General features: G+C 35.5%; 2 protein-coding genes across 2 annotated transcripts; both read right to left on the bottom strand.

Moving 5' to 3' along the window:
- Positions 1 to 18,211: 18,211 nt before the first annotated feature.
- Daao1 (D-amino acid oxidase 1) lies at positions 18,212 to 23,039 on the bottom strand. The gene is made up of 4 exons (XM_073990962.1): positions 22,644 to 23,039; positions 22,455 to 22,578; positions 19,206 to 19,351; positions 18,212 to 19,142 (listed from the first exon to the last, which is right to left on the bottom strand). The coding sequence occupies exons 1-4, from the start codon at positions 22,829 to 22,831 to the stop codon at positions 18,590 to 18,592; spliced, it is 1,011 nt and encodes a 336-aa protein (XP_073847063.1). The 5' UTR covers positions 22,832 to 23,039; the 3' UTR covers positions 18,212 to 18,589.
- Positions 23,040 to 26,133: 3,094 nt separating this feature from the next.
- Positions 26,134 to 57,977, bottom strand: LOC141406094 (ATP-binding cassette sub-family G member 1-like). The gene is made up of 8 exons (XM_073991170.1): positions 57,815 to 57,977; positions 57,418 to 57,535; positions 30,392 to 30,727; positions 30,097 to 30,335; positions 29,590 to 29,861; positions 29,263 to 29,431; positions 26,681 to 26,937; positions 26,134 to 26,615 (listed from the first exon to the last, which is right to left on the bottom strand). Exons 1-8 carry the CDS (start codon positions 57,900 to 57,902, stop codon positions 26,202 to 26,204), a joined length of 1,893 nt encoding a protein of 630 aa, XP_073847271.1. The 5' UTR covers positions 57,903 to 57,977; the 3' UTR covers positions 26,134 to 26,201.
- Between the last annotated feature and the right edge of the window lie 14,112 nt (positions 57,978 to 72,089).

The raw sequence follows: 72,089 nt of genomic DNA, 5'->3' as shown, positions 1-72,089 counted from the left end.
TTCCTACAGCAGATTAAATTCAAAAAAATTTCTCCTAAGCATTTCCTCCTGCTCTATTTATGTTGATCTACAACAGCACTTCCAGAATTTGTTCTGTGGTAATAAAAATATCACAACAAAATGCGATTTTTATCACATTTTCAATTTTATATTGGACATCATAAAATCTGCACTCACAGAGGACATACATAAATTAAGCAATTAACAAAATCTTTATAGAAACCAAAGTTCGCCTAATGTTTATAAAAATTGTTATATTGATGTTTTGATTTATTTATTTTTCAGAATCATTTTATTGAAAAATTACTACCCATTTATCGTCAAGCCACAGAAGATGAATTGAAGCTATGTCATGGCAATTGGAAATATGGTTCATTCTTTACGACATGTGTAACCGAGAGTCGTTTGTTCCTGCCCTATGCCACACAGAAGTACGTTTAAATATTTTGGAATTAAAATACAATAAATTTAAATCATTCTTCTCCCTCTTCCAGATTCAAGGATGCCGGTGGTGTGGTCATATATCATCACGTGAACTCATTGAAAACTCTTCCCGAAAAATATGACATTGTTGTGAATTGCACCGGCATGGGTGCCAAAGATTTATGTGGCGATCGACAATTGGTACCCATTAGAGGCCAAATATTAAAAGTGCGCGCTCCATGGATTAAAACAGCCTTCTATGGCGATTATGATACATATATTGTACCAGGTTTTGAAACCGTTACACTTGGTGGTTGCCGTCAATTCGATAGTTATAACTTGGATGTTTGTAAATATGATTCAATGGCCATAAAGGAACGCTGCTACAATATGCTGCCAAGTTTAAAGAAAGCCGAAATTGTACGTGAAATGGTTGGTTTGCGTCCACATCGATCAGTGGTGAGAGTTGAAAAAGAAATTATGCAGCGTTCCGATGATGGCAGTGCTGTTAAAATTGTCCATAATTATGGTCATGGTGGCTATGGTGTAACAACAGCTCCCGGCACAGCAAAGTATGCCGTGAAATTAGTTCGTGAAATGCTTGTGGGCAATAGTAAATTGTAAAAAAGATGTAATGCTAAAATCGATATACTATTGTCTATGTATAATTACCAAATTGTTATATTCATATACATACATATGTACATATTGATATTTATTTGTTATTTTGTTAAATGTTAATATTTGTTACATAAGTTGTGTTCCAGAACCTGCAAAAACGTACTATTTAGTACTACTTTTACAATTTTTTGAAAAAATGCGTTCCTGTACTACAAAAAAGGCAAAATTTTCTGTTCTCTTTAATACGGCGTTTAGATTATAGTTTTTTGCAGGGTTAACCTTCTTTATGAGGATTTATTTGAAGTATACACAATGGAAATGACATTTGAAACCCAGACCCACTGGGTTAACCCGGTTATATGTAAACGGCCTATAAACAAAAATGGCTCTGAATGGCTTTCTCTTCTACTATTTCCTACTACATAAATTTGGTTGTGTAGAAAGTGGTAAATTTGTCAAACAAAATATTTATCATTTTTGAAGGGAAAATAATAAATAAGTATTTTGACTAAAACCATTAAATTTTGAATTTAGCAATGAAACAAGACTTAAATACAATTACAAATGAAGTATTAACTGAAATCAGCGATGTACGTATTAAAATTTGCAGAAAATTTCATTAATTAAACACATTTTCTTGCAGTTCTACGAAATATTTCAGTTCAATAGTTTGTAACGAATTCTTTGTGAAACGGAATATTCCAAAACTGCAAAATCCACCGTCAGGTTTGAAATAAAAACACATGTCATTATGCCTGTCTGCGTACTCGATAATTGGTTTGTCTTTCTACGTACTGAACTTTACTGAACATTTTTTCTTCAGTAAAGTTTTGACAATTGTATAATTGAAATGTTGCTAAACATTACTGAAGAAACAATGTTCAGTAAAGTTCAGTACGTAAAAGGACAAACCTAATTTGTAATAATTTGGTTTGTCTTTTTACGTACTGAACTTTACTGAACATTTTTTCTTCAGTAAAGTTTTGACAATTGTATAATTGAAATGTTGCTAAACATTACTGAAGAAACAATGTTCAGTAAAGTTCAGTACGTAAAAGGACAAACCTATTATTACTAATGTTTCTAAAATTGACAGTTGTTCAATGGAAAAGTTGCTGAAAAAAGTGTTTCAGCAACATTCAGTAAGTACGAGGACAAACCTAATCATTGCCCTAAATACTCAAGGTCGTAGTCTTCAACGTATCCCTTTATGTTGTTTGGAATTCCAAATGGCAAGATACTTTCTCTTTGATAAATTTACATCTGATATACCATTTCTCCGTTATGCAAAAGCAAGAATTATTCTTATAACCACTAAAGGATCTGATCGATCGATCAGAAATATATGTGAGAAAACAGTTTGTACGAGTTGTCCGTTATTCCCCGTCCAAACTACCGTGACCACATACACACAGAAAATAAAGACTGGCTTCTATAAATATGTAAGTTGGTGGTTTATTTTAAATAAAATTGAGTTAAATTCTTTAAATCTTCATATAATGCATTAAATCGGGTGGTACCGTTAAATCATTGGAATTAACGGTTATTGGTTTTTTCCTGAGGGAATATTATTGTTTGTGCAAACTGAAAGACCAGCAGAATGACGTTTGGAAAAATTATTTTTCAGCAGATTCGTCGCTACTGATGCCCTTGATGATTTAGCACTAACTCATGTGTGATCATATGAAAACGTAGAGTGGTATTTGCAAATGAGTTTTCAAATTAAACAATTAAAAATAAAATAATTTCATACAAGTTTGTTTATTTTTATCTTATGTTTTAACATGACGTCTACCATGTTTTGTTTTTTGTATCTGACACATTTAAAAATGTTCACAGTTTTTCCGTTCCTGTACTTTTTGAAAATATATCTGCTCTGAGAACAATTTAATCAGTTTGCTCTTCTACTACTTTTACCACTAAAAAAGTTCTGGAACAAAGCTATAAATTATGATTCAATATACCTACCATGACAAAAATATAAATATTTTCTTCAGTCAGCTCCACCCAATTGTGACGCAAAACATTAAAATGTGTTTATCTCAAAACGGACAAATGGCGTATGGAACACTTAAGCATGACACCGACGATATGTCATCGACGATAGGACCCGACGCCAAGATCGTACAATCGCATACAGTACGATCTCTATGCCGCCTCGCCTTGAGGGTGTGTAATTTTAGAGAGGGGGAACTCCCTGTTTCACTCTACGGGGCTTGGACTTCTTGCCTCTGAATCACCCAACATTTCAAACACGGCTGGAGAGTAGTTGCTCGGGTGAGAGCCATCCCAATCGCCATCTGCTGGCTAGGCCCGACATACCCAGGCATATCAGAATATTCATGCTCTAGAGGGGGAGGTGCAAAAATATAGGAGAGAACCCATAGATCAACAGGCATATTAGGCAGGTCTGAGTAGCATTCACCCGGACGCAGTTGCTAAGGCCATAAGCAAATGTAGTGTGAATAAAGTCCTCGGAGTACATCCCCATCTATCGCAGCTGAGGAGCGTCAGCTGCCACTATAACCCACTTAGCGCCGAGAATTTTTTTGCGAGAAAACTTAAATTTTTTTATGAAAATTAAATTTTTGAGATTTTTTAAGCATTTTTTAACAAATAACTTTTTTCTCTAAAACGTATAGTTTTCCTGCAATCGGGCCTTCTTTTAAAAGTTCCAAAAACTTTAGAGGGTAATATAGGTGTATCCTTACATGCCAATCCCTTGGTTTTTGATTGAGAAAATACTCTTACTATATTCCTAACAAATCCCTGACTTTATATGATTCTAACATTTTTGATTAAATTTTTATCGCATATTTAAATTTTTCATCGGAAGTCGAAGTAAAAAGTCGATTTTTTCGAATTGCTTTTGTTTTTGGCCAATTGCGTGGAAATGCGTAGGTCAAATGAAGCGTTATCAGCGTGAACTTACAGATAACAGACAATACTATAACAAAATGCAAAAAACCCCACAAAAATATACGAAAAAACCAGAGTTTTACGTCAATTTTTGCAACCATTTTTTGTGGCGTTTAAACGACCAGTGGCTTTATCTGGGATAAACCAGAGTAGTTTTGGCTCAACTACGCTCAGGATATTGCAGTTGCTTAAATTCCTCTTGGGCAGTATCGATAGCACCGTGGAGTATGGGCCCGCACGAAACGCTGCACCTTTTCAACTGCTCTGCCAAACCTACTCTAGTGGATCTATGGTTACATCCCATCAAAGCAACCACTTTCCTGGAACTGGAGATAGATAGATAGATCCAGAGCCAGATTGAGCAGCAGAAGGAACACACAATAATAAACACTGCTACAACAACAACCCTAGTGACTTGGGCGAAGCTCATCACACTCATTTGTTAATCCTGCCACATCTGCTGAGAGATTTGGTGACTGCGGATGTGACAAACTGAGCAAAAATAAATTGGTCCTGGTTTTTATGCTGCTCTCAACACAGAAAAACGATACAAATACAAACATAGCTTTGTTCCTTTACTCTTTTAATGGTAAAGTTGGTAAAAGAGAAAAGTGTCCAAATTGATCTCTCATGATCATTTTTACCAGAAAAGTAAAGGAACGGAAAAATGGTAGATCTGGCAGCAATGTCAAAAAGAAACATAAAAAATCAATTTTTCAATCAATCTTCTATTTCACAGTTTTTAATTTAGTTTTATCAGCGTTCGACTTTTGCTTCTGTTTGTGTCCATTTTCTTTTTCATTGTGAAATAATCGTGAAACAAAAGTCGAAAAATCAGTTCTGCCATTTTTTACCTGCAGAAATTTTTCTGGTAGCCTGTGGTAGAAGAGAAAGCCATATTCGCTTTCTCTCCACTCTCACTCTCTTAAAAATTGCTTCCAGTTTTGACACTTTTCGGGGTTAAGGAACGCTTTGCAGGTTAAAAATGGTAACAAATGGTAACCTCAAGTAAGTAAAGGAACACAGCTCATGTGTACACTAAGTGGCGGGTGTGGTTCGGTTCCGGATCAAAGCGGCTTCGAAGAACACGCCGCCGTGGGATTGTGAAATTAAATAAATGTGTGATATCATATGTGAAATAAATTGATCATTGTAATAAAGCTTTAGCGTTCTCTTGACAAACCAGGCCCTGGATTCTTGTTCTATGAAAATTTGAAATGAAAAATATTTAATTTATAATTTTTTTCATTTGACAGTTTTTCCTTTATAAAAGCTTTCATTTCAGATTTTCATAGAAACAGAATTGAGCCCCAGGACATTTTGGATCGATCAATTTAGACTGGGCATGAACTAACAATAACAAACTATCAGGAACTACCGCCATTATAGGGATTTATTAAGGTATTTTTATTAACTCAATTTTCTTACCTGAAATCTTGAGAATCCTTTTGTTAGAGTTTAAGAACTACTAATAAGACCAGGGGCTGGATTCTTGTTCTACATATGAAAATTTGAAATGAAAAATATTTCCTTTATAATTTTTTTCATTTGACAGTTTTCTCCTTTATAAATGTTTCATTTCACATTTTCATAGAAACAGCCCCAGTTCACTCCCCATCAGAACTAAAAAAGTAAAAAGTTAAAAGTATAATATAATACTATTACCTGTATACTATATATAGACTATATATAATGGAGGTAATAGTACGTTTATATATAACCAGATTTAACAAACCCACTGGGTTTTAAATGTCAATTCCATTACATATACGTCAAACAAATCCTTATAAAGAAGGTTAACCCTGCAAAAAGCTATAATATAAACATGGTTTAAGTAATATAATAATTGTATTGATATTATGATATTATTTAATATTATATTGATCTTATATTGATCTGATATTGATGATCTGATGATCTTTTTAGGACAAATTACTTTTTACTGTGGACTTTAATACGGGCAAAATGACGGTGTTACAGTCACCACAGCCAACACAAGAAGGACGACCACAAGAAGCAGCACGCCAGGTGGAGGAGGTGGCCAACATGTACCACCAAAAAAACCAAAAGTAAATTGGACCTGGTATAATCCCAAGTATTATTCCAAGAATAACAAGGGATATGTTCGGCGGCAACCATGCCGAGTTTCCGTTCACGCCGAACCTGAAGTCCAAGCTGGAGCTTCAGCTGCAGTCCTAGCTGGAGTTGCAGTTGAAGCTGCAGCTCCAGCAGAAGTTGGTGGTGCCCATGGTACAATAATACAGGTAGCATTATCAAGCCAGCTGATGGTAACATAATGTGTCAAAACCGATTGTTGTCATTTGAATTCGCTCTAGATACACAACCTAAATTTAAACTTCAAAATGAAAAAATTCAACGTTGAAAGAAGTTTAAAAACTAATTTTGTGTTTCAGCGAAAATTTGTGAAAAAACAAGGAAAATAAAATGAGAGTGTGCATCCTTTGCAAAAAGAAGGACATAACGGGTAGTGTAACATTTTTTAGTGTCCCGAAAGAGGAAAATATGAGGTCGAAGTGGAGTTCGATTTGCGAAAATCTGTTCCGAACACTTTGACACAAAATATATACCGGGTAAAAGTCCCAAAAGGAAGTTGCTACCTTCGCGCGACTGCAGATTTGTGAGTAATAAACCATTGTATACACAACATGCACATCTTATTTAAAAATGGTATATTTTTCTTTATATTCTCTTCCTGCAGCGAAGCAAAATGTAAGCACTGATCGGAGCTTTATCTCCATAGGAACTTTGCTTTGATGTCTTCAGCAATATTAAAGCTCTAAGATAGTGGAACTTAAGTGTCAAACAGACGAAATAGGAAACACTTCATCTGTCGCATCAAAATCGACGAAATACAACAAATTATGGAATTTTTAAATATATTATACATCTACAGGCAATAAATGCAGTTTATGTGTGGCTTATTAATATAAATATTTCTTTCCTGCTCATACCTACAAGTTTGTTTCAGAGGTTAAAACAATATTGGAATTGGTTTCAGAGATATTGCCCCGATTTCCTCTAAAAAGTCAATATTTGACCATGTTTACATGAGGCCATTAACTCGATCTAAAGTCTGTTCGCCAAGGCGATCAAATACTAGTGATATAGGAAAATACGTTCATGTACCCAACGCCTAAATTGCGCAGTTATATTTCCATGGTTCTGCGGGACGAAAGGGAAAGGTCTAAATATGAAAGTAAAGCTCAGTCGGGTTTTAATCAATACCAAATGTGTTGGTGATGATTGGCTGCAACATCAAGTTTTTTGAAAAGACGCTAAAGTACCCCAATTTTGACAATCATCTATGTTTCTATTTGGTGTATTTGAACATGTAACCTGCTAATCAAGAAGACCAGCAGAACATTAAATCTGTACCAAGTAGGTGTCGACTGTGGTCATCTGATGAAGTCGAAGAAAAGAAGACTTAAAATTTCGTGCAACTTTACATTCTTTAATCATAGTTTCCAGTTTTCTATTTGACATAGCTTTGAAAAATTTCATTTAATGTTATTAAAAGCTATTGAAATCCTAAACGAAATGTTGATTCGTGAAAACTTATGCACATTCTTTTGTTCGTTCTGTGCAATACGGAAATACGGTATGTAGGACGATAGGGTTGGACAACTTAATTACCACTCATAATTTGTCGACTGACGCGTGAAGATGTTTCTTACAAACAATGTATTCGGAAAACTTTTAAACACACAGATCTAAGTTATACTTAAAACACATGAATTCCATACGCTCTGAGAACCTAAATTCTCTTGGAACTTGTAATAAAGTACATGACTAAACTGTGTATACCAGAATGTAGTCCTGTAGGTATGTTTGAAACGTAACACAACTATTAACGGTCCATGGAGGCTATATCTAAACATTCCACAAATCTTAACGAATGTTTACTTCTCTCACGGAACACAAAATGCAAATTTACTGTAAATACTGTCTTAAATCGGATGCGAACACTATACCGCAATATGCATCCATATTACAATGGATCTATAGCCCTTTCTCAATACCAACAGCACTACGGACGGATGTAAAATACAATTACGCGTTTTGCTTTCCGATTTTGAAACCTAAAACAAATACACATATTTATTGGCATCCTTAGAACATTCACATAATCATGAGTCTTACTCCGCTAAGGGCTGTGCCTACAAACCATTCTTTGATAAATTAACCGCCGTCTTTTTTTTTAAATTAGCAATAACAGGCATTTATATTACATATACATGCATTTTATAGAGGAAACGAATAATGCAATAAATATATTTCATTCAATAAATACATATATATTTTGGTTTTGTTTGTTCTCCATTACGATTAAAATATATCATTTAATATTTTTACAGGGACAAATAAAATATCTATGAAAAACCGGCAATAATTTAAGGGATACAACATCAAGCAAATAAACACACACACACACTTTTATTCCATTAAAAGCCACTTTGCAAAGTAATCTGCAATTTCTTTTCATCGCCAACACATACGCCCCTCGGATGTTCACATGCATATTGCTATTTATTCATTTGATCATTTACGGCTAGTATTTGCAAATTTCCAAGAAAATATATTAATAAAATAAAAAAAAAAAATCCAACTTGACTTTGTTTATTGGTTAAATAAAATTCGCTTCAAATTTAACATGTCAAGGCGAATTAATTTGTATTCGCCTCGTTTACAAATTTTGACATCTTATGTTACCAATTCGCCGATGCGGCTACCTGTGTATTTGTACCATGGTGGTGCCGAACAAGGCAATTAATTTTCTCATATCATATTGCATTCAATGAATTAGTCCCTGTTTATACAGGGAAAGTTGATGGGAAAGAAAATTGAGTTTATGGGCGAGGGAATAGAGAGGAATAAGAGAGGGTACACACACCTCTGTACTGGCAAATTCTGTTTTGTTTCGTTTTTCTTCGTATACAACCTGAAGTTGGTTGCAGATTTGTTTTTGCATTTTCTTTCATTTTATCTTCTCTGCCGAGAAACAAACAACAGCGGAGACAATTGGAAAAAAACCATTTGGAGGAAAAACTATTTTTTTAAGCAAAAACAATTCTAAATAAGTGGAAATATCAAAATTAAAATGCAATTCAAGGGTTCCTTTAATAATTAATTGTTTATCACACACGTCCATTTTTCCTTTTCATTACAATTTTGCCTTGGCTTTGTTTTTGAACGGCGCAATGAGAAAATGAGTGTGAAGAAGAATAAGAGAAATTATAAAATTGACACAAACATGATTTCCGTGTCTAAACAACAAGGAAATTTTAAAAGAAATTGAGAAGAAAAATTTTCTTTCCAGTTTGAATGTCTAAACACGGTCTTAAAATGAATTATTTTATTTATTTTTTTTTAATAAAATACAAAATGTCTGGAGTTTCCCGCATTGGCTTAACTTCATCACTTTCCTCTTTGCAGAGAAAAATGTTTACAAAACGCACTGACAGCTTGCAAAATTTACTGATCGCTACCAATATCATGATTTCATCCCGGCGAAGGGAATTATCAATTGGCTTTTCAGTTTTTGAAATGATGATTTTTTAGTGAAAACCTGAACTCTTTAAGCATCGAGTATTCTCATGTTAATGAGAATGATGCTCACTTTTCGGCTTTCCCAAAAAAACACCAGAACAAAATATTTGCAAGCTTTTGTTCTGGTGTTTTTTTGGGAAAGCCGAAAAGTGAGCATCATTCTCATTAACATGAGAATACTCGATGCTTAAAGAGTTCAGGTTTTCACTAAAAAATCATCATTTCAAAAACTGAAAAGCCAATTGATAATTCCCTTCGCCGGGATGAAATCATGATATTGGTAGCGATCAGTAAATTTTGCAAGCTGTCAGTGCGTTTTGTAAACATTTTTCTCTGCAAAGAGGAAAGTGATGAAGTTAAGCCAATGGGGGAAACTCCAGACTTAGCAATCATATGATTGAATCTTCAACTAAAACAAAACAAACAAAAAACAGCGAAGGCACGAACAAAACGGAATTTTGTAAATAAAATTCCAACGACATACTCACAGGTAACTGTGTTGATGTTATTTCAACTTAACAAAAATCGATGATTTCTTAGTTGAATCGTGCTGTCAGCTTGCAAATATTTTGTTCTGGTGTTTTTTTGGGAAAGCCGAAAAGTGAGCATCATTCTCATTAACATGAGAATACTCGATGCTTAAAGAGTTCAGGTTTTCACTAAAAAATCATCATTTCAAAAACTGAAAAGCCAATTGATAATTCCCTTCGCCGGGATGAAATCATGATATTGGTAGCGATCAGTAAATTTTGCAAGCTGTCAGTGCGTTTTGTAAACATTTTTCTCTGCAAAGAGGAAAGTGATGAAGTTAAGCCAATGCGGGAAACTCCAGACATTTTGTATTTTATTAAAAAAAAAATAAATAAAATAATTCATTTTAAGACCGTGTTTAGACATTCAAACTGGAAAGAAAATTTTTCTTCTCAATTTCTTTTAAAATTTCCTTGTTGTTTAGACACGGAAATCATGTTTGTGTCAATTTTATAATTTCTCTTATTCTTCTTCACACTCATTTTCTCATTGCGCCGTTCAAAAACAAAGCCAAGGCAAAATTGTAATGAAAAGGAAAAATGGACGTGTGTGATAAACAATTAATTATTAAAGGAACCCTTGAATTGCATTTTAATTTTGATATTTCCACTTATTTCGAATTGTTTTTGCTTAAAAAAATAGTTTTTCCTCCAAATGGTTTTTTTCCAATTGTCTCCGCTGTTGTTTGTTTCTCGGCAGAGAAGATAAAATGAAAGAAAATGCAAAAACAAATCTGCAACCAACTTCAGGTTGTATACGAAGAAAAACGAAACAAAACATAATTTGCCAGTACAGAGGTGTGTGTACCCCCTCTTATTCCTCTCTATTCCCTCGCCCATAAACTCAATTTTCTTTCCCATCAACTTTCCCTGTATAAACAGGGACTAATTCATTGAATGCAATATGATATGAGAAAATTAATTGCCTTGTTCGGCACCACCATGGTACAAATACACAGGTAGCCGCATCGGCGAATTGGTAACATAAGATGTCAAAATTTGTAAACGAGGCGAATACAAATTAATTCGCCTTGACATGTTAAATTTGAAGCGAATTTTATTTAACCAATAAACAAAGTCAAGTTGGATTTTTTTTTTTTTTATTTTATTAATATATTTTCTTGGAAATTTGCAAATACTAGCCGTAAATGATCAAATGAATAAATAGCAATATGCATGTGAACATCCGAGGGGCGTATGTGTTGGCGATGAAAAGAAATTGCAGATTACTTTGCAAAGTGGCTTTTAATGGAATAAAAGTGTGTGTGTGTGTGTTTATTTGCTTGATGTTGTATCCCTTAAATTATTGCCGGTTTTTCATAGATATTTTATTTGTCCCTGTAAAAATATTAAATGATATATTTTAATCGTAATGGAGAACAAACAAAACCAAAATATATACGTATTTATTGAATGAAATATATTTATTGCATTATTCGTTTCCTCTATAAAATGCATGTATATGTAATATAAATGCCTGTTATTGCTAATTTAAAAAAAAAAAAGACGGCGGTTAATTTATCAAAGAATGGTTTGTAGGCACAGCCCTTAGCGGAGTAAGACTCATGATTATGTGAATGTTCTAAGGATGCCAATAAATATGTGTATTTGTTTTAGGTTTCAAAATCGGAAAGCAAAACGCGTAATTGTATTTTACATCCGTCCGTAGTGCTGTTGGTATTGAGAAAGGGCTATAGATCCATTGTAATATGGATGCATATTGCGGTATAGTGTTCGCATCCGATTTAAGACAGTATTTACAGTAAATTTGCATTTTGTGTTCCGTGAGAGAAGTAAACATTCGTTAAGATTTGTGGAATGTTTAGATATAGCCTCCATGGACCGTTAATAGTTGTGTTACGTTTCAAACATACCTACAGGACTACATTCTGGTATACACAGTTTAGTCATGTACTTTATTACAAGTTCCAAGAGAATTTAGGTTCTCAGAGCGTATGGAATTCATGTGTTTTAAGTATAACTTAGATCTGTGTGTTTAAAAGTTTTCCGAATACATTGTTTGTAAGAAACATCTTCACGCGTCAGTCGACAAATTATGAGTGGTAATTAAGTTGTCCAACCCTATCGTCCTACATACCGTATTTCCGTATTGCACAGAACGAACAAAAGAATGTGCATAAGTTTTCACGAATCAACATTTCGTTTAGGATTTCAATAGCTTTTAATAACATTAAATGAAATTTTTCAAAGCTATGTCAAATAGAAAACTGGAAACTATGATTAAAGAATGTAAAGTTGCACGAAATTTTAAGTCTTCTTTTCTTCGACTTCATCAGATGACCACAGTCGACACCTACTTGGTACAGATTTAATGTTCTGCTGGTCTTCTTGATTAGCAGGTTACATGTTCAAATACACCAAATAGAAACATAGATGATTGTCAAAATTGGGGTACTTTAGCGTCTTTTCAAAAAACTTGATGTTGCAGCCAATCATCACCAACACATTTGGTATTGATTAAAACCCGACTGAGCTTTACTTTCATATTTAGACCTTTCCCTTTCGTCCCGCAGAACCATGGAAATATAACTGCGCAATTTAGGCGTTGGGTACATGAACGTATTTTCCTATATCACTAGTATTTGATCGCCTTGGCGAACAGACTTTAGATCGAGTTAATGGCCTCATGTAAACATGGTCAAATATTGACTTTTTAGAGGAAATCGGGGCAATATCTCTGAAACCAATTCCAATATTGTTTTAACCTCTGAAACAAACTTGTAGGTATGAGCAGGAAAGAAATATTTATATTAATAAGCCACACATAAACTGCATTTATTGCCTGTAGATGTATAATATATTTAAAAATTCCATAATTTGTTGTATTTCATCGATTTTGATGCGACAGATGAAGTGTTTCCTATTTCGTCTGTTTGACACTTAAGTTCCACTATCTTAGAGCTTTAATATTGCTGAAGACATCAAAGCAAAGTTCCTATGGAGATAAAGCTCCGATCAGTGCTTACATTTTGCTTCGCTGCAGGAAGAGAATATAAAGAAAAATATACCATTTTTAAATAAGATGTGCATGTTGTGTATACAATGGTTTATTACTCACAAATCTGCAGTCGCGCGAAGGTAGCAACTTCCTTTTGGGACTTTTACCCGGTATATATTTTGTGTCAAAGTGTTCGGAACAGATTTTCGCAAATCGAACTCCACTCCGACCTCATATTTTCCTCTTTCGGGACACTAAAAAATGTTACACTACCCGTTATGTCCTTCTTTTTGCAAAGGATGCACACTCTCATTTTATTTTCCTTGTTTTTTCACAAATTTTCGCTGAAACACAAAATTAGTTTTTAAACTTCTTTCAACGTTGAATTTTTTCATTTTGAAGTTTAAATTTAGGTTGTGTATCTAGAGCGAATTCAAATGACAACAATCGGTTTTGACACATTATGTTACCATCAGCTGGCTTGATAATGCTACCTGTATTATTGTACCATGGGCACCACCAACTTCTGCTGGAGCTGCAGCTTCAACTCCAGCTAGGACTGCAGCTGAAGCTCCAGCTTGGACTTCAGGTTCGGCGTGAACGGAAACTCGGCATGGTTGCCGCCGAACATATCCCTTGTTATTCTTGGAATAATACTTGGGATTATACCAGGTCCAATTTACTTTTGGTTTTTTTGGTGGTACATGTTGGCCACCTCCTCCACCTGGCGTGCTGCTTCTTGTGGTCGTCCTTCTTGTGTTGGCTGTGGTGACTGTAACACCGTCATTTTGCCCGTATTAAAGTCCACAGTAAAAAGTAATTTGTCCTAAAAAGATCATCAATATCAGATCAATATAAGATCAATATAACATTAAATAATATCATAATATCAATACAATTATTATATTACTTAAACCATGTTTATATTATAGCTTTTTGCAGGGTTAACCTTCTTTATAAGGATTTGTTTGACGTATATGTAATGGAATTGACATTTAAAACCCAGTGGGTTTGTTAAATCTGGTTATATATAAACGTACTATTACCTCCATTATATATAGTCTATATATAGTATACAGGTAATAGTATTATATTATACTTTTAACTTTTTACTTTTTTAGTTCTGATGGGGAGTGAACTGGGGCTGTTTCTATGAAAATGTGAAATGAAACATTTATAAAGGAGAAAACTGTCAAATGAAAAAAATTATAAAGGAAATATTTTTCATTTCAAATTTTCATATGTAGAACAAGAATCCAGCCCCTGGTCTTATTAGTAGTTCTTAAACTCTAACAAAAGGATTCTCAAGATTTCAGGTAAGAAAATTGAGTTAATAAAAATACCTTAATAAATCCCTATAATGGCGGTAGTTCCTGATAGTTTGTTATTGTTAGTTCATGCCCAGTCTAAATTGATCGATCCAAAATGTCCTGGGGCTCAATTCTGTTTCTATGAAAATCTGAAATGAAAGCTTTTATAAAGGAAAAACTGTCAAATGAAAAAAATTATAAATTAAATATTTTTCATTTCAAATTTTCATAGAACAAGAATCCAGGGCCTGGTTTGTCAAGAGAACGCTAAAGCTTTATTACAATGATCAATTTATTTCACATATGATATCACACATTTATTTAATTTCACAATCCCACGGCGGCGTGTTCTTCGAAGCCGCTTTGATCCGGAACCGAACCACACCCGCCACTTAGTGTACACATGAGCTGTGTTCCTTTACTTACTTGAGGTTACCATTTGTTACCATTTTTAACCTGCAAAGCGTTCCTTAACCCCGAAAAGTGTCAAAACTGGAAGCAATTTTTAAGAGAGTGAGAGTGGAGAGAAAGCGAATATGGCTTTCTCTTCTACCACAGGCTACCAGAAAAATTTCTGCAGGTAAAAAATGGCAGAACTGATTTTTCGACTTTTGTTTCACGATTATTTCACAATGAAAAAGAAAATGGACACAAACAGAAGCAAAAGTCGAACGCTGATAAAACTAAATTAAAAACTGTGAAATAGAAGATTGATTGAAAAATTGATTTTTTATGTTTCTTTTTGACATTGCTGCCAGATCTACCATTTTTCCGTTCCTTTACTTTTCTGGTAAAAATGATCATGAGAGATCAATTTGGACACTTTTCTCTTTTACCAACTTTACCATTAAAAGAGTAAAGGAACAAAGCTATGTTTGTATTTGTATCGTTTTTCTGTGTTGAGAGCAGCATAAAAACCAGGACCAATTTATTTTTGCTCAGTTTGTCACATCCGCAGTCACCAAATCTCTCAGCAGATGTGGCAGGATTAACAAATGAGTGTGATGAGCTTCGCCCAAGTCACTAGGGTTGTTGTTGTAGCAGTGTTTATTATTGTGTGTTCCTTCTGCTGCTCAATCTGGCTCTGGATCTATCTATCTATCTCCAGTTCCAGGAAAGTGGTTGCTTTGATGGGATGTAACCATAGATCCACTAGAGTAGGTTTGGCAGAGCAGTTGAAAAGGTGCAGCGTTTCGTGCGGGCCCATACTCCACGGTGCTATCGATACTGCCCAAGAGGAATTTAAGCAACTGCAATATCCTGAGCGTAGTTGAGCCAAAACTACTCTGGTTTATCCCAGATAAAGCCACTGGTCGTTTAAACGCCACAAAAAATGGTTGCAAAAATTGACGTAAAACTCTGGTTTTTTCGTATATTTTTGTGGGGTTTTTTGCATTTTGTTATAGTATTGTCTGTTATCTGTAAGTTCACGCTGATAACGCTTCATTTGACCTACGCATTTCCACGCAATTGGCCAAAAACAAAAGCAATTCAAAAAAATCGACTTTTTACTTCGACTTCCGATGAAAAATTTAAATATGCGATAAAAATTTAATCAAAAATGTTAGAATCATATAAAGTCAGGGATTTGTTAGGAATATAGTAAGAGTATTTTCTCAATCAAAAACCAAGGGATTGGCATGTAAGGATACACCTATATTACCCTCTAAAGTTTTTGGAACTTTTAAAAGAAGGCCCGATTGCAGGAAAACTATACGTTTTAGAGAAAAAAGTTATTTTTTAAAAAATGCTTAAAAAATCTCAAAAATTTAATTTTCATAAAAAATTTAAGTTTTCTCGCAAAAAATTCTCGGCGCTAAGTGGGTTATAGTGGCAGCTGACGCTCCTCAGCTGCGATAGATGGGGATGTACTCCGAGGACTTTATTCACACTACATTTGCTTATGGCCTTAGCAACTGCGTCCGGGTGAATGCTACTCAGACCTGCCTAATATGCCTGTTGATCTATGGGTTCTCTCCTATATTTTTGCACCTCCCCCTCTAGAGCATGAATATTCTGATATGCCTGGGTATGTCGGGCCTAGCCAGCAGATGGCGATTGGGATGGCTCTCACCCGAGCAACTACTCTCCAGCCGTGTTTGAAATGTTGGGTGATTCAGAGGCAAGAAGTCCAAGCCCCGTAGAGTGAAACAGGGAGTTCCCAAATGAGAAACAGGGAGTTCCCAAATGAGAAACAGGGAGTTCCCCCTCTCTAAAATTACACACCCTCAAGGCGAGGCGGCATAGAGATCGTACTGTATGCGATTGTACGATCTTGGCGTCGGGTCCTATCGTCGATGACATATCGTCGGTGTCATGCTTAAGTGTTCCATACGCCATTTGTCCGTTTTGAGATAAACACATTTTAATGTTTTGCGTCACAATTGGGTGGAGCTGACTGAAGAAAATATTTATATTTTTGTCATGGTAGGTATATTGAATCATAATTTATAGCTTTGTTCCAGAACTTTTTTAGTGGTAAAAGTAGTAGAAGAGCAAACTGATTAAATTGTTCTCAGAGCAGATATATTTTCAAAAAGTACAGGAACGGAAAAACTGTGAACATTTTTAAATGTGTCAGATACAAAAAACAAAACATGGTAGACGTTATGTTAAAACATAAGATAAAAATAAACAAACTTGTATGAAATTATTTTATTTTTAATTGTTTAATTTGAAAACTCATTTGCAAATACCACTCTACGTTTTCATATGATCACACATGAGTTAGTGCTAAATCATCAAGGGCATCAGTAGCGACGAATCTGCTGAAAAATAATTTTTCCAAACGTCATTCTGCTGGTCTTTCAGTTTGCACAAACAATAATATTCCCTCAGGAAAAAACCAATAACCGTTAATTCCAATGATTTAACGGTACCACCCGATTTAATGCATTATATGAAGATTTAAAGAATTTAACTCAATTTTATTTAAAATAAACCACCAACTTACATATTTATAGAAGCCAGTCTTTATTTTCTGTGTGTATGTGGTCACGGTAGTTTGGACGGGGAATAACGGACAACTCGTACAAACTGTTTTCTCACATATATTTCTGATCGATCGATCAGATCCTTTAGTGGTTATAAGAATAATTCTTGCTTTTGCATAACGGAGAAATGGTATATCAGATGTAAATTTATCAAAGAGAAAGTATCTTGTCATTTGGAATTCCAAACAACATAAAGGGATACGTTGAAGACTACGACCTTGAGTATTTAGGGCAATGATTAGGTTTGTCCTCGTACTTACTGAATGTTGCTGAAACACTTTTTTCAGCAACTTTTCCATTGAACAACTGTCAATTTTAGAAACATTAGTAATAATAGGTTTGTCCTTTTACGTACTGAACTTTACTGAACATTGTTTCTTCAGTAATGTTTAGCAACATTTCAATTATACAATTGTCAAAACTTTACTGAAGAAAAAATGTTCAGTAAAGTTCAGTACGTAAAAAGACAAACCAAATTATTACAAATTAGGTTTGTCCTTTTACGTACTGAACTTTACTGAACATTGTTTCTTCAGTAATGTTTAGCAACATTTCAATTATACAATTGTCAAAACTTTACTGAAGAAAAAATGTTCAGTAAAGTTCAGTACGTAGAAAGACAAACCAATTATCGAGTACGCAGACAGGCATAATGACATGTGTTTTTATTTCAAACCTGACGGTGGATTTTGCAGTTTTGGAATATTCCGTTTCACAAAGAATTCGTTACAAACTATTGAACTGAAATATTTCGTAGAACTGCAAGAAAATGTGTTTAATTAATGAAATTTTCTGCAAATTTTAATACGTACATCGCTGATTTCAGTTAATACTTCATTTGTAATTGTATTTAAGTCTTGTTTCATTGCTAAATTCAAAATTTAATGGTTTTAGTCAAAATACTTATTTATTATTTTCCCTTCAAAAATGATAAATATTTTGTTTGACAAATTTACCACTTTCTACACAACCAAATTTATGTAGTAGGAAATAGTAGAAGAGAAAGCCATTCAGAGCCATTTTTGTTTAAAGAGAACAGAAAATTTTGCCTTTTTTGTAGTACAGGAACGCATTTTTTCAAAAAATTGTAAAAGTAGTACTAAATAGTACGTTTTTGCAGGTTCTGGAACACAACTTATGTAACAAATATTAACATTTAACAAAATAACAAATAAATATCAATATGTACATATGTATGTATATGAATATAACAATTTGGTAATTATACATAGACAATAGTATATCGATTTTAGCATTACATCTTTTTTACAATTTACTATTGCCCACAAGCATTTCACGAACTAATTTCACGGCATACTTTGCTGTGCCGGGAGCTGTTGTTACACCATAGCCACCATGACCATAATTATGGACAATTTTAACAGCACTGCCATCATCGGAACGCTGCATAATTTCTTTTTCAACTCTCACCACTGATCGATGTGGACGCAAACCAACCATTTCACGTACAATTTCGGCTTTCTTTAAACTTGGCAGCATATTGTAGCAGCGTTCCTTTATGGCCATTGAATCATATTTACAAACATCCAAGTTATAACTATCGAATTGACGGCAACCACCAAGTGTAACGGTTTCAAAACCTGGTACAATATATGTATCATAATCGCCATAGAAGGCTGTTTTAATCCATGGAGCGCGCACTTTTAATATTTGGCCTCTAATGGGTACCAATTGTCGATCGCCACATAAATCTTTGGCACCCATGCCGGTGCAATTCACAACAATGTCATATTTTTCGGGAAGAGTTTTCAATGAGTTCACGTGATGATATATGACCACACCACCGGCATCCTTGAATCTGGAAGAGGGAGAAGAATGATTTAAATTTATTGTATTTTAATTCCAAAATATTTTAACGTACTTCTGTGTGGCATAGGGCAGGAACAAACGACTCTCGGTTACACATGTCGTAAAGAATGAACCATATTTCCAATTGCCATGACATAGCTTCAATTCATCTTCTGTGGCTTGACGATAAATGGGTAGTAATTTTTCAATAAAATGATTCTGAAAAAAATAAATAAATCAAAACATCAATATAACAATTTTGATAAACATTAGGCGAACTTTGATTTCTATAAAGATTTTGTTAATTGCTTAATTTATGTATGTCCTCTGTGAGTGCAGATTTTATGATGTCCAATATAAAATTGAAAATGTGATAAAAATCGCATTTTGTTGTGATATTTTTATTACCACAGAACAAATTCTGGAAGTGCTGTTGTAGATTTTTGAATTTAATCTGCTGTAGGAACAGGTTCAAAATCGAAGAAACCGTTAAAATTCCGTCTGTCACTTGGCAGATGTACCAAAATGTTCAAAGCAGCCTCACTAAATAGGTCGTTGTCATTATATGATACTTCACCTGAACTTGAACTGATATACATAACATCTACTTCTAATAGATGGATGCATTTATATTGAATTTCAATAATGGTATTTTTGAACTAAATTTTCAAATTTACCCTATTACGTTGTTGCTCTTATATCCGTCAAAATCTTAGACTCTTTTACAACGAAATCACAACAAAACCTCAACAAACACAAGGTGCTTCAAGATACCTTAGGCATATCAAGCCTACAAGTAAAATCATATTTGCATTGAATTACAAATACTCAATATACATACCTGCGACGACACTGATGGCCGGTAAGTTTACATCAGGGACGCGCTTCTTTGCAAAGACAGTATAGTGAGGGCGCCCACTGAGTTGTTTTTGCATTTGCTTCTCTCTCTCACCTACAGTGTAAGTGAATGAAATCAAACAATAAACATCATGTGGTTGTTGTTTCCTTCACTCAATCGACAGTCAAAACTGATCGTGTGTACCCCGCTTTATATACATATTTTATCAACGGATTCAATATAAGGACGAATACATCAATTCCTGCTAGCAATGAGGCATTCCGTCCCTCTAATAGGGAAAGACTGTTTATATATTTTTGACGAATAGGAGGTGAAGGCTGGACTATCTGTTGTTGTTGTAGCAACGGGAAATAAATCAACAAGTTATACTTTAAGAATACCGTAATGGTGGTCTGTGATGACGGACCGCAGTCAATCTGGACGGATATCTCAAGATGTAGAACTGCATATCTCAATTATCAAGTCAGAGATCAGAATTAATGAAGGGATCATTATTAGCCACTGCTGTATAAGCTCTATGACAAGCAACTGGGAGGGCAACAACATTGAGTACTGCAGGCTCTGCGAAGACGGGGAAGAGACTGAAATGATTTCTGACCTCTGGCAGTGTTGGTGTCCTAGTCTGATGAAGAAAAGACCCAGGCTATTTGGTTCTCATGAGATTGCTTCTTTCTCTCTTACTTCTCCTCCATGGATCCTGAGATCCTGTTAAAAAATGCAGAGGCTTTAAATGGCGAAGGTGTTTGGCGGAAGGGGGAAGGTTTATTTTAGATCCTTTTTTCCTTGTCTGCTCTACCCCGCCCATTTGTCCCTTCCCGTTTCCCCTTTTTCAGGATGTGATGGAGCGCTGATTGCTGGATTACAGCTTCTGTTTAATGAAAGTGGAGTGGAAGAGAGAAGTGTAGATAATTCGCTTGAGCTCAATACAATGTCAAGATCTAACTTGTCTTTTTTGGTTTATGAAGTATATAATCCCACTATTGACTGTACAGGAAATAATTTTAAAAAGGGCTCCCGAAAAAATGTATCTTTGCCAGGTAAGTCCAACTTATTTTTGTCAGCTTCTTCAACATTTCCTTGGAAACGTTAAATGCACCAATGGAGGGTTGCAATTCTCGCTTATCTTCTTCAGAATGCAGATTGCTTGGTCCATTTCTGCAAGATGGGCTTGCAGGTTCTTCCTCTGCATAGTCATACGTTAGAATAAACATCACGTGTACATCATTACGGTACCTCTACATTAAAGTTTATATAAATTCAATTTAAGCCCAATTCACATGGAAGTAAATGGAGTAGGTCTTAATTTTTAAGTGGAAGTAGTCCACTTCCATATAATTCTTATGTAAACCCACCTCACATTTTGTTCCGAATTCGGATAGAATTTCTGAAAAAAATTCTTATTCTGATGCCGAATTCGTACCGAATTCGGTACGAAAGTTGTATGGACGTGTTCACCGAATTCGTAAAGAACTTTCTAAGGAAATTTTAAAAAAACAATATTAGAGTTTCGCGACGAATTCGAAGGTAAATTCTTGGAAAATTTGGAGAAAAAAATCAAATTTTCTGACAGAAATCGGAAAAAATTCTGGAAAATTCGGTGGAAAATTTTGAGTTCCTTAAGAAAATCGGTCCGAATTCCGAAAGAAATTCTGAAGAAACTCGAATAAAAATTTAGATTATCTGAAAAAATTCTTGCGAGCTGACGCCTTTGATATTGACGCAACAAACAATAAATCCCTCTAAATTTCAAACGTTCTAATGATTTTCCTGTTGTTATCATTTGGTGGTTAATAGTGGAACAATGTGCACGTGTAACTTGAAGCTATCAACAAGCTAGCTTCAATTATTATATGTTGCACTTATATTAAAAAATACTAAAAATTGTATATGCGAAATTCATAAACAATGGCTTTGTTTTTCCAGAACAACCAAACAAAAACATCCCTTAGAAAATCGATTAGAAATCGGAACGAAGATACTTCAGAAAATGTGCAGATATTTTTAAAAAATAACTTTTAGAAAATCTGTCAAATTTCTAGGGAAAAAATTAGAGAAATCGGCAAATTTCTAAAAAAAAATATTCAAAAAATCTCAGAAAAAAAAAATCGGAAATCAGAGCAATCGGAAAAAATTGTTAGCTGGGAAAGTAGGGGTGTGTAAGTGTTATGGTAAACAACAGTACCCATCAAAACACAAACTCTCCCTTCCCCTTTCTTATGAAAGGATTGCTCGTTTATTCTCTCTTTAGAAATCGTTTGTGTGTTTGGTCACCTTTGAGCAATAACAATTGACATTTAATTGATTTAACTGTGGAAAACTTATCAACATCAACAATAAAATCAATTAAGAATCATTTGCAGACACACTGGAAATCTTATCAGCATTCATAGAACTTTGGAGGAGTATAATCTAAATACATATCGACATGTGTAAATTAATACATTTTTCAATCGTTATACTTACCCTTACTATCGATGGTGATGTACTGGAAAATATATAACCAGATAATTGGCAAACACCCGCCAAAGATGCCTTATTGGAACGACGTATATCATCCCAATAGTGGAAGGCATCTGTTATCCATTGTCTGTAAAGGAAACACACACAAAATTTGAAATAAAACTAACCGTTATTCTTCCTTCTTCAACTTACTGTGTTATTTCCTGTGTTGGACCCATAAAACTTGTGCCAGGTCGAAAAATTCCCGCAGCCACATAGCTGGTGGTGTCTTCATTGAAACGATCAGCCAAGATTGTCACTTTTGCATTTGGAAAAGTATTTTGTAATTCCAGAGCGGTCGTTAGACCAATAATACCGCTACCCACAATACCGAAATGCATGGTTGTGCTTGGTTTGGATGAGGTTAGAGATACAATAAAAGATGAAATTTAACCTGGAACGACGTAGTAGTCGTTGAAGAAATATTGTTTAACTAACTGCCGGTTAGCGAAGTGTTTTGACTGTTTATATATTTTGATAATTTTTTTTTTGCGGAATAAGAGAGGCAAAGAGAGAGAAATTTGTTATCAACAATAATAACAACACAACAATAACTTTTTATTGCAATTTATTCTGAAGTGTTGCCGGCGTTTGGAAATATTTCCCCGGTATTGAGGAATTTGGGAATAAAATGCAGATGAGACAAGTGGCATGTTCCACCTAGACGATTCCAATACAAACTCTTTCGAACTACAACCAAAATTCTGTTTTTTGAAAAATATTTGATTTGTTTTTGTTTTCAATCAAACCAACCTTTTATTCAACAACAAGCGTTTGATAGTAATTCGAACGAATTTGAATTCGAATCGTCTTAGAGAAACAGGCCATAGAACAAATTAAAAAAGCGATAAGTTTGGCCCGGTCGCACTTTTTATACCCTCCACCAGGGAACATTCTGAACAAATGTGGAATTATTAGTTCTTTCTGTTACAAAAGCAACAAATACCCACAACTTTAGGTGAAAATTTTTTGGTCTAATTCGGATAGCTAAAAACTTAAAAATACATTAAATCCGACCGTACCGTTATATTGCGGCTATACGACAATGTGAGCCCATGTCCACAAGTTTTGGCGGAGACTTTATTAATCAATACGAACCCTAAACGCTAAATTACAGCCAATTCAGACCGCAAATGTAGATAAAACATAAAAATACTTGAAATCAGGCGGTACCGGTATAAGGGGGCTATACCAAAACATGCACATATGTCCAGAATTTTTTGTAGATAAAGTATGTGACCACTAGGAATCCTATATGCAAAATTACAGCCAATACAGACCGCAAATGAAGATAAATACTCAAAAATACCTGAAATCAGGCGGTACCGGTATATGAGGGCTATGCCAAAACATGTATGTTACCACTAGGAACCCTAAATGCCAAATAGCAACAGTTGATTCGGTCAAAAAATTATAGCTAAAGTTGCATATTCCTAGCGTGATTGGCGGATCGGTTAAAAGCACTCCTCAAGCTGCTTTAAACGTCATCCTGGATTTCCAACCTTTGGATATCCTAATCCAGTTTCAAGCGGCGAGAACTGCTTTTAGACTCCGGGAGTCAGGGTGTTGGCGTGGTTCACCTTTGGACACTCCAATGTCCCAAAACTAATTGATAGTCGACTTGAGTTAGGTGACAATGGTTGCGTAACGATTATATGCCTACTTCCTTCAAGTTTGACTCCTTAACCGTCATCTTCCCAAGCAGGGACGCATGGGCTGAAAGCATATCTCCTCTGGACGGTCTGGTAATATACACAGACGGGTCCAAGATGGAAGAAGGTACTGGCGCTGGGTCTACTGATAGAATCCACTGATTAAAAACTTATACAAGCTCAACGATAATTGTAGTGTTTTTCAGGCGGAGATTCTTGCTATAAGGAAAGCAGCTGAACTGGTGAAAGGGCTTGAAGGCAGTCTTACAGGATCGGTGACAATATATGTCGATAGTCAGACGGTCCTCAAGACTCTTAAGTCATGGATCATAAATTCAAGAGCTATTCTTGATTGCAGGAAAGCTCTGCAGTATATACACGTAAAGCTATGTTGGGTTCCGGGTCACAGCAACATTATGGAAAACGATGTAGCAGATGAACTAGCTCCATGTGGCTCTATGTCTATGGACTTATCAGTTGATGAAACCGTCCGGCCACAGATGTGCTACTACATCGGCAAACTTCGGGAGATCTTCAATCAGAGGGCACATCAATGATGGCTATTGGAACCTGGTTGTAGGGTATCGAAGGCGACCTGGCCCGTGGTCTCTCGTCGAAGAACGGCGTCCCTCCTCTCACTTGATAAGTTAGGGATGAAAATCGTGGTGGGACTTATAACAGGTTACTGCAGAGTGGGATCTCTAAACTCAAAATGGGATAACAGTGGCATTGACTACTGCAGACAATGTGAAGATGCGGAGGAGATAGAGACTGTCGAACATCTGCTTTGTCGGTGCCCCTTGTTGCAAACAAAGAGATACCGAACACTGCGTAGATTTGAGATAGACACTCTTGTTCTACACAACTTTGCCAAACATCTGTCATGGCTTGGCAATGGTCCTTAACTATTAAATACTAATCAGACTTCTTCTACTATTTGTCAGCACAATATCATCTATACTTCGGCATCACACTCCTCATCTTTACATCTTCATCCTACATGTACTTCACCATCATCTCTACTCTATCATCCTCATCTCACTGTACCGCATCAACATCCTCACATCTTTAAATCTTCAACAATAACCTACACAGGATGAACACTACACTATACTACTAGATGGTTACAAATCCTTAAACCTAACCTAACCCTTCCTAGCGTAAAATAATGTGATCAGTAGTGGGATTCTGTAACTCATTTTTGCAGTTACCGACAAAAATCGGTAAAATTAAACCGCAAAATTATGACTAAAAACATAAAGAAAAGTTGACATCACTGTTTGTGTCGGTAAAGGCTTGCGACTACTTTTTATTCATCGTTAACTTACCGAAAAATTTCGTTAATTATCGAAATTATAAGCATTTTAATTTTACCGACAATTATCGATAACAGCAAAAATGAATTACAGAATCCCACTACAGTTGTGCGATTCTCCAACTCATTTTTTGAGTAATCGACAAAAATCGGTAAAATTTAAATGCTTATAATTTCAGTAATTACCGATATTTTTCGGTAAATTAGAGACCAATAAAAAGTAGTCATAAAGTTCTTCTACCGATAGCAACAATGTTGTAAACTTTTATTTAAAGGAGGAAAATATTTGCTGGACGGTGTTCACATTAAAAGCAATTTGGTTAAATTTTTTTTTTTGCTTCCAAATACATAGTTTTGTTTTTCCAAAATCATCTGTTTTCTTGTTTGCCTTTGAAAAATTTTTGCTGGTCAGATTGTGGCACACAAATATTTGTTACTTTTGAGACCTTACCTTACCGTTATTCATCAATAAATTTGGAATTTAATGAAATTGCGGGTCTAAAAAAAATACTGGCAACCACCAATTCTGTGCTGTTGATGTGAGAGAATAAATATAAATGAAACTTTGAAAGCTTTATCTCTAAGTTTCACAACAGCTGTTAGCTTAAAATGAAAGCTTTTTCAAGTAAGTGGGCAGAACAACAATTTCAGGAAATAAAAAAAATGAAACACACCATTAAAATAAATACAAACGCCTTTATTATGTATGTACATTAATTAACTTAAGACATTTATAATAACCACTTAATTACTACTTAATTTAAAATTAAATATTTTCCTTAAAGTTCCAGCCAGTTTTCCTTTGGAATTTCTACAACTACGTAACCTCTGTTTAAATATCGCGTAGGACATAAATGTGAATAACAAATAGAATCCCAATAATCCTAGGACGGAGTACACATAACTAGGCTTCAAGTTGCCTGCTAATTTGAGAATATATTTAGGTTTTGCGGTTATACAGAATATTTCATTCGGGGGACATGGGAAATTGGGACGATTAAAATCTAACAAAGTATAGAGATAACCATCTATGGCGTATTTTAAGAAACTACTTTGGAGCAACAGTTGTTCCCACCCTGAGAGTTCGTTACGTTCCACTGCATAGGAGGCAATGACAACCATCAGTACCATTACGTAGGGGGCCAAAAATAGAGCATGCTAGAAAAGAACGGAAAGAGGGTGTTAAGAAGTTTATGTTTTCTTCTTTTTACAATTAACCTTACCACCACACTAAATCTGGAACCAAAAACTAAGCCAAAGCTGGACGCCATCATGGAGATTAAAAATGAAATTCCAACAAAGAACATAAAGCGATACAACTGCACCGGTTGACCACTCGAGAAATAAATTATTGCTGACCCAATAACTGCCATTGCGCTTAGCATTGGCAGCTGTGCACTCACCAACGCCATGAAGTATGCACTTAAACGATACCATTGATTAAAGTATTCCCGCCGCAGGTACATCATATCTCGGGGTACTGAAAAAATAAGGAAGAATAGAAAAAATTTAAGATATATTTTAGCTTTACTGTTGCACCAGTCTGTTCAATACAGACCTATCTCGCTTGTAAGATAAGTCACACCGATAAATAGCTGCACTCGAGGATATAGGCGCAACATTAGCCTGGGGAACTTTAATGATCATCATAAGTTGCGTCATTCGGTCCTCGGAAATGACCAGAGGGGTATAGTGCTAGCTGAGCAGAGCAATAAGAATGCCCCTACCAGAATAAGCGGAGGGTGTCACCAGATATAACCATCGTGTACCTGGTCTGACAAATGGCATCTCCTGGAAACCCGTCGTTTCTCTTGGGTCAGACCATCTCCCCATAACTGTCTCCACCAGAAGTCGGTCCGATTTCATAACTTCTGAACGTCGCACTTTCATCGATCATGAGAAAGCTAATTGGCCCATTTTCATAGAGTTCACTAATCACCGCTTCAGAGGTCTGCCAAACCCTTCTGATGTTCGGGTAGCAGAGAGGACGTTCCGAGACATCATCAATGCGGCAGCCGCTCGCCATATACCTGCTGGTCGAATACCCGAAGTAAGACCAATTTTCCCAGCAGAGGATACGGGATTAGCAAATGAGGGCGATGAGCTTCGTCGACCCAACCCCAACGGTTAAGTTACTCTCTAACCCTAAAAAAAGGAAGACTGAGGTTCTATCACGTTTCGCAACGTTAAGCTGAATGATCCGAAGAAGTGTGCAAGTGATTTTGGTCGACCACCCCGGGAGTGACAGAGCGAGGAGTCGAGTATCTCACTAATGTTCTCAACCTGTCGCTAGCCACCCACATAGTTCCCATAGTCTGGAAAATGAGCAGGTTTGTCCCGTGAATCGTACAGATAGATTTCTTTTTTGTTACCCGTAGCAGACACCTGAGACTTTAATCCTCGCCATCAGCGTAAATAGCTATCCAGTTACCGATCATCAGCATGGGTGTATGATAGTCGTACGTAGAATTCAGGAACAAGAAGTCCAAACCCTGTAGAGTAAAACGGGGAGTTCCTAAAGGTGGGGTAATATATCCGGATCTGTTTAACCTCTACCTCTACTGTGTTAAATCCCCTATGCCGTCCACCACTAAATCTATGGCAACTCTGTTCACTACGGAAACTGCGGAGGTGAGTACTGAACTGAATGTCAAGGTGGATGGTAGATAAATTCCTGTAGTCACATTCGACAGCATGTTCACGTCGTCCGTGCATGCCACAGGAACAATGTCCTCAAGTCCCAAGCCGTCAGCGCGTAGGGTGCAGACAAAGAAACCTTCTTGACCACATATAACACGATGGGCAGGGTCTGTCTTAAGCTTAGCAGCGCCAGTGTGGTCCGCGAATATATATTCAAATTATTCAGAACGCCGCCTGAGAACTACAATAGGCTGCCTTCTCATATCTTCAGTGGACAATCTGAATGAGATGAAGATTTTTCCACTACAGATCGATAGGTAGCCAACGCTTCTAAACGTAATAATACTTCCTTTCGATACGCCTCACTAATTCGATCGATAGCTAGCCAACGCTTCCAAACGCGATGATACTTTCTTTCGAGACGCCTCACTAAGCGCAGCTTCAACCTTATCTCCCCGAATTTTACCTGTGAGATTTCTCCTGGTGCTTTATCCACAAATTCGGAGAAATAATTTACTGCTCTTTTTATAGTCGTGTTTGTTTTTTGGCTCTCGGGCCTTACTACTCTTGGGATGATTAGGGATGTGCGAAAGAATGATCCATCTCTTCCTCCATAGCCTAAAGCACCAAGGCGTCCTGCCTGGGAAGGACAGGTCTGTCGCCACTGGCCGACATTCCACTCCCAGGGGGGTTGCTACCTGAACGTCTGGGTTTGATTGAAATGGGAAGACCGTCGTGTTCATGTCATCGTCCGGCAGAGGAATGTCTTCTCCAATTGCTCACAGGAGAACTTTCCCGACTTTGTCCTAGAGATGCACTTTCCCTTACGAGATTGAGCAATTACCGACTCTGCTTCAGAATTAAGTCACTAACAGCGCCCGTAGTCGGTGTGAAGCTGTTGTCCCGAATTTGATTCTGAAGTATTTTGTTATTATTTTTTTTCCAGAAATTACTTGGCAAGAATGCCCTGCAGTTTATGTACAGAGGCCTTTCAAGTCGGATCGCCGAAAAACTAAATTGCCAAGGTCAACCCTCTGCTTTGAGAAATGGGGTTGCAGATGGCAACTGAAATCTGGATGTAGAACATCTAAACCCGAAAAACTTCATATCCTCAAAACTATCAGCGAAGGACAATGATTTAGAAATATCAGTATAACAAACTTACCACTTGCCAGCACAGGCATCATCGGCAGGAAGAAAAATTTGATAATAACAATCATCGCCAAATGATAGGTGAAAATGCTAACTTTGGCGTTACTATTAACGTTCGTGAAGGTGAATCCAATCAATAGCCCCGACAGGATATGTATGAGAATACGCATTTTACAATTCGACTGCAACAAGAAAATATCATTAGTTATTATTTCCTAAAGCAAAGCCAAACCTGAAGAGCACGCGCCCTTAATTTAAAATACGATTCTTTATACAAATGTTCTGACCGCACACATCTACATACGTACTGGAATAATTCCTGTCGTGTCATTCCACATACCTTATCACGCCACATTTGACGCACCAGATGGACAAATAATATTTTAAATTCATTCCACCATGAATTACAATGCGCCGCCTCAGTACTATTAGAGCCCGATAAGTTATCAAAATATGATATGGACTCGGACACAGATCTTTTACACGGAAGCTGATTAGTTTCCAGTCTGTTTGGTGGGGAGGTCGGTATCCATTTGGAAATTTTTCCATTTTCAATTGCCTCGACCAATTCTTTTTGAAAATCGCCATAGATTTCTGTGGCCACTTCAATAACTGGAAAAGAACGATAAAAAACAAAAGCCAATTGTTAGTTACAGAAATAACATCCAAATTGTAGTAGAATTTGCAACTTGGCATCACTGCCAAAGAAAATACAACTCTGTAAACGTATATCAATTACTGAGTAGTCTTAAGATCTATGTATTTGTAAAATGATAAACACAATAAGATGATGAAATAAAAAAGACGCGCAAAGTTAACAAAATAAAATATTTCGATCTACACTCACTAAAATCTGTTGGATTATATGTCTGAGGACAATTCAAATCGAATTGTTGTAAATAGGGTACAATATTATTGACGGGTCCTTGATAGATACACTGGCCACGGGACATGGCATACACTTTATCGAACATCTGATATAGAGTGGCCGATGGACAGTGCAACGAACAAACAATGGTTCTTCCACATTTTGCGAGTTTTTTCAAAAGTCGAATACATTGTGATGCCGAAAATTCATCTAGGCCTCTGAAAAGGCAATATCATTTTAATAATATTACAACTTATTCAATGTACAAACTTACGTTGTTGGCTCATCGAGAAATAATACTGAAGGATTACCAATCAATTCCAATGCAATACATAAACGTTTTCGTTGTCCTCCCGATAGATTTGCAACCGATGTATCGACTTGTGCTTGCAAATCAAAGATATCCAAAATTTCATTGATAACCTGCTCGCGTTGTTCCCTGCTATATATCGTGTCCATTTTGAGTTTGGAAGCAAAAATCATTGTCTCCATGAGTGTAAAATAGGGGCTAATGTGATCATCTTGCAGGACATATCGTGCTATTTTGCGAAACCGTTTCATATCTTGCGGTTCACCGTTGATTAGTATTTCGCCAGAGGTTTTGTGTATTCTGGAAGAAGAAGAAATGGAAACATGAATTAGAAAAAAATCTGCTGACACATAGAGGCTGACTTCCGAAACGTCAGTTGATTTGTATTCGTGCCTGAAACTGAGGTTTTTAGATCGAGTTCAATACTTGAGTAATTTTATGAAATTGCAGTAGTGGGGAACTCGATCTAAAAACCCCTAGTTTCATGCACGAATACAAAGCAACTGACGTTTCGGAAGTCAGCCAGACTGACTTCGCATATGCCTTGGTGGACTACGTTGAATTAATAAATAGAAATAAAATTTAGTAGTTAAAGATAGCACTTTCAATAGTGGTTCAACACAGGAACACCACCCTTGGACCAAGGGGCACCTTATTTATGTTTATGTTTAATTTTCAGGGTGTGACTCATCAAGCTAATAAGTCGGTAGTCGTTGCATCTTTCGGGGTGAGATTTCTTTGGAATGGTTATACATGTGGACTTCGGCCAATCCTGGGGGTATTTTCCGGTGTCATAAATGTGGTTAAATACATAGTTTTGTCAACAGATCAATATTGTCATCATTTATCATTTTTAGTATTTTAGCAGGTATTTCATCAGGACCCGTGGTTTTTCATTCTCAGAGGGATTTTATTGCATCTTCAACTTCGTTCTTTGTGATTGCCTCGCCTGTCGTTTGCAGTAATATGCGCTAGTCGTTATCAGATCTTCTAGGATCTTTGAATAAGTTTTGAATGTATTCTTTCTATATGTTTTCTTCTCAGGGGTTTCAAAAACAGGTTCATTTTTATTATTGTAAAGTACTGATGAATTGGCATTTCTGTACATGGCGGCTACTTCTTTTATTTTCGTGTGTAACTGGAAGTCGTCGTGCAGTGTCATCATAGCCTTTTGCAGGGTTAACCTTCTTAATAAGGATTTATTTGATGTATACGCAAAGGAATTGACATTTGAAACCCAGTGGGTTTGTTAAATCCGGTCATGTATAAACGTACTATTAACCACCATTAGGAAAAGCCTAATACCAATTAACATTCAATTAAGTTGGTAAATACGACTTAAAATTTCAAAATACCTTAAATCGGGCGATACCGTTATATGGTGGCTATTCAAAAACGTGGACCTATATGACTAATTTTCGATTCTACTGACCTAAAATGCTTTTCAATAAAATTTGATTCACCTATTTTAATCGACTGGGAGGCTTTGTAGTTATTTCTCATATGTTTATTTCGATGAGTTACAAACAGAATCGGAATTAAGATTGTCATAATATAATGGAGGGTATAAAATATATATAAAATAATTAAGAAAAAGTGATTTATCAATCTAAAGAATAACAATCTTAATTTTAATTATAAAGCATGCTTTAAACAGAAAACTCCAATTTAACCTAATTGTATGTTCTAAGTGAATGAACGCAGGTTCGTATATATAGACATTTAAGAGGTCTTTAATTCTACTTAGAACAACGACCTGATACATACATATATACGCGTAAGTATGTATGCAAATTAAGTTATTTCAATTAACACTTAGACTGGTCGTTATTACCTTGATAAATTGTTCTATGTCCATTCATTTGCCGTAAAATAAGTCAAGCCATAAAATTGAGGTGGAACGATAGTAGCTGTGTTACTGGATGCTGTAGTTTATGACTCAGAATTTGCAAGAGGTGGCTGGAGAAAATTTGTCTAGTAAGATTTAGCAAGTAAAAAAGACACATAGTGATTGGTAATGGACGATAATGCAGCCTTAAGCGGTTGTGGCTCTTTTTAAAGTAAAGGTAGAATAAAATATGTTGCAAAAAGTTTCGAGTCGACCGGACAAAAATTAGCTGAGAAAGGGAAAATTCATTGTGATTTGTATGTAACATCGAAATTTGGAACGCGGTTTTCTCAAAATTGCGTATTGGAATGCGGTGCCCACTGTAGCTCGAAAACGGATGATCTGATATTCATACGTTTTTTTGGTATTATTATACATATAAAAAGCTAGTACTTAAGCGAGAGACTTTTTTAAAAAAAAAAAATTTGACGGATTTATGGTGAAAAAACTATCCATTTTTTTTGTTAAAATCGAAATTTTGACTTTGACAGATCACAACTTTTTTTTAAAAAATCGATAGTTTTAATTCCGTTTCGCTTAAGTATTAGATTATTAGGTTTTTAATGATCCCACAAAAACATATGCTGATCGGTTTATTCATTTTTGAGCTATAGTGGGCACCGCAAACTGCTTTAGTAAAAACAGTGTTTCGTATTCGGCCATTTGTTAGAAAACTGTGCAATATTTTTCAGCGAAAAAAATCCGAAAGTAGTTCATGGTATGATCTACCAGACAAAAACAAAATCTTCTAAAAAAGTTTGGTAGATTTCTTGTAAAAAAATCATGAAAAATTTAATTTTTCGTGCTCAATAAGTGGCCTAAACCCTTTAAGCTGTTTACACATGATCAGTTTTGAATGACAGCTTTGCTGAAATAATAGTTTGCTTGCTAGTGTGGCCGTTCATTTTTGTCATTCATCATGCAACCACAAAATATTATGTTGTTATTGGACGGTTGGACAGTGATCGATAATTACGAAAAATCGTCATTCAAAACTGACAATGTGTACTGTACTTTATGGTCAAAAAAAAAAAAATATGCACAATTCTGGTTCATCCAACTGAGCAGACCAAGAGAGCAAAGAAACTCAATCAAGAAGTTTCCATGCAGATTACACCAAAGCAATAAATAAATTTAAACCATCAAAAGCCTTAGTGACAAATGACATCTCGATGTTTATGCTAAAGTACATTAGACCAGTTTGTCCAAGCTGCTGCCTTGCACACTCACTTCTTGACTGAATCAATCCACCAGTTAGTGGTCCCGGGGGTATGGAAAAGAGTCAAAATTATTCAATTGCAAAACCAGACAAATCAGCCAGAGATTCATACCAGCACTCTCTTCTGTCATTATACCACTCCAGCCGTACGATGGAGAGCACTGAGATTCAATCTCTACAATGTCAGCGTGAATATTTGACTTTCTTTTTCTGTCCAAATTTTGTGTAAATTGAAATTGAGTGGACATACACTCCGATTCATCTGAATAGAACCAACCAATTTGCCTACAAACACAGTTACATACACAAAAAAAAAGCCACCATGAAAATTTTGATTAAAAGCTTTATCACCATATTTTTGTCGAATGACGATAAAATATTACGAATATATGGGGAAAATCTTTATCAAACATGAAAATGTTACTAGAAAGCGATCAATAAACGATTTCAAACAAATAATTTATTGAAATTTGTTTATGGTTATTAATAAATTTCTGTAGTTAAAATGGTTTTCAACGTTTGTCGCATGTTCTCGCTCTCAAGAGCGAGAGAAACAACAATATTAGGGCATAAAGAGAGCGCTACAACAATGTGCTGTGTTTTTTTCTTGAGATGTGAGTATCGTTGCTATGTATATTCCAAAGCATGGTCATGGAATTTTTGTGTGGCATTTGGCTTGTTTATTTATTTGTGCTCGGGTGAAGGCTTGTATGTAAGTTTGTTACTGTTTTTTGTTGCTGATTTTTATGAACCTAACAAAAGAAGAGGGAAAGAAAAAAAGGTACGAGTTCTCATTTTTTGTTCTGTTTGTGGTTAAGAAAGGCAGATAAAATTTTTTGGTATTTTTGGCAGTCTCTTTAAAGCAGTCGTTCTGTGTGGATCGGTAGTGCAGAAATAATTCAATGTTTGTGTGTTTTCTTAAAGTAAAGGTGCCTTTAAATTAAATGCCCAATACATTGTATAATTGAATTCACGAATATGAAAAAGGATAATAAGAATATTTTATTGGGCAAAGAAGCAACCGCATGTGATACTGGTAATAATATCAAAACATTTTATATATTTGAAATATATATGGATGTACTATTTCTCACATTACAGATACCCATTTTCCGCTGATGATGTTCAATGTGGCAGAAGAATGTGTTTTATTTCACAACGTTCAATGATGTTCCCTGTATTTTATATTTAAAAGTGATTTATTTGTTTTCTTATATTAAAATTATTGTGTGGCACTAAATAATTATGTACTTCTGTTATTAATTATTCCATTCCGTTTTTCTATCTTTCATCTGTTATTTTTTATGTACCCATGCGTCTGGTGTTGCTTTTGTTCTTGGCATTTCAAATAATAAATAAATAAACACCACCATTTATAAATGTATGTATCTTTTTTTGTGGCTTTTGGGTTTGTATTTAACAAAAAACAACAAAATAATTGTAAATATGAATATTTTTTTATTGATTGGAAAAAATGCATTAAACAATTTTCTTAATCAAGAAAATATTTTGTTTTTATCAAGCAAAATGTGGAATATTTTGATAAATATTTTTGTCAATATGTGAAATGTTTTATCAGTTCAAAATAAAAAAAAATCAATAAATATTTTAATCAATATTACAATTTTATTTTATCAACATGTATTTTTACTTTGTGATCAAAAAATTTTATCGAATTTTGTCAATATGACAATTTTTTTATTGCCGGAAAATCGATAAATTTTTGATTGAATCTTTGAATTTCTTTATCAAATGGCTACAATATTTTTTTCTGTGTATATCTAATGATAGGAGAGGGATTGTAAATTATATTTTTGTGGAAATGTGGAGTATATACTAGCCGACATTATCAATACCTAAAATGTTTCACATATGCGTTATAACGGTACTTTTTACTTGCTTTATGAAAAAATGTCAAAATATTAGCATGTTTTTTTAATGGTTCATCAGGATAGAACCACCCTAAGAATTTACACAAATCCGTTGTCGGATGTGGTAAACTTGTGCAAGAAGCTACCTATAATTATAAATATAGGCCGTGAGTGTTGATTGGCAACAAATATTGGGCATAAATTTGTATTATGCTTGGTTTACATTTACGAAATCCACTCGATTTCAACTGTCAAATCCATATCTCATCTGGATTTCATTTGACGTTTGAGCTATGGAATTGACAGTTGAAATCGAGTGGATTTCGTAAATGTAAACTTAGCATTAGGATCTTGTAATATGATAAAAATCGATGCTTTGAGCTCCAAAAAATATTCTTATGAAGAAATCGGTAGAAGCGATTTATAAAGTCAAAATTTTATAGTGAATGGTGTTCAAAATTTTCAAGACCACAATAAAATTACAGATAAGTCACATTTGATAGTTTATAAGTACGAAAGAGAGGGAATATGCTATTCCACATTTCCACAAAAATATAAGGTGTGTTCGTTTACTTTTCCCGTAACATTTACTCAGCAAAAAGTGACTGAGAAAAAAAGAGCAATTTGACTCTCACAAGAGAAAAAAATACAAAAAGTAAACGAACAGCACATTACAAAACATTTGTAAGATAACAGCTGATCAATAAAAACAAAGAGATTGGCGCAAATAAATAAAATCGTAATTTCGAGCGCTGAAAAATAAGAAAAGGAATTGAAAAATAAAAGAAATAAATAATGAAAGGAAACTGCTATATCCAAATTTTAACCGATATCTATATAATTCGGCACACTTATTTCTGGAGTAAATACAGTCGCACATTCCAAATTTAATTGAAATAGGACATATATAGCGTGTTTTCTTGCACCATATGCCTTAAATCGAGCTAAAATATATATGGGGGCTATATCCAAATCTGAACCGATTTCTACCAAAATAAATAGCGTTCGTCCTTTGGCCAAAAAACTATCTTCCCCAATTTTCATGCGAATCGGACGATAAATGCCACCTGTACTTTGTTTAGAAAAATACATGGACAGACGGACATGCGTAAATCGACTCAGAAAGTGATTCTATGTATATCCCTAAACGGAACTATGGGTCTATCTCGTTTCCTTTTGCATGTTACAAACTAATGCACAAAGACATAGTACTCCTTGCCACAAGGTGGTGTAGGGTATAAAAATTTCAAGCTGATTTAAGTGTGAAACAAATATTACGGTGCGCAAAAGTTTGGATTAAGAAAGCATGGACTTGTCCACGAAACACATTACATCACTGTAAACAGGACAGATGTTTCTAATGAAAACACTCTTGGAAGTCGATGTACGTTTGGAAGAAATTTTATTATTCCAAAGTTCCGGACTTGATTCAACTTGGTCTAAGTTTGGACAAAATATTACATCAAATCAAATTTGGAACAAATCAAGAGTTATCCTGCGTTCCAGCCAGTCGGACAGACAGATTGGCGGGTATGGTTTAATCGGCTCCAAAAAGTCCGAAAGGGATTTCATTCAAACATACTTGAGGTCAAACTATTATTTCAATGGGGTACATTTCCATAGTATCAAAGCTCCAAGAATCGTACCAGGACATTCAGTGTGCAAGACGGAGGGCTACCTTCTATTCTAAACAAAGCCAAAAATGTTTGAAGACTGTTGGGTGCCTCGTTTAAATCCTATCCCTCTTGCACCTTTCAATTTTTGTGTGGGAGATAACCTTAAGATGTTCAAAAATACTTGGGGTCCAAAGCCGTTATTTCGATGTAGCCTCAGGGGGCATTAAGCACGACCACAGCCTGTCCTAAAATGTAAACATTACAAATCAATTACCATTAATTTGCAACAAATACCTGTTCCTTCAGAATCTTCAAATGACAACGGGTTGGACATATTCAAAGATGTTCCAGTCACTCCACTTGTTTTGCCACCTAAAATAAAAGTTCAGCGAAAGTCTTAAGTTATTTATTTTTACTTACTTTTTTCCGTCCGTAAATTTTCCAATTGGCAAAAAAATCAAATATAAATTTGTATTTTAACAACTCTTGTTTCTTTTTGTTTACAACAAAACAACTCAAATCTACTGATTATTCAACAGCTGATCGAACTTACGAATTCTTACTGGACAAATTTTCCCAGCAAGAATTTGTAAGTTCTCAGTCACACAACTGTCAAAAGTGCTCTCTCAATTCGCTCTCTTTTGCTGGATAATTGTGTAAACGAACAACATCTCGTAACAATTTGTGCAAATTTGTACAAATTATCACGTAAACGAACACACCTATAATTTACAATCTCTCCCTTATCGTTAAATATAACGGTATTTGTAGGCAAAAATTGGTTGGTTCTATTCAGATGAACCGGAGTGTATGAATGTCCACGTTTTCGTATAGCCATATAACAATTTCACGTATTTTGAAGTGAACTTTTAGGTTTTAGGTATAGTTTTCAACGGAATTAGCTGTATCCACATAATGTAGGAAATATATTTGAGTTATCAAAGTGTAAAAGCATTTGGTTTAATATGTTTTAAAAAAGTCCCATGTTTTGAAAAAGTCCCATATATCTATCTATGCCTCAATGAACGGTTTTTTGAACGAATTAAATTCTTAAAGAACATTCAAAACGAATTCCCTGTTTAACTACAATTTTTAACCGAACTAGCTGTAATTTGACATTTGTGGTTATCTGTGGTCACGAAAGTTCTCCACTAAACATCGTTAACATAGGTTCATGTTTCCGTATAGCCCCATATAACGGTACCTTGCCGTTTTCGGTATTTTGAGAATTTTAGCTACAATTTTTAACCCAATTAGCTGTAATTTGACGTTTGAGGTTCTCAGTGGTCACAAAACATCTTCACTAAAAATCGTCAACATAGGTCCACTTTTTTGTTTAGTCCCCATATAACGGTACCTCCCGATTTTCGGTATTTTGAGAGACTTAGCTACATTGTTTGATGGAACTACCCGTAATTTGACGTTTGAGATTAACCGCAGTTACAAAGCTTTTCAACCAAATAAGGTTCACACTTTGATATAGACCCATAGGTGGGAGCCTTTAAACGCTGCGTCTGCAACATTGTCCCCCTGTTAGCAAACCCAGGCCTAAACCTCAACCGGGCTCTGATGTGAGTTTTTATTTATTGTTGTCTTATGTTATGCGAATGTTTTTAATTAAATTAATTAATCGAGCTAACATGACCTAAGGAGTTTGTATTGAAAAAGTGAATTGTTTGCCCCCAAACACATTATTTGTTTGCTGTATTTTTTCCGTGAACATACACAAATATTACATTAGATTTCTGGAGATATTACATGGATACAAATTTATTTTTAATGAAACATAGTGCGGTCAGAAGCTGAGATTTTTTTCCTTTAAGAATAATAACTCTAAAAATCAAATTAATACTCAAATATTCTAGCGTTTTCCATACAATAAAGTAAGAAACATTGTAAAACGAAAACCAGAATATTTGAATTCATTTAAGTTATTTTATTAAGTGGAATTTCAATATAAGAAATAATAAATTTAAATAATTAAAAATGATAATTTAATTTGTTTGCTGAAACAAGATATTGATTGACAATCTAATGGAAATCATTAGCGGGAAGAATTCCAGACTTAAAGATACGTGTAATATTTCATTTGGGTTTAAAGTTGTTGAAAAAGTAAGGTAAAGAACCTTACTTTTCAATATGCTGTGATTTTCAAATAACTATTGCTCTGTTCCAGAACCTGCAAGAAGCTACTAATTTTTACTACGATAACATTTTTTCCTTTATGTTATCGAAAAAAATAGTAAAAATTAGTAGATTCTTGCAGTACTGGAACAGACCATATAACGTGTAACTCGTTGTAAAATATTGTTAATACATGCAAGAAAGTTGTTTTTTTTTTTTGTACAACAGGTTTTTTTTTTGTTTTGTGAGAGAACATTTGATAATTAGATTTACGTGCTGAAAAACAACATAAAGCTACATATTTCATTTTGATACATTTAATTCGATTATATTTACACACGTAAATGTAAGTATGTATGTAATAATATTTACATGAATATGTAATGTCGCCGTAGAGATCAAGTAACAATTTTTTTATTATATTTATAATTATTAGCTAATTAACGATTTATTTTGTAAAAAAAAGATTTGATATTTGTTACCTGTATTTTGGGCAATTTTTCGAAGTCACTGGAAGGCCATGTTTATATTATAGCCTTTTACTGGGTTAACCTTCTTTTTGAGGTTTTATTTGAAATATAAGCAATGGAATTGACATTTAAAACCCAGTGGGTTTGTTAAATCCGGTTATATATAAACGTACTATAAGGCTTATACCCCGGTTACACTTAACCGGATTAGTGGGTTTGGGTTTCAAATGTCAATTACAGAGCGCAAAAGTCAAATAAATCCTCATGAAGTGGGTTAACCCGGCAAAAAACTCTTATATAACCGTACTATTACAGTGTTAGCAGATACATTAATTGAACCCAAGCTCTAGAATCACATGAACACGGAAGAAAAAAATGGCCTCTCTAACATATGTCCCAAACATATTTTGCAGCAAACATATATTTGTTTGCAATCAGTCCCAAACATAACATATGTCCTGCAAACAAATATATGTTTGGGTGCAAACAAATTATATGTTTGGGTGCAAACAAATACAAACCCAAAAGCCACAAAAAAACAACCACTTGCACCAGTTGGCGATTACTGAGAGCAAGGGAGAGTACATTTCAATGTAAAACACATTGAAATTTATGCTCACTTGCTCTCAGTAAGCGCTCACTGGCTATCTCTATCATATACACACATTTATAAACGGTGGTGGTTTATTGAAAGGCAAAAGCAACAACAGACACATAGGTACATAAAAAATTCCAAAGAAATACATAACATACTTTAATAAAAGAAAATCTAAATGGAATAATTTATAATTTATAAAACTTCATAGGTACATAAAAAAACCAAAGAAATCATAACAGACTTTAATAAAAGATTCTCTAACTCATTTTTTGAGTTACCGACACAAATTGGTAAAATTAAAACGGAAAATTATGAATTATATATATATATATATATATATATATATATATATATATATATATATATATATATATATATATATAATAATAATAATTGTTCCACAAACATCCCATACGGGACAAGGGAGACTTCTCTCATATCAATGAGTGCACCCCGATTCATATTAGCTCAATGATAAGGGACCTACTGTTTATTGCCGAGTCCGAACGGCGTGTCTAAGACACCACTTTTGTAGAGAAGTTTTACAAGGCTGAAATACTCAGGAAATGTCGCCAACATTACTGAGGGGTATTTTGCCACCGTCGAAAAATGTTTGATGTTGACTGGCCGGGGGAATTATGAATTAAAAGTTCAAATAAAAGTTGACAACACTCTTGCTATCGGTAGAACTTTACGACTGCGTTTTATTCGTCGTTAACTTGCCGAAAAACATGGATAATTACCGAAATTATAAGCATTTTAATTTTACCGACAATTGTCGGTAACTCAAAAAATGAGTTAGAGAATCGCACTACTGAATGGAATAATTTATAAAAAGTCGCACTTTTACCCTGCGTTTACTAGGCGTTTACACAAGACAGTCTGTCTGCAAATACAACTCTGATTTACTAACACATACATACATTTTTCGGCTGTCTCCCAGCTGTCCATAATTTTTTCACAGACAGCCGGGTTAACAAATTTTTGACATTTTTTGTAAAAATAAGTGAGATAATAATTGAAATGTGTTGAAAACAAAAGAACATGAACAAAAACAAAATATGTATGTGAACGGAAAACAAGAAGAAATCTACGATTTTCATTCATAATTCTAAAACTGTTTTTGCAGTTGTCTGAACGCCTACGTCACACAGGCAAGTTTTGGAGTTTTGACAATCAATATATGTACTTAACTGTCCTGTCATGTGTAAACACAGGGTTACAAATGCCAGTATTGGCAAGACAATAGCAAAAATACAAACCTTTTCACAAATACATTAATAAATTTTTAAACATGTACCCAGTTGTTCGGGTAACTAGAGAATAACTAGCAGTTTTGCTGGCCACTGGTAAACACAACTAGTTACCACCCAATCTACTCGCTATAGACTGGTGAATTAAACATGGGGATGTCATAGGAAGGGGCATATTGTCTCCTCACTTCATTACCAGTAACCACCAAATTCGATAGTCGTGTAAAAGCAATTGTCTCTTCATTGCATTACCAATAACCAGTCAATTCGATAGTCTTAGGAAACCCAATTGTACCTTCATTGCATTACCAGTAACCAGTCAATTCGGTAGTCAGAAATTATAGCCAAAATTAGTAGTAACTTGAAAAATAGTCACGGGTGCCACCGTGGTGCAATGGTATGCATACAGTGTTGCTGAATTTGACGATTTATCGTCATTTTGACGATTTTTTGGCCAAAAATTGAAAAATGACAATTTGACGATTTTATGGTCCAAAATGACGATTTTCACCCAAAACAAAAATTGCATGAGTTAAAAGACGAAAACTATATTTTGACCAAAATTTCACAAAAGACTTTAAGAAAAACAATGTTGCAAACTCGATTTTATGAACTTCTTTAATGATGTATAGCAATTTCCAGACGGATTGGCTATATTTAGGCACATATCGGGAATACAGGTATTTTCATAGTTTCTGCCACATCTTCGAATTATGTAGCTGATATAAAAATATCGTTTAGCATTTTAATGGATTTAAATCTTCCTTAAGAAGTTTTCGAGAATTATATCTAATTCGTTTAAAAAAATATGAGTGCAGCTTCCTTAACTTCCTACAAATGCCTTAAAGCTGGGTTCACATTGTCAGTTTTGAATGTCGATATTTCGCTATTATCGATAACTGTCGAACCGTCCAGCAACCACAAAATATTGTGGTTGCATGATGACTGACAAAAGTGAACGGCCTCACTAGCAAGCAACCGCAAAGCTGTCATTCAAAACTGACAATGTGTACCCAGATTTCAACGGTCAGTCAGTTTTGAATGACAGTTTTTATCGATTTCCCATTGCCCAACGACCAATATGTGCGTCTACAGAAGGTAACTGTCAAACAAGCTTTATTTGAGCTAAGCTGTCATTCAGAACTAAGGGGTAGTTTACACTATATGTAAATGTCATATGACACGGAATAAAAACATTCCATATCTACCCACGCAGGCAATGTAGAGACGTAATTTTATTACATTTTTGCTGGTGTGGACGCACAAAGTAAATGGCGTAAGGAAAATACCCAATATTGCACATATTAGCGACTATATAATGATGGAAAATTTCATGTCATATGACATTTACATATAGTGTAAACTACCCCTAAGAATGTATACCCATCTTTACCTTGCAAATTCGATAACATAGGGAAAACTATAATCTTGTGAAATATATTTTGGAGCGGTATTTAAGTGAGATTGGGTTAGATTTATTGGTGTGATTTGTATTCTTATGCTGTCAGTTACATTGAGAAAACTATCAGCGAAAAAATCACATTAAACGGTAACCAAACCTAATTTTGGACCATGTTGACGATTTTTAACGATTTTCAAAATTTTGTTGACGATTTGACGATTTTTTGACGATTTCCGACCAAAAACTGTCGGCAACACTGTATGCATACCCGCCTTGCACGCAGAAGGTCGTGGGTTCGATTCCCCGGCCAGGCAACATCAAAATTTTCAACGGTTGGCGACATTTCCTGAGTATTTCAGCCATGTAAAACTTCTCTATAAAGTGGTGTCGTAAGACACGCCGTTCGGACTCGGCGATAAACAGTAGGTCCCATATCATTTAGCTAATATGAATCGCTGTGCACTCATTGATATGAGAGAAGTCTCCCCTGTCCCGTCTGGGATGTTTGTGGAACAATTATATTATATTACACGCCGCATTACCTGTAACTAGTGAATTGACATGATAGGAAGGGAAGGATTGATATGAGAGAAGTCTCCCCTGTCCCGTCTGGGATGTTTGTGGAACAATTATATTATATTACACGCCGCATTACCTGTAACTAGTGAATTGACAGATAGGAAGGGAAGCCCATTTCTCTTGTGTGCCATTTTTGGAGTGTAAAGTAACTAGGATCAATGAGTAACGAGTTACATAACTATGACAAAGTAGACAATTGCTATTTCTTGAACAACTGGGTATAGAGAAAAGTATGAATGAATTGGTGAAAATGGTTTGTAACTTTGATATTGTCTTGCCAATACTGTCCATGTGTAAACGCCTAGTAAGAAAAGAGGAATTTCATTCAATTGACAGTATGTCTGTTCGATAACTTCGCAAGTAAAAGTACTTGCAACTACTTGTCAGTTCTCGGTTACTGAACAAGTTTGTTATCAAACAACATTTTGTAAAAGTTTGTACAAACTTTTCGGTTGTCGAACAGGCCTAGTACAGCCAAGATCAGCGATCGGCAGCGTGCCCTTGCTGAGAGCAAAAGAGCATAAATTTCAATGTAAAATGCATGAAAATTACGCTCTTTTGCTCTCAGTAAGGGCACGCTGCCGATCGCTGGCCAAGATCACCCATATACGTTAACGTGACTGCAACAACAACATATGTATGTATGTTCTCTTTACTCTCATCTGTCGTGGCTTAGAAAAGGAAAAACTCGCTCAGAGAGACTAATGCACAAAATATTTTGAGCACCACCGGCCTAGTACCATCATTGGCGGAGAGAGCATTTGTGTACTGCTGAGAAGATCGGAAGAGACAATTTAATTTGTCAATAGACCGGAGGTGCACACGAAGAGTCAGCTATTTTGGGTGATTGTATGGGAAAGAGAAACGATTTTTTTCTAAGAGCAATTAAAATATTTTAAATTATTGTTTTTTCATATTTAAATCAATACGGAGAGGTCCAAATAGGAAATTTAAATAAAGAACTAACTATGTGTTAAAAGTTGTAATTTTAATTAAAAACAACAGTTTTAATAAATATGAAATCAAAAAATGTGTACGTCTATGCGCATGTTAATCCGTTGCCTTCTCAACAACGACTAAACAACTGAGCGTAAGTGTGCGTGTGATTTGTATTCAACGTTTTCGTAAAGACGCGTGCATGGTTGCAATAGACTCAATGCTATTTGATACCCGAATATTACTAGTTCGCATGAATAGATAAGTGTTCATTGAAACACTCTTATTAAGAATTTCTTCGGCACACTATCTAATCTCGAACAACTGCACTTTTAAACAAACAAAATATTTGCCACCACTATGCGTTCGTTGAGTCTCAAAGAAAGAAAAAAACACACACAAGCAATTTGTTGGTATTGCTTGTTACAACAGTGTTTGGTCTCACAATTAGAAAGGGTAGGAGTTTATTTTTTATTTGGGATGACGACTTGTATTTTTTGTGGGTGTTCTCACTTTAATCCTCTCAATGTTTTGTGTAAATGGTAAATATTAACCGAATGGATCTTTTATATACAACGGGTTAATCTTCAATAATATGAACTTGCCGTTACTTTTTAATACAGCATTATGATTTAGAATTGCTGGTGATAATTTGACTTACCATATCGCAAGCCAACTAAAATTCTTATCAAATCTGACACTGAATAAAGACAATTGTTTCGTGCGTATGTTCAAGCGACCTTGAATACCTAATGATCGCATCAATATTTCACTGTATGGGGATCATAACCTTTCTTAATACATAAATGTACATTTATGCTATCGCATTCAGTTCTCCAAAAAAAATCTCAGAAATGTAGACAAATTTGTTGGTGGTTTTGTTTAATTTGCAATTATTTTGGATGAATACTTGAAGCGACAAAACATAAGAACCCCAATAATTTTAAAATCAAGAAATATTCAAATATGCATGGATTTACCAAGAGAAATGTGTGCTCAACTGACAAAAAAATGAAATGAGTGCCATGAACTTATACCTATTCCCCTAACTTATAGGAATACTTTAAAATGTGTGGCTAGGATTTTGGTGAAGGGTGGGTGGAGGGTTTCAGCTACAGCAGAAAATGGTGAAGAAGAAGATTTGTGGAGAAGTTCTTTATGGGTGAAATACTCAGGAAATGTAAGCCAGCATTACACTGAGTGGATTTGCCACCTCCGGATTTCTGGTCAGGGATTGAACCGCAGACTTTTTGTGTTCAAGGCGGACGTGCTACCACTGCACCACGGTGGCTCTAATTTACATGTTCAAAATACATACATACATAAATAATATCCATTTGTTCACAGGTCAATAACTTGTGTCCGGCTGCAAACCATACTTTACTTTTGAAAATGGTAAAACCTGCAAAAGTAATAAAAGTTGTAAACTGCTCTCATATGAATTGTATGGTGTCAGAAGTAAAGGAACGCTTTTCGAGTAAAAAGTGGTAAAAATTGAAGATTCTTGCACGTAAAGGAACAGAGCTATAGTGTGGATGAACTATATTAAACCACTTAAAGCCACTGGTCGTTTAAACACCATAAACAAATGGTTGCAAAAATTGACGTAAAACTCGGATATTTTCTGTTACCTATCATTCCACGCTTATAAAGCTTTATTCAGTCCATGCAGTTTAACGCAATTGGCCTAAAACGCAAGCAATTCAGAAAAATCTACTTTTTTGTAATTTTCGACTTTGATGAAAAATTTAAATATGCGTTAAAAATTTAAACAAACATGTTACATTCATATAAAGTCAGGGATTTGTTAGGAATACAGTAAGAGTATTTTCTTCATCAAAAACCAAGGGAGTGTCATGTAAGAATACACAGATATTACCCTTCCACAGGAAAATTTTACGTTTTAGAGAATTTTTTTTTAATGCTTAAAATGCCTCAAAAATATAATCTATATCTATATCTATATATATATATATAAAATTCTCCAGTCACGGTGTTCGGCTTTGAACTCCTCCGAAACGGCTGGACCGAATTTGATGAAATTGTGTATGTGGAGTTTGTAGGTCTGAGAATAGGTTTTTAACTACTTTTTATAGTGGTCAGTGGAGTGACCAGGGTACGTCCCCCACAAAATTTTTTAAGAAATCGTGAAATTAAAGTTATTTTTGAACGTTTTGTTTAAAAAACGTTTGCAATAATATGATTTTTACTGTCTTGATCTTGAATGGTCATCTCGGAAATGGAATATCGCGGTCAACCCAATTTTTCAAAAATGTATAATTATAGTTAATATCCTTAATTTTAGTAAGCGTGACTACAAAAACGCTTTTAACCCGGGCTCCAATAGGTGGGAAAGCGCGATCAATCCCACATTTTAGAATACAGTACAACACCGATAATGTGCATTGGTCACTAAAACGACGGGCCAACAATGCGGTTCGAAAATCTAGAGGGATCAATATTTAACTGATAAATTGCAAATAGATTACAAAGGCTTACACGGAAATCCAAAACGACGGGTCAGCAACGCGGAACCGGTTCAGCTAGTTTTCATATAAAATTTTAAGTTTTCACGCAAAATAATTCTCGGCTCTAAGTGGGTTAAAGGTAATGGAGAAATGTAGAGACATTATTCTAAACTGTGCGACATGACAACACCTGCACTTTCGCGATTATTGGCCCCAAAGACTCGAGGCCCTGATGTCAGGGAAAACAAATGTCGTAAACACATAAAATCAATTAAAATCATCTTCAAGGTCAAATTTCTTTTATAATTTTTTGTCAGTTTTTGTCAATCTTTAAATTTTTTTCTATGGGGACTGTATTAAGACATGGACTAATATTGACAAACTTCTAGTGGAAAGTTTTATATCCCCAACGAAGACTAAATGGCAAAATTCATCCATTTCGGTGAGGCCACAACATTCAAAATACCGAAAATCGGTAGGTACCGTTCTATGGGGGCTATATTAAGACATAAACCTATACCGACAAATTTCTGGTGGAAAGTTGTATACTCCCAACGAAGACTAAATTATAAATTTCCGCCATTTTTGTTCGATATCGACGCCACAACCTTCAAAATACCGAAAGTCGGGAGGTAAAGTTCCATTGGGGCTATATGAATACGGGGACCTATTTCGACAAATTTTAGGTGCAATATTTTATATCCCCATTGACATTTCAGCCATTTTGCTTTGGTAATGACGCTACAACCTTAAAAATAACGGAACTCAGGACGTACAGTTCTGTGGTGGCTGTATAAAGACTTGGACCTACTCCGACAAACTTTAGATGCAAAGTTTTGTACCCACAACGAAGTCTATATTCAAATTTCATCCACTTCGTTTTTATAATGAGGCTAAAACCTTGTCTATATCGAAACGTGGGCCGATATATATTTCATCCTAGAATTAATACAAATATTGCGAGCTGTATCTTAATTTCAACAGACAGGACGGACAGACGGAAATTGTTATATCGACTTAGAATTTTATGCTGATCAATAATATATGTATATACTTCATAGGGTTTCCGACGAATATTTCGATGTGTTATAGTACGTTTATATATAAAAGGATTTGCGTATACGTCAAATAAATCCCCATTAAGAAGGTTAACCCTGCAAAAGGCTATAATATAAACATGGCCTTACCAACGGAATGACACATTTAATTATACCATCCATATTAGAAATTTTCAGGGTCAAAAATGTTAACATTTCAAGTTGTTTATATTTAACAGCTGATTAAAAGTCAGCTGGCCGAACTTACAACTTTTTACGGGACAAATTATCCCAGAAAAAAATTGCAAGTTCTCAGTCACAGAACTCTCCAAATATCTATCCAAACTCGCTCTCTTTTGCGGGATAATTTTGTTATCGATCAGGATTCAGTAAAAATTTTTACGAATTTGTAAAATTTTTTGGGTTGTCGTACAGACCTATTATAAATCCATATATTATCCATAGTATAAAAACGATACAAGACATGTCCTTAAATGTACTGTTGAGAAACATTTTGAAATTTTGTACAGAACGAAAATGATTTGATTTCTATTCCTCCCTTCGAGAGATATTGTGCACAGCGTTTTTGCCAAAAATTTCGAACTTTTGTAGGGGGACGTATTCGAAGCGGTGGATATGGCCCATCATCGAACTTTATCTAAGTTTGGACTAAATATTATGAGGTGCAAAGTTTGGGCGAAATGGGTTGATTCGTTCGTGAGTTGTAGTGCAAACCAGCCAGCCTGGCTGACAGACGGACGGACAGGGCTAAATCGGCCAGATCTCTGATTTGCCCAATTTTGCTGGTGAGCGAAAAATACTCGCGAGTATGAGTACTCGAGGAATACGAGTCAAAGATCCGATTTACTCGATATTACTCGAGTCTCAGCGCACAAAATTGGAACTTTTGCAAGTAAAAAGTCTAAAAAATACCATTTCGGTGCTCTCGCAAAAAGAACAAAATAATTCATACCATTTTTTTCTTTTCCTCTTCGCTTGCTAGGTTGGTTAACTGTGAGTTACAGAAAAAATGTGTGCTAGTGGAAGAATAAATCGATACAACAACAATGAACGAAACACCACCACCACCAAAGCAAAAACAATTTTTTTCACCCTCGCGTCGTCGCTTCTGCATCATCTATTGCACCATACACACAACTCTTTATCATAAACTTAGCGAGAGCCCTGTTGTTACGGTCTTTGACAAAAATCCTCTCTCCACCCATAAAAATATGGTTTAACATAAAAAATGTGTTGGTACCCAAACAAATAAAATTGAGAACCAAACTTATTATTTTCAGATCCAAACATATATTTTTTGTAACCAGTCCCAAACATAAATTTGTTTGGATCCAAATATATTTCTAACATATACAGTCGAACCTCGATTATAATGAATGTTGTACACATAGTGTGACCACTATGAAAAATTCCATCTATCAAAATGATGTGGCAACTCATATGTAAATTTTTCATTTAGTCGATGTTTAGACGTTCAAAGTTAATGGAAAAGCAAAATGACTCATTTTGACTCATTTTAAATGAGTTTATGGGCGTGGGAGTAAAGAGGAATAAAAGGGGGTACACACCCCTGTACTTGCAAATTCTGTTTTGTTTCTTCATTCTTTGCAGATTTTTTTACATTTTCTTTCATTTTATTTTCTCCGCCGGCAAATAAACAACAACGCGTTCATTTGAATTAAAAACTTTTTAAATTTAACAAAAACAAGTAAAAAAGTATCAGTCGGCTTTGCCGACAGAGATATACCTTCAGCCTGTGAAAATTGAAACACTTTTTTCACAAAAAAATTATCTATTTAGGGGGTTTCAAAATGTTGGTCGTATGAACCGACAAAAATGTTGATTAAGATTAAAGTTCAAAAATTTTGCGGAAAAGGTACTTAAAGGAATGGACCGACATAGACCATGGGGGTGCCATGGGGGTTTTTACACCCTTCTGGCTGTTTTCTCAAGAAGTATGGACTTGCCCCTGAAACAACTTTTGCCATCGTAATTGAGGCAGCGAATGTAAGTTGCTTCAACAAAAATCAAAGTGATTCAATAGTAGGTCTTAAAGTGAACTTATCCAAAATTTTGTGTGGGAGGTACGGGATGGAGTGGACAAATATAGTCCATATTCGAACCTGATCTATATCTGGTAGATATTATGAGAATGTGTAAAGTATGGACCAAATCGGTCACTCCCATCAAGAGTTATCGTGCGCACAATTTTTCTGAATATTTTTGAACATTTGTGGGGAGTGGACCGATATGACTTATCTACGAACTTAAACTAAGTTTGGAAACAATATTATGAAGGCCAAATTTTGGCCGGAATCGGCATATCCGTTCGAGAATTATCTTGCGCTTCAACCCATAGACATGGTGTCATAGGGTTTGTTTTTCAACTTTCAGGCTATATTTCAGGAAGTATGGACTTGCCCCTGAGGAAACTTGTACGTTCGTATAGGGGACTGTGAATACAAGATGTTGCAACAAAAACCAAGGCGATTCGATAGCAGGTCCTAAACTGAACTTTTCCGAAATTTTGTGTGGGAGGTACTCGAAGGAGTTTACCGATTGAGTCCATATTGGAACCTCATCTAAGTCTGGTAGAAATTTCATAATATGCAAAGTATGGACCAAATCGGTTACTCCCTTCAAGAGTTATCGTACGCACAAAATTTTCCGAACATTTTCGAACTTTTGTGGGGGAGGTACCGGAAGGAGTGGACCGATATAATCCATCTTTGAACATGAACTAAGTTTGGACAAAATATTACGAAAGCCAAATTTTGGACCGAATCGGCAGATCCGTTCGAGAGTTATCATGCGCTCCAACCACTACACACGGTCTCATAGGGTTTTTTGTTACTTTCAGGCAGTTTTCTCAGGAAGTATGGACTTGCCCCTAATAAAACTTACAGCGTCGTATAGAGGACAGCGAACACAACTTGCGTAAACAAAAATCAAAGCGATTCGAGACCAGGTCCTAAACTGAACTTTTCCGAAATTTTTGTGTGGGAGGAAGTATGGACTTGCCCCTAATAAAACTTACAGCGTCGTATAGAGGACAGCGAATACAACTTGCGTAAACAAAAATCAAAGCGATTCGAGACCAGGTCCTAAACTGAACTTTTCCGAAATTTTTGTGTGGGAGGTACCCGAAGGAGTGGACCGATTGAGTCCACATTGGAACCTCATCTAAGTTTGGTAGAAATTACACGATGTGTAATGTATGGACCAAATCGGTTATTCCCTACAAGAGTTATCGTGCTCACAAGTTTTGCGACAATTTTTTAACATTTGTGGGGGAGGTACCTGAAGGAGTGGACCCAAAATTTGAACCGAATCGATTGATTCGTGTGAGAGTTATCGTGCGCACCAGCCGGACAGACAGACAGACGGACGGACATTGCTAGATCTACTCAAAATTGTCTGAAACGGATATCGTACAAACATACATGGGGTCTAAAACCATTATTTCGATGAGGCACATTTTTGGTCGTATCAAAGTGTAAATACCCTCTTTAGCCTAAAGGCTGAGGGTATAAATATCTTTTAAAATTAATAGTAAACATATACATACATATGTATTTATTTAATTTTTAATGAATTTTAATTTAATTTCTATAAGCAATATCGCTTAGTCGATGGTCAGACTAGCAAGGTTTCTTGAAACCATTTTCGTTAAAGTTTCTTTTCAAGTTTCGTTAGTGTCCACACACGTTAACGTGAAATTTAAGATTTTTGCGTGTCCTCTTTATTTTACCATTTGCGTTTATTGTGTTTCTCATACCAATAAAAACAAAACAAACATAAATAAACTAATAAACAACACAAAATAATTAGCAGTAATAATAAATCAATTAATATTATTAGTTAAATTTCACTACTTCATTAATTAAATGTTCTTATTAAATCTTGTTATGCTTGTTTTGTTGTTAACGTTTGCATGAGAAAATAAAAATGAAAGAAAATGGAAGAAAAAATCTTGCAACGAATAACAAGAAGAGGCAACACAACAAACACAGAAAACCTTGTACATGGGTTTCACTACTTCATACCCCTCGCCTATAAACTTGACGTCGCCATGTTGAAATCGTGCTAGTCTGACCATCGACTTAAGTATTGCCCTTGCATAATCAAACGAGAAAATGAGTGTGAAGAAGAATCGGAAAATTGACACAAACATTTGGTTGGTAGTAAAAGTTGAAAACTGCTGCCATATGAACTGTATGGTGCCTAAAGTAAAGGAACGCTTTTCGAGTAAAAAGTGGTAAAACTTGAAGATTCTTGAAAGTAAAGGAACAGAGCTATTATTTGCGTGTCTAAACTGCAAGGAAATTTTAAAAGAAATTGAGAGGAAAATTTGTCATTCCAGTTTGAAGGTATAGGGAGCGCTCTATTTGATACAACATTCTCGTATGTAAACAATAATTTATCAGCTGTTTTGTTTGGCAAACGCAAATAAATAATTGTAAAAAAGAAAATGGATAATGAAAATGAAAAGGTATGTATATACATATGTATTTAGACATTCAATGAAGGATTCAATTTATTTAATTTCAATTAATTTTCTTGTTTCCTCTTTTTCATTGCAGACATCATTAAAATAGTAGTGAACACTGTTTTTTTTATCAGCGATTGTTAAACTCATTTTTCTTCAGCCACAATTAAAATTTGCGCAAATTTGCAACTTAACAATAAATGTGAACAATGACAAAAACAGCTGTTATTTATATTTGTAGGTTATGTCATATGAAAATAATATTTACAATATAATATATTGTAAATTATTAATATTTAATAATATTACAATATAATATTTGCGTTCACACCCACAAATTGAAAGTTGTATTGATGGCGCCAATTTTGACAAACATAGAGAATGTCGAATGGATAAAAGAAGTGACAGCTCATGCGACATTCATGGCTAGTGTAACACCACTTTAGCGTGCAATTCTACATCGATAGAGGTAGGCCAGGTATGAAAATCGCTGAAAAATACAACCCTGCAGCCGTGGCTTAAAACGTCAAATGACAGGGTGCAATAATAAAGGTAGATGTATCTGCATAGTTAGTCCGTTTTACAAAAACGGATTGTATGTAGAACTTCACAAATAGACTAAATAATAATAATTATTACTTTAGCTAGGCTCCAGAATATTGTTGCTAGAAAAGTGTTCCAAAAATAACAAAAGTTGTACCCAAAAATGTCATTCTCTTATTTTCTACTTGACACGTTTTGCTGATCTAACATCGTGATTGATGGCATCCGATTTGCATATACATTTCAGCTAGAATTTTTACAATGTTTGTAATTTTTCCATTCCCGTACTTTTGGAACAAATTTCAATTAATATCACTATTTGTTCTATCGCAAGTATATATTACTATTAAAAATTAACAATTTAGTTTTGCCATGCGAATAAAAATCGTTTGCCCTTGTTTTTAATTTTAAGATATAGTGTTGCAGCAGATGTTTTTTGTTGGATCAATTCACAGATGCATCTACCTTTATTATTGCATAATGTCAACAACGATAAAAAATGTCAACCCTGCTTTTGACAGAATAGGCCATAATAAGAAAAAAATTGTAATCAGCTGTTAGCACTGGCCTACCTTATAATTATTCTGCCATGGATATAGCCATGTCCTAAAGGCCTGGGTACATAAGCTGCCTTGCCTGCTTGTCTTGCTTTCTTGCTTCATTTCTGACATAACAAATATAAAAGAATAAAGAAGGCCGAGCCAATTTCGAACTATGTTGCCCTTTTCTTTTTTATTTTCTTATCAGAAGCAAGCAAGGCAAGCAGGCGAGGCAGCTTATGTACCCAGGCCTTAATAGATTGAAGTAGGTGCATCAAATTTTGGAGGCTGTACTCCATATATCGCCCCATGTAACGTCACATTAAGGTTTTATGAAGGTATTACTCCTATTTGGCCACCGACACAACAAGTCCACGTTTTGATATAGCATCAATAGAACGGTACCTCTCGACTTTCGGTATTTTAAAGGTTATGATCTCAATGTCTTATTGATATGGCTGAAATTTGTTATTTACTCTTCGTTTGGGGTATAAAACTTTCCACATGGAATTTGTTGGTATAGGTCCACGTTTTCATATAGCCCCCCATAGAACGGTAACTTCCGAAATGGCTGAATTTTGTTTTTGTTGGGGGTATACAACTTTTAAAAACCTTGCGGAAGATGCAGAAGCCGCTGCAGGCTCTAACAACATGCGATCATTACACCAACTCATTGGGCGTTTGGCGAACACTTATACATCCCGTACAGCAATAGTTAAAGATGACGGCGGCAATCTAATCACATGCGTCGAAGGCCAAACAAAAAGATGGCGCGAGCACTTTATACGTGTAAGTAATGTGGATACACCAGAGTCACAAGAAAATATTGAACAAAGTCAAATAGAAACCGCTCCTAACTCTGGCATATCAACCGAAACTCCAAGCATTGAAGAGGTGATACACTCTATTGTCAAACTAAAAAGGAACAAGGCACCTGGAGAGGACGGAATTCCTCCAGAACTGCTACAAACAAACCCAGCAGCAGCAGCAGCAATTTTACATCCCCACCTTCAAGCTGCATGGACAAACGAAAGTCTCCCAATCTCATGGACCGAAGGTGCGATAATAAAACTGCCGAAAAAAAACGATCTGACCAATTGCGACAATTGGAGAGGTATAACTCTCCTTAACACCATATATAAGATTTTAGCACTGGTCATAAACAATAGATTAGATCCCATCGAAAAACTTTTAAGAGATGAGCAAGCTGGATTCCGCCCACATAGAAACTGCCTGGACCAAACTAACACTTTAAGAATAATTATCGAACAGTCCATTGAGTTCCGAACGCCATTGTACCTAGTGTTCATAGACTTTAGAAAAGCCTTTGACACAATCTCCCGTAGTGCCATATGGAATGCACTAAAAACTAAAGGGGTGCCAGAAAAGATTATATCAATAATAAAGGCAATGTATTCCAACGCATATTTACATGTACGTCACAAGGGCTTAAAGAGTGAACCCTTTGCCACAAATGCTGGCGTAAAACAAGGATGCCCACTATCTCCATTGTTATTCGCGGTGGTATTGGACGAAATTATGCTAAAGTTAGAAAAGAAAAAAACGCGGTATCGTCTGGAGTTTCAAAAAAAGACTGGAAGATTTGGATTTTGCGGACGACATATGCCTACTTTCGCATAATTTCCATGATATGCAAGGAAAACTGGACGAATTAGTCGCACTGGCAGCGAAAGCAGGTCTTGGAATCAACATAGAAAAGACTCTTGCGATGAGAATTAACTACAGCACAGATGCACCGTTCAAAATTTGTAATAAAAATGTAAGATACGTGGAAAGCTTCTGCTATTTGGGCTGTATAATGTCAGTAACAAATGGAGTAGAAGACGATGTCTGCAACAGACTAAACAAGGCAAGATCTGCATTCGGACGCCTGAGCAAAACCTGGCGCTCAACGCAAATCTCAAAAAACACGAAACTTCGAATTTTCAACTCCTGTGTGAAATCTACCCTCTTGTATGGAAGCGAAACGTGGCTTATGAACAACAACATAAACCAGCGGATACAAGTATTTGTGAACAAATGTCTACGAATAATATGCAGAATATTTTGGCCAAAGACCATATCAAACGAAGACCTGCTCAGGATAACTAGACAAGAACCGATGGCGCGACAAATATGCAGACGAAAATGGAATTGGATTGGCCACACCCTCAGAAAGAACGAGGAGAGTATCCCAAGAATGGCTCTTGAATGGAATCCCCAAGGAAGCAGGAGGCCAGGTCGACCGAAAATGACGTGGCGAAGAACTATTTTGAATGAACTAAAAACCATAAATAAATCTTATGATGATATAAAAATGATATGTAATGATAGGATAGGTTGGAATAATCTTGTAGAAGCACTATGTTCCCAAGTGGAATAAATAAATAAAGGAAAAAAAAATACAACTTCGCATCAGAAATTTGTCGGTATAAGTCCACGTCTTCATACAGCCCCCATAGAACGGTATCTCCCGATTTTCGGCTTTTTAAAGGTTGTGAACTCACTATAGCACCGAAATGGCTGAAATTTGGTATTTAATCTTCCATGGGGGTATACAACTTTCCAACTGAAATTTGTCGGTATAGGTTCACGTCTTTGTGTAGCCACCATAGAAGCGTACCTCCCGATTATTAGTATTTTAAAAGTTGTGATCTCACTACAGCACCGAAATGGCTGAAATTTGGTATTTATTCTTCGTTAGTGGCATTAAATTTTCCACCTGAAAATTGTCGGTATAGGTTCATGTCTTCATATAGCCCCCAAAGAATCGTACCTCCCGATTATCGGTAATTTGCTAGGATTGCCCACATTGAGTAACCCCCAGCAAAAATCCACATTACAAACCTCCTTTCCCACCCATTATTTTAACAAGGGCATGTCGCGCGAAATATCTGGTTATTTTGTAACCACTGAAATAAGTAGATACTGAGTAGATTCTGACTACTTATTTCAGTGGTTACAAAATAACCAGATATTTCGCGCGACATGCCCTTGTTAAAATAATGGGTGGGAAAGGAGGTTTTTAATGAGGATTTTCGCTGGGCCGAAATGACTGCAATTTGGCATTTAGTCTACGTTGGAGTTATAAAATTTTCCTCCAGAAATTTCTCGGTATAGGGCAACGTTTTGATACAGCCTCCATAGAACGGACTCCCGGAATAACTAAAATTTGGTATTTAGTCTTCGCTAGGGGTTCACATTATTATAACAGGTGCAAAATATAACTTGAAAAAAGTCAGACAGTATAGGTCCGTTCGGGTATAGACCCATATAAGGGTACCTCCCGATTTAAGATTTTTTACGATTTTAGTCACATTTTTTAACAATGCGATTGTTAATTGAATTTTTGTATTTACAGCAGATAGGAAACTTACTCACAAAAAAACTACCCAGGTATATCCGGGTTTTAGTCTAGCCCTCATGAACCGGTTTAAGCCAATTTTCTGCAGTTCGAGGCATTTTTAACAAATTTTCGAATCGATGATACAAAAGCTCAATTGGGAAAATTACAAATATTGGTTCACGCTTTGGAAAGAACAACAATGACGCTCCAATGTGAATTCTTTTAAAGAGTTTTACTCCAATACAGTTCGTGTGGTGGAGCGCATAAAAAGATCGGCCCGGCCGAATTTAACTCCGTTCTTACTTGTTTTATTTCTTTCTTGTGCAGTCACAGTCTGATTATAATTTTCATTGAAATTTTATTTTCTATAACAACGTCGTTTTTTTGTAAATTGTTGGTTGTTGTGCCTCCTCCTATGCATACCTTCTATTACTATACCTTGAACTGTTGCTCTTCGTTTGGTAACAAATAAAAATTTATTCAGGCTATCTCTAATTGTTTATGCAACCAAAGAACGGCCAGCACATTTAAAATATTCAACTTCGGTAATTGCGATTTAAATTGAAAACTATATAAAGTTATATGACCTACCTATATCCGGATAGTAGATTTAACAGAGTTGTTTTTCCACATCCCGAAGGGCCAATAATGGCTGTCAATTCACTGGCGCGAAATATGCCACTTACACCATTCACTAACACTTTCGAATCTAGTGGACAAAATTAAAAAAATATATATATTATGGCACTTAACAAAGATATACACACTAATGTTTCTATGTATATATTTGAATTTCAAAACAATTTAAATCCGAAAATATAAAATTTAAAACTTGATCAATTTCGTGATAATTATATTCGTTGTTTTATTTCAAAAGAACCTAATTTAAATCCGAAAAAATACAATTTATCACTTGATAAACTTCCTTTGTTTTTTTTTTTTTGTGAAATTTTGAAATTTATGAAAAAACACTAAAATTTCAAATTACTTTCTGTTTCATAAGTTAAATCATTGAATTGTAAATGAATTGCCTCCGTATTTGCAAGTCGATGAAATATACTGTAGTCGGTTGCCATTGCCGAGATATATTCTTTGTGTGCGTATTTCCGATATGTGTTCCGGCGATATGCTTCTGCTTTATAGTCGAAAAATATACTAATTCTTAATTCTGGGCATTGGAATGGTCAAACCATCCAGCAACTGTGGTGGCTTTGTTTATGACATTTACAGTATTGGTCGAATTATTATTTCCGACAAGAAATTGAAACGTGTTTTTTTATTTTTGGTTTTTTTTTTATTTTATTTTACAAAACGTAATGAATAACCAAAGCCAGTTTTATAATTTGTCTCCGAATCAGACACTGATCTGGTGAATGGGTTGAATAATCTTTTAATTGATAACAATAGAATTATAATTGACATTTGCAAACGTACACACAACCACGTGCTAGAAATCAAATAATTCAGCAGACTACTGTGACTACGGTGTTCCGGACAAATGTTTCAATGATTAATTGATTCGTTTTTGATTGGTGAACAAAGTTCAGGTTTTAGATGATGGTAATGATGATGATGAGCGAAATGTTTGAAGATGCTATTAAAGAATATAATTAAATGGTGATTTTTATAATTATGGTATTAATTGCGTTGAACAAAAAAAAAAACCATTTTAAAATTTTCTAAATTCATAAACAAACTTTTACTCAAAATACATATTCAAATAAACGCTGTTAATTACAGCAGAGCAGAACCGTTTACAAACAAGTTATACGCAGGTTGAATTTATTTTATTTGTAATGGAATTTCCTAACTCTTGACCCTGCCAGCACACCCGATAAAACAGTCGAGTGAGTTCAAATTGTTCTTGTGACGTAATCGTTCGGGGACAATTCAAAAACAATTTTGAAATCAAGAACGAAAATACTAATTCTAAAATGTTTGGTCGATATTGTTTTTCAGTTATTTTCTGACATTTTCCCTTTATTTGAAATCCTGTTTGTACCCTCCACCATAATATGGAGGCTATAATAAAATTTGTCATTCCGTTTGTAACACATCAAGGTATTCGTCAGACACCTTATAAAGTATGTATATATATATATATATATATATATATATATATATCAAGAATAAATGTGACTGACGAATTCGTTTAAATGCGAATTCAACAGAAACATTCAAAAACTCTCGTAGCCGCATATGCAAACCAAATTAACTACTCCCACTGTGGAGACGCATAACAGTGGGAGTAGTTAATTTGGTTTGCATATGCGGCTACGAGAGTTTTTGAATGTTTCTGTTGAATTCGCATTTAAACGAATTCGTCAGTCACATTTATTCTTGAGCTCTAGTCGTCATAAAATTGGGGAAGAGTTCTTTGCTTCAATGCAAAGAACTAAGAGAACTGATGAGTCCAAGTGGCGTTGGACGAAACTAGTATTCTCTGCCCTTCCCTAAAGTAAATCAATTTTAACTACACCCACTTTAAATTAAAAACTTGTTGTTTTTAAAATTTGAAAACAACAAATATGTGATTAAGCGAGCTTACTTTAAAAATAAAAAGTAAACACACATCACAACAAAACTGCCAAAAGTGAATCTAAAGAAATGTATTTTTGATTCATTAAAAAAATGAAGTGGCGCGGACAAATGGTAAGTCAGTATGCCATGATTTATTTTTCTTAATATTTTACAAAACTATTATGATATTTTACACCTTTAAAAAATGCAAAAAACCCTTACTGTTTTCGTGCAATTATAGTCGGAAAGAAGTGATTTTTTGAAGTTTTCAAAATTATAATTTTTTATTTTCCATGGACATTTCAAAAGTGAGTTCCGTACATTCACGTGTTAAGATATATATAATCTGAAAGATTAGATTCTCCTCTGTTCGTAAAGCTATAAAACTGCTGCGGTATCGCGCGGTCTTTGGAGATATTCAGGATTTTCTAAAAAGACTTCGGGAATTTCATTCAGTTGCATTTTCCAAAAGTGGAAGGTACCCGCGACAATGAACGCTATTGTTGACTGTGTTTTGAAGAAATGGACTCACTAATTCTAACAATGATAATTTCTGTAAAATTAAGATACCTCTCGCAGTTTTTCATAGTTTTGACCTCTAAATGTCGGTGATTTACATATAGTGCAACATATTTGGATGCTGCGGTGCATGTACCAAAATACCTTAAAAATTGTAATGCAGTGCAGACTGAACTTGATCTGAAAGACATTATTAACAAAATTAATGGTACAGACCTGCTGAATGGATCAATAAACATTATAGATACAAATGAAAACAAAAAATATTTACATTTGACTCCGCGAACCTATATTGAAAATATTTTGTATGTACATAAGTTTTCTATCCGCTGAAAACTCAATATACCAATTTGCATTAAAATCGATTGAAAAATGAATGTAAAACGTAAAAACGGCAGCCACCGTTACATGAGCGCTACAGGAAACCGCGCGTCTATGTGGCCCAATTTGAGCCCCACACTGTCCACTAACATAAGAAACATTTGTGCAAAATTTTAGGAATCTACACCTTTTCCTTTAAAAGTTATTAGTAAAGTTCCGCTAAAGTGCTCATATTTCGCACTGTGCCACGGTGGCAATGTGGAGACGTAGTGTTTTTACATTTTTGCTGGTGTGGGCCCACAGAGTAAATGGCGTAAGGAAAATCTCCAATATTGCAAATATTAGCGAATATATAACGATGGGAAATTTCATGTCATATGACATTTACATATAGTGTAAAATACCCCTTAACGAATTTCCACATGAATTTTGCGATATTTTCAAGGTTAACAACAAAAAACATTGTTCCACAACATCCCATACGGGACAAGGGAGACTTCTCTCATATCAATGAATGCACCCCGATTCATATTTAGCTCAATGATATGGGACCTACTGTTTATCGCCGAGTTCGAACGGCGTGTCTTAAGACACCACTTATGGAGAAGTTTTTCAAGGCTGAAATACTCAGGAAATATCGCCAACATTCCTAAGGGGTATTTTGCCACTGTGCATACCATTGCACAACTGGTGGCATTTTCAAGGTTATGGCCTCAATGACCGAAATGGTTAAAATTTGGTGTTTAGTCTTCATTGGGAGTATAAAACTTTCACCTGAAGTTTGTCGGAATAGGTCCACGTCTTTATAGAACGGTACCTTCCGATAGAGCTGGCAAACAAACGATGGCACTATCGATAATATCGATACCTTATTTTGAATGTCACTATCGATTGATAGTTTTTTCAATCGATATTATCGGACAAAACTGAATTGGCTAAATTTCCAATGTATTTTTGGGTATTTATCATTCCGCCATGGTATTTATTATACCCTCCACCATATGGAGGGTATAATTAAATTTGTCATTCCGTTTGTAACACATCGAAATATTCGTCGGAGACCCTATAAAGTATATATATTATTGATCAGCATAAAATTCTATGTCGATTTGACCATGTCCGTCTGTCCGTCCGTCCGTCCGTCCGTCTGTCTGTTGAAATCAAGATACAGCTCGCAATTTTAAAGATAGAGAGTCAAAATTTGGCACAGAAGTTTTTATTACTTGCAGGATGGTTGGTATTGAAAATGGGATACATCGGTCCACGTTTTGATATAGCCCCCATAGAACGGTACCTCCCGATTTTCGGTATTTTTAAAATGTTAGCTTCATTATCCTACCAAAATGGCTGAAATTTGGTACGTAGTCTTCTTTAGGGATATACAAATTTCCCACAGAATTTTGTCGGTATCGGTCCACACCTTCATATAGCCCCCATAGAACGGTACCTCCCGATTTTCGGTATTTTTAAGGTATTAGCTTCATTATCTTACCAAAAAGGCTGAAATTTGGTACGTAGTCTTCTTTAGGGGTATAAAACGTTCCCCCAGAATTTTGTCGGTATCGGTCCACACCTTCATATAGCCCCCATAGAACGGTACCTCCCGATTTTTCGTATTTTGAAGGTTTTAGATTCATTATCCTACCAAAATGGCTGAAATTTGGTACGTAGTCTTCTTTAGGGGTACAAAACTTTATCCCAGAATTTTGTCGGTATCGGTCCACACCTTCATATAGCCCCTATAGAACGATACCTCCCGATTTTCGGTATTTTGAAGGTTTTCGCTTCATTATCACACCGAAATGGCTGAAATTTAGTACTTAGTCTACGTTGCTGGTATAAAACTTTCCCCCAGAACTTTGTCGGTATCGGTCCATGCCTTCATATAGCCCTCATAGAACGGTACCTTCCGATTTTCGGTATTTTGAACGTCGTGGCCTCAATATTCCACCGAAATGGCTGAAATTTGGTATTTAGACTTCGTTGGGGGTACTCAAACTTTCCCTTTAAATTTGTCGGTTGGGGGTACTCAAACTTTCCCTTTAAATTTGTCGGTTTAGGTTCACGCCTTCATATAGCCCCCATGGAAAGGTACCTCCCGATTTTTCGTATTTTGAAGGTTGTGTCTTCAATATTCCACCAAAATGGCTGAAATTTGGTATTTAGTCTTCAATGTGATGTAAAACTGTTCGGCAGAAATATATCTGTACAGGTCCACGCTTTCATATTGCCCCATTTGTGACTAAAATTTGTCGGTATAGGTCCACGTTTCGATATAGCTCCCATAGAACGGTACCTCCCGATTTTCGTAATACTGAAGATTGCGACGTCAATATCCAACCGAAATGGCTGAAATTCGTTATTTCGTCTTCCAAGAGTTATAAAATATTCCAGAAGAGTATTATCAGTATAGGTCCACGTCTTCCTAAATCCCCATAGAAGCGTACTTCTTGATTTTCGGTATTTTTTAAGTTTTAGCCACATTCTCTTACCGAAATATAGGAAATTTGATATTTAGTTTTCTTTGAGCCTAAAAACTTTCCGTAAGAAATTTGTCGGTATAGATCGACGTTTTGAAATAGCCCCCATAGAATGGTGCCTCACATTGTTTAACCAAAATTGCTGAAATTTAGTATTAAGTCTTCTTCATACACGAAAGGAAACAAATTATTCCATTTTACTTCAATACAACTTGTGGTGGAGGGTATAACAAGTTCGGCCCGGCCGAACTTAACGCCGTTCTTACTTGTTTAGAATTCATGGAGTATCCATGATGTAAACCAAAATGTTAGTATCACTGTGTGTAATTTTTGAGTCGTGGAAAATTAACCATATTCTGACACCGTAGCATGATAGAAGACCAAAAATAAGAAGACACGTGTCCCGGCGTTTTTCCCTATCACTTCGAGTTTCGCGGTTATGGGCCCTCAAAGACCTGAGGCCATGATGTCAAAAGGACTCATTTTACCTGGCTCATATCTTCTAAACCGCTAAGAATTTTGGTTTACACGTCGAAGCAAAGTTGTAGCTCTAGTCTTAAAGAATAATAATTGTGAACACATCAAATCCATTTAACCTCATCTTCTAGGTCAAAATCGTCAAGGTCAAGTTTCCGTCATAATTTTTTCTCGGATTTTGGTCTTCAGATATCAAACCGACCAAAATTGAAGCAAACAACCAACCACAAAAATGTACCTTATGTATCAATAAACAGCATTCTAAAATATGTGAACTCTGTAGAAACGGTTCTTAATGTCCAAAATAGCAAATGATTCCGATTCCGGTTCATAGCTACCAAACCGTTCAAAATTCATGAACACAATCAACTACAATAATGTAACAAAGATATCAGTAAACAACTTTCTGGAACATACGTCTATGTCGGTCCATAAAGGTGAAAATAGCAAAAAACTTTTGAAAATATTACATTTTTAGAAAGTTGTTTATTGAAATCTTAGGTAGATTTTAGTAGTTGGAAGTATTCGTAATTTGTGAGCGGTTCGGTATCTGTGGACCAGTCGGAGAAAAAAGTATAAAAATGTAATATTTTCAAAAGTTTTTTGCTATTTTCACCTTTATGGACCGTTCATAGACAGTTCGTATGTTCCAGAAAGTTGTTTACTGATATCTTTGTTACATTATTGTAGTTGATTGTGTTCATGAATTTTGAACGGTTTGGTAGCTATGAACCGGAATCGGGGAAAGAGGATAAAAAGAGCATTTGTTTTGCTATTTTGGACATTAAGAACCGTTTCTACAGAGTTCGCATATTCTAGAAAGTTGTTTATTGATACAGTCTGTCGCAAAAGTTAGTGTACACCGTTGAAACCAAAATGTATTAGGGATAAATATCACTATAACTTATTGAAAACACCAAACAATTAGTTCTATTTGATAGACAAGAAGGTTGGGCAATAGTTGCATACATTAGCAAATGTACGGTTCGAATCCCAAAAAGACCAAAATTTATGTCGCAAAATTTAGTATACAACGGAGAATCCTCGTAGAACTGTGTAAAAAATTCATGATATTTTTGAACAAAATGAATCTAAATCTGTACTTAAGATCATAAAGATCATATTAGTTGGTTTTATAGGCAGTTAAAGTACTTATAGTGACAAGTCCAACGTACACTGGATCGTAAAATCCACAAAAAATGGTAATCTACAAATACAGCAACTGTAGCCACAAAATTCCGGGCGTGATGTCCTGTTTATGAATTCTGAAGCCATGAAATGCTCCGAAAAGCTCTAAACTTTCAATATGAGGTGATCTTGATCGAGTTTCGACTTGTCCTGTTTGAAAAAACGGGAATTTCTTGAAGGAAACCCATACTTTTGAGGCCATTGTCCTTTTGAAACATGTAATAATCCTTAATACTTACACATAAGGACTTTCCTTTTGAGTTAATTTTCTCACAAATGTTGCCCCTTTTCATATTCCCACCAAAAGTAACTGGTAGGAGAACCTCAAGGACCGTTGTAATCCCTACAGTTTTACTGTCCTACTGGCCTTTTAGCAGTATCGGACATGCTTCTCGTGTCCCTAGTATTTAATGTACTACTAATGTCTAATGAACTACTACTAACTGATCCATTTAGTTGTATTTTGGTCCTAAGTGAAGCGAACACAGCTTTTCAGCGTTATAACAGCAGAGAAAGCTCTGTATTTAAATTTTTAATTAGCTATCATATCCTTCTGTGGTGGTGGAGTATCACTGTAGAGCTTACACCAGAACTTGAGGTTCTCCTACTATTTATATTTGGTGGTAATGTGAAAAGGGACATAATTTGTGAGAAAATTAACTGAAAAGAAAAGTTCTTATGTGTAAGGATTAAGGATTATTACATGTTTCAAAAGGACAACGGCCTCAAAAGTATGGGTCTCCTTCAAGAAATTCCCGTTTCTTCAAAAAGGACAAGTCGAAACTCGATCAATATCACCCCATATTAAAACTTTAGAGCTTTTCAGAGCATTTCATGGCTTTAAAATTCATAAACAGGACATAACACCCGGAATTTTGTTTGTATTTGTAGATGACCAATTTTTGTGGATTTTACGATCCAGAGTACGTTGAACTTGGTCCTATAAGTACTAAAACTGCCATTAAAACCAATTAATATACTCTTTATGATCTTAAGTTCAGATTTAGTTTCATTTTGTTCACAAATATCAAGAATTTTTTACACAGTTCCACGAGGATTCTCCGTTGTATACTAAATTTTGCGACATAAATTTTGGTCTTTTCGGGATTCGAACCATACATTTGCTAATGTATGCAACTATTGCGCACTTTTAATTGTTATTACCGAAGACGATCTTCGTGTCTCTCAAACGAAACTAATTGTTTGTTGTTTTCAATAAGTTATTGTGCTTTTTATACCTAATACATTTTGGTTTCAACGGTGTATACTAACTTTTGCGACAGACTGTATATAAGGTACAATGTTGTAGTTGGTTGTTTGCTTCAATTTTGATCGGTTTGATATCTGAAAACCAAAATCCGAGAAAAAATTATGACGGAAATTTGACCTTGACGATTTTGACCTAGAAGATTAGGTTAAATTGATTTGAAGTGTTCACAATTATTATTCTTTAAGACTAGAGCTACAACTTTGCTTCGACGTGTAAACCAATATTCTTAGCGGTTTAGAAGATATGAGCCTAGTAAAATGAGTCCTTTTGACATCAAGGCCTCAGCTATTTGGGGGCCCATAACCGCGAAACTCGAAGTGATAGGGAAAACGCCGGGATACGTGTCTTCTTATTTTTTGTCTTCTATCACTCTGTGGTGTCAGAATATGGTTAATTTTTTTCGTGTCGCACAGTGTATGCAATTGTTTTCTAATAGTACGTTTACATATAACCGGAGTTAATAAACCCACTGGGTTTCAAATTTTCATAAAGAAGGTTAACCCGGTAAAAGCAAATGCATATCAGTAGCTTTGTTCCAGAACTAAAAAGTTTTTACAATTTTTACGACTTTTACACATTTTACCCGAAACCCCGTTCCCGTACACAAAAAATTGTAAAATGTTCTCTTTAAACAAAAATGGCTCTGAATGACGCTCTCTTTAAAAACTTTTTACTCGACAAATTTGAGCGTGTAAAAAATAGTAACATGGATGCCGGCGTCTGATTGGCTGGTACGCCGACTTTGACATTTGCTCCAGCTTTTTTGAAGTTTTTTTAATTTTTGCGTTCCCGAACTTTTTGAAAAAACTTTTGTGTGACAATTTTTCTCTCCTTCTCTCTTTTACAAGTTTTACTATTAAAAAGTACGGGAACAAAGCTAGTGTTTTGAGATCCAGATTTTTTTTTTTCAAAGTAGTAGAGCAGACGAAGAATGGGTAATTTTTACTACGATAAAATTTTTGTTCTTTAGTCCCAATTTACATTAGGCGAGTTTACTTTCGGCAATTGTCAGTTTGTGGGTGAGAGAGGGTGTTGAGAGGCAAAGGGTTACCATATACCTCACCTCTCTCTCCATCAAACTGACAATTGCCGCAAGTAAACTCGCCTAATGTAAATTGGGACTTATAATTCGAAAAAATAGTAAAAATTAATAGATTCTTGAATTTCTGGAACAGACATATTTTTAGAAAGTGCAAATGTGTCTAAACAGCTAAAAATACCCTATAGCATGCGGAACCTTTATATGGGAACTATAACCAAAATCGGAACTTCAAAGTTGTCTTTTGCGGTTTTAATGGGGTTTCTTCACCAGTAGTGGGATTCCCTAACGCTTTTTTGGTTACCGACAAAAATCGGTCAAATTAAAATGCTTGCGATTTCGATAATTAACGAAATTTGTCGGTAAGTTAGCAACCAAAATAAATTTGTCGCTAAGTCCTACCGATAGCAACTGTGTTGCCATCTTTTATTCATACTTTTCATTCATTATTTTGCGTTTTAATTTTACCGATTTTTGTCGGTAATCAAAAAATGCGTTAGAGAATCCCACTACAGGAACCAATACTGGAAATTTAAGATCTACAAATATTTTTGTCACTCCTTTCCACTGTATGTTGAAACGAAAGGGCGGTAGTATCGATCCTATCGATATTTTGAAATGGAAATATCGAAACTATCAAATGTTGCGGATATCGATAGTTTGCCAGCTCTACCTTCCGATTTTCTGTATTTTCGAGGTTGTGGCCTCAATATCTCACGTTTTCATATAGCTCCCAGAGAAGGGTACCCCGGATATTTGGTATTTGAAATTTACGTTTAGTCTTCGTTGGGGGGAGGTCCACGTGTTAGTTTTAGCCACATTATTGAACCGAAATTACTGAAATTTGGTATTTAGTCTTCGTTGGAGTTACAAAAATTTCCTATAGATAATTTTCGATACATGTCGACGTTTTTGTTATAGCTCCCGTATAGGAGTACCACCCTATTTAAGATTTTAATCACATTTTTCTAATTGCAATTTTGTGGTCCCATAACATAGAAAACTTATTCGGACGTCACAGTATTAAACATTGGGAATGGAACATATACCTAGCGTCACTATACCTACTATCTTCGTCGGAATTGCAGCAAGTGGTCAGAGGGATCAAGCAAACATGTAACGAAGTTCTAGTTGGAAGCGATGCTAACTCACACCATATCTCGTGGGGCAGTACTAACACTAACAAAAGGGGTCAAGTCCTTGTAGAATACTTAAATACTAACGACCTGATTACACTAAACACAGAAAATACACCAAGGTATATTTATTATTAGGTATATGCATGAATTACAACAACTAACAAATTTACAAAAACAACATTGTTGTTATTGAAAATTAATTGTCAAAGAAAATATTGAGCAATAGGGTCGTTCCAAAATATTTTTCAGGAATAACATACATGCATTTTGAAAAACCTCTAGAATAGAACAAACTTGAAGCAAAATGTAAATATAAAGCATTCATAACTCTCGTAGGTCATTTTTATTACACGTTAAGGATGAAAAGCAGTATGTTATGGTAGCAGATTCCGGAGTTTCAAATTTCATGAGTGGATCCTATTACATTTTGAAAACTAAATTTACAAAAAAAGTAAGAATACAGCTGATTGTCACTTCTACCTTATATGAATATGCCTTGAAATACACCAACCTTTGTTAATAGAATTAGTGAGGAAGTACTAAATGTAACTATATGTTCAGAGAATCTAATAAACAAGGTACATTAGTGGAGGGTCTTAGAGGAATACTCCTTTTCAGACCATAGGAATATTAGATTTAAGATAGCGAGACCACCGACAAACCCGATAACCTTCCGAAACAAATCCAAAACAAATTGGGCTGAGTTCGGAAAACGAATAAAATAAAGACTAGGGCAAGCAGATGAGGAATGCCCAAGTAAATACATAGGAAGAAATGTGCACAAGTTAACCGAGGCACTAGTAAGCTCATTTGAAGAAATATGGCCACTTCTCCCTACGAAAAACCCTGGATGACAGGGGCAATTCGAAACAAGCGCAAGGAGGTCCGTAGACTTTATAATAGGACAAAACATAAAAAAGCAACTGTATTCTGGGACAACTATCATGTAATATTGAAGGAATACAACAAAATTACAAGGAACGCCAAACGAAACTCCTGGAAGCTATTTTGCGAACATGTCGATAGCGTAAACGACTATTCGAAAATTAAGAAGTTTCTATCCAAAACCCATGCACAGACCGAGCGAATGGTCCATGAAAATGGAAAAAGGCTGGAAACAACAGAAGAAACTCTAGGCCTTCTGATGAAAACGCACTTCCCGTCGAACACCACGGCTAGCACCGAGGCATCGACTGAGTGTGTTTACTCACCACAAGATGCATCAAAAATCGATAGCTCAATGGTCAAACAAGCCATCACGAGCTTTTCACCATACAAAGCGACTGGACCAAACCATATCTTCCCGGCTCTACTACAGAGGGAAGTGGACTTTATTGCGTCCAAACTTGTCGGGATATTCTACGCTTGCTTAAAATTTGCTTATACCCCTGTAGCCTGGCAATAGGCAGGGGTAGTTTTTATCCCTAAACCTGGCAAGGCAAGTTACGCAATACAAAAATCTTAACGGCCGATAAGTTTAACTTCATTCTTACTCAAGACAATGGAACGGACGGTCGACACCATAATAAAGAGCAAAATCTCGATATGCTTAAATACAGACAAAATGCATAAGTTAAAGACAGATCAGTGGAAACCGCATTACATGAGGTAGTACGCCATATAGACAGAACCTTCAAAATGAAGATGTATACACTCGCTGTATGCATCGATATCGAAGGCGCTTTTAACAACGTCAGCACCGAGACGCTGATCCACTCTTTAGACGAGTATCAGGTAGACAGGGCCTTAAGGAACTGGATAAACCACATGCTAAGGAATAGATGGATAAGGTGCGGGCTATATGACGTCAAAATAAGGGACAAAGTCGGATTAGGAACGCCACAGGGAGGGATACTATCACCTCTTTTGTGGGTTACTACCATAAATAGTCTCTTAAGGATCTTAACCGAAGAAGGATTTGACCCAGTCCGTTAGGCAGACGACGTTATAATACATCTGAGGGGAAAGAATCCGAACATACTTTGTAGCATAGCAGAAGCGGCTCTCACAATTGCATACAACTGGGCCAGACAGATAGGTCTGAACGTTAACCCGAAAAAAAACGAAAGAAGTGGGAATCTTCGAGAAACCCAGTTTTCCTAAATAAGACAATAAATATTTCCAACATGACCAACATCTTTGGGCCTTGTTGGCCCTTTCTTGAATATGGTCTTTCCATTTAAGTTTCCTATCCAGAATTACTCCCCAGCAAAATTTGAAGGAAGGGGTTCCATGCGATGACGTGATTTCATGGCATCTTTTCCGTTGGTTCAAACGAAGTCGTGAAAGATCCGATCTTTTCATTAGCATTTGAACCAATGCAAAGGAAGCGGTGAAAGATCCGATCTTTTCATCAGCATTTGAACCCATGCAAAGGAAGTCGTGAAAGATCCGATCTTTTCATCAGTATTTGAACCCATTCAATCGATCCAATAAACATGAATTTTATGTTTTTATTTATACAATTTTTTCTAAATATATAAGTCCCAATTTACATTAGGCCATTTTACTTGCGGCAATTGTCAGTTTGTGGGTGAGAGAGGGTGTTGAGAGGCAAAGGGTTACCATATGCCTCACCTCTCTCTCCATCAAACTGACAATTGCCGCAAGTAATCTCGCCTAATGTAAATTGGGACTAAGATTAATTATTTACAATAGGCTTGATGTTGTCAGAGACTCGAATTCACAACCACCGTTGCTAAAACTCTCATCGTAATGATAATGTCATTGCAAAGGGTTGGTGAAAATGATATGCCAAAGTATTGGTGGAAATAACATTCCAAAGCATTGGTGAAAATGACATGTCAAAGCATTTGTGTAAATGACATGCTTTGGATCCAAACATGAATAGCATCTTTTGGGGTCCACGCTCATATAAAATTCATCGATGAAGATGCTAAAAAAAATGAAAAAAATTTGGCATCGAACATTTTGCTGGGTCTTATGTATTTAAACTTAAATGGAAATACCATATTCAAGAAAGGGCCAACAAGGCCCAAAGATGTTGGTCAACTTGTAGAAGGTTAATAGGCTCATCACAAAGGGGGTTTAATCCTAGGATGACACACTGGCTATACAGAAGCGTAATTAGACCAATCCTAACATACGCGTCTGTGGTATGGTGGACAGCTATGGACAAAAAAATACAATGTGAAGATATTGCAAAAAGTCCAGAGGACATGTTGCCTAAGCATTAGCGGGAGTCCAGAATCGGGACTAACGAAGAGAGCATTTGAGAGGCTGTTAGGAAATGAGAGTGAGATTTACAGCTGCTCTGAATGTTGTGAAAAAAGTGAAGGCGACATAAGGAAAGAGCTCAAAACAATAAAAATAGAGCCAAAGAAATTAGAAAAATTGGAGAAACTCGACCAGCTGACCGAATCAATAACTTTTATGTCCGCAAAATTTGATGAGGTTTTCAGAGATGTTGCAGAAAACAAAAAGAAAATCACTGCAATAGAAAAAGAAAACAAAATATTAAAAAATGAAGTGAAGACATTGAAGCAGTCTGTTATTTATTTTACATGACGATCGTGTGAGAAATGACTGTGTTATCAGTGGAATGAAAGTAAACGATGATGTTAATGCTGTCGATCAGCCAAGATCACCCATATACGTTAACGTGACTACAACAACAACATATGTTCTAATTTTTTTCTCATCTGCCGTGCTTTAGCAAAGGAATGGCTCGCTCAGAGAGACTAATGCACAAAATATTTTGAGCACCACCGCTGTCGATGCTGTGTTGTTGTTGTCGAAGAGTGTATGTGTGGAATTGGAGAAGGGCGCAGTAGAGAATGCATATTTTGTTGGTAGAAATGAGAAAAAGGATGAAAACAAACGAATTGTTGTGAAATTTGCATCGAAGAGTCAGAAAGAGAAGTTAATTAATTCAAAAGCGAAACTTAGAGAAAACGAAGATACAAAAAAAGTATTCGTAATGACTATCTAAGCAATGAAACATTAAAACTTTTGTACCATGCAAAGTCTTTCAAGTCAATTGGATATCAACATGTTTATGCAAGATATGGGAGAGTTTACTGCAAGAAAAGTGACATTTCGCGACAAATTCTAATCCGTAGTGAAGATGATGTTGACGATATACATACTGATTCAAGCTACTTCAAGCACGCATTTTCAAAGACGATCGATGGTGCGCAATAGAGTTTCTGAAGGCGTAAATTCAAGTGATGATGGTGTAGAAAATCATGATGATGACGGTGATGATGATGCTACTTATGAATCTCCTTCTTAAATTGTATTTTAAAGAAACCGAATTTAAACTTTTTTAATACATTCACTTTGGCAGT

Source organism: Musca autumnalis, unplaced genomic scaffold, assembly GCF_047663935.1.
Source record: "Musca autumnalis isolate F117 unplaced genomic scaffold, ASM4766393v1 scaffold_5, whole genome shotgun sequence".
Lineage (NCBI taxonomy): Eukaryota > Metazoa > Arthropoda > Insecta > Diptera > Muscidae > Musca > Musca autumnalis.
Note: the sequence above shows the minus strand (reverse complement) of the source record. Positions and strands in the feature narration are given on the sequence as shown.

Coding starts and splice junctions, on each gene's coding strand:
- LOC141406094 (XM_073991170.1), bottom strand. CDS start 57,902: ATGGCAACCGACTACAGTATATTTCATCGACTTGCAAATACGGAGGCA. Junction 26,938..29,262: donor GATGCCTGTGCTGGCAAGTG/GTAAGTTTGTTA, acceptor TTATTTTTTCAG/TACCCCGAGATATGATGTAC. Junction 26,616..26,680: donor GTTCCAGATTTAGTGTGGTG/GTAAGGTTAATT, acceptor GTTCTTTTCTAG/CATGCTCTATTTTTGGCCCC.
- Daao1 (XM_073990962.1), bottom strand. CDS start 22,831: ATGCATTTCGGTATTGTGGGTAGCGGTATTATTGGTCTAACGACCGCT. Junction 22,579..22,643: donor CCAACACAGGAAATAACACA/GTAAGTTGAAGA, acceptor TTTCCTTTACAG/ACAATGGATAACAGATGCCT. Junction 19,143..19,205: donor CTGCCCTATGCCACACAGAA/GTACGTTAAAAT, acceptor TCCCTCTTCCAG/ATTCAAGGATGCCGGTGGTG.